The sequence below is a fragment of the Magnolia sinica genome, chromosome 1, assembly GCF_029962835.1.
Source record: "Magnolia sinica isolate HGM2019 chromosome 1, MsV1, whole genome shotgun sequence".
In the NCBI taxonomy this organism is placed as follows: Eukaryota; Viridiplantae; Streptophyta; class Magnoliopsida; order Magnoliales; family Magnoliaceae; genus Magnolia; species Magnolia sinica.
This window is the reverse complement of record NC_080573.1, coordinates 140,186,745-140,258,833: the sequence shown is the minus strand read 5'-3', so window position 1 is coordinate 140,258,833 and position 72,089 is coordinate 140,186,745. Positions and strand designations below refer to the sequence as shown.

General features: G+C 40.3%; 3 protein-coding genes across 4 annotated transcripts; 1 reads left to right on the top strand and 2 right to left on the bottom strand.

The window, feature by feature from the left end:
• Positions 1 to 11,593: 11,593 nt before the first annotated feature.
• Positions 11,594 to 38,701, top strand: LOC131221204 (uncharacterized). 2 transcript variants are annotated; one of them, XM_058216382.1, is made up of 15 exons: positions 11,594 to 11,777; positions 25,662 to 25,766; positions 25,867 to 25,935; positions 27,973 to 28,062; positions 28,182 to 28,265; positions 29,604 to 29,768; positions 30,804 to 30,991; positions 31,660 to 31,732; positions 32,284 to 32,337; positions 35,311 to 35,568; positions 36,692 to 36,898; positions 37,025 to 37,128; positions 37,217 to 37,361; positions 38,076 to 38,210; positions 38,312 to 38,701. In XM_058216382.1, exons 1-15 carry the CDS (start codon positions 11,679 to 11,681, stop codon positions 38,486 to 38,488), a joined length of 1,953 nt encoding a protein of 650 aa, XP_058072365.1. In that variant the 5' UTR covers positions 11,594 to 11,678; the 3' UTR covers positions 38,489 to 38,701. The 2 variants fall into 2 exon arrangements, with proteins under 2 accessions (XP_058072365.1, XP_058072374.1); XM_058216391.1 differs by lacking the exon at positions 11,594 to 11,777 and having other exon boundaries at positions 25,871 to 25,935.
• A 588-nt stretch (positions 38,702 to 39,289) lies between these two features.
• Positions 39,290 to 40,732, bottom strand: LOC131221216 (dehydration-responsive element-binding protein 2F-like). Its single transcript, XM_058216401.1, has one exon. The coding sequence runs from the start codon at positions 40,613 to 40,615 to the stop codon at positions 39,782 to 39,784; it is 834 nt and encodes a 277-aa protein (XP_058072384.1). The 5' UTR covers positions 40,616 to 40,732; the 3' UTR covers positions 39,290 to 39,781.
• A 17,206-nt stretch (positions 40,733 to 57,938) lies between these two features.
• LOC131249944 ((RS)-norcoclaurine 6-O-methyltransferase-like) lies at positions 57,939 to 61,266 on the bottom strand. Its single transcript, XM_058250672.1, has 2 exons — positions 60,472 to 61,266; positions 57,939 to 58,232 (listed from the first exon to the last, which is right to left on the bottom strand). Exons 1-2 carry the CDS (start codon positions 61,231 to 61,233, stop codon positions 57,939 to 57,941), a joined length of 1,056 nt encoding a protein of 351 aa, XP_058106655.1. The 5' UTR covers positions 61,234 to 61,266.
• Positions 61,267 to 72,089: the final 10,823 nt, after the last annotated feature.

The following is a 72,089-nucleotide window of genomic DNA, read 5'->3' as shown; positions in this document are numbered from 1 at the left end:
AACTAGCATAATGGATGAACAATGTGGATAAGCAGCATGCATCACAGTGGGACTCATAAATATTTTGCAACATTCTCGGTTTTTATATCTAAAGAGCAGTTTGTCAAATCAAGCATCGAAAAGAGTGATGTAAATACCAATTGAAATAATTATTACCCATTTACAAGGTATTTACTAATAAATTGAAAAAATCAAACAAGCCCTTATAGAAAGACTTCATAAAAAAATTGTAGATGCGGAGGATCTCGGACTATCAAGGAAACCTGGTGAAGTTTTTGCTTCCTTAATAACATAAAAAAGGAGATCATGATGAAGTACTCAAGGTCCACGCCAAACACAAACTATCTTCTATTAACATTTATCTTAGCATAGCTTAGCATAACGTAATTTTAGCATAAATCACTTTTGTCCAGCGCCATCGTTACAATATCGAAGGATTAACATGAATATGCACAACCTTACATTGCTAGATCCTAATCAACCGAGTCCTCACCTAAGTGATAATCATCCTGGTCACATCCTATTAACCATCTGCTTGAATTGTTTGTTCATATGGATGAATTGAGTATTTATCTTTCTTATTTTCTCTAGTTGTTTTTACTCCGTCGATTGTAATGAACCACATCTACATATTAATAAAATTAATATTTGTTGATGCTAAAATCTGGATCACCCTCCACCGAGCTTCAAGTGCTCGGAGCGAACCCTGAGTCCTGCACAAAAGGAAGATAAAGGAGACCCTGGTCGGAGCAGGGGACCCTCCGATGCCAAAGTCAGGCTAAGAAACCGGGTCTAAGTAGCATAGAGTAGGTTTAGGGTGCCAAATATTGCATACCTTTCTCTGCAGAAATGTCTTCTATATATACCTTCGAGTCGTAATGAACGTGCCCGATAATCTCGACACGGTCTTTGCCATAACGCGAGAGCTACGCGCCCGCGGTCGTCGGCCGTTACCTGGAGATCGTGCCCGGGATGATGCTCTAGATATGTGTTACGGGAGTTAATCCCTCAGCACAGTCTTCGGCCATGTTTTTATCCGAGCCGAGCTCTACTCACGGTCCTCTGAGCTCATGAGCGAACTGATCCTAGTCGGAGTATACGTGTCAGATGTGTGATGGCTTCTTCCGAGTTCCAGGTCGGTGCCAAAGTTCTATAAGAGACCTTGGAATCGGGTCAGGTCGGACGCTATCGATCCGAGGCTTCGCTTGTTGATATCTCTAAGTTAACCTCGGTACGACTCGGTTCGGATTTACCTATAACAATATTGATGTAGTCTTTTTCGTTTATCTGTTTATTTTTATTCTTTTAAGAAATACATTGATTGTAATTACAACTAATGGTTGAGAGAACATTTGAATTTTTTAATCTAATCTTAGTCTATCTCAATGCGAGGGAACAAGTGTTCAACCAAATATTAAGTCGAGTATAACTCTGGCACACTCAGACTTTCTAATCAACTGTTAGAAAAGTTTCTTTTGGATATATCGAAAATAAAAAATTATCACTAGGCTGAATCACGTATAAAATGCGATGTCCTTAAAGCGTGATTCGCCCCCTTATCAACTGCTGATGGGTTACAGGTGAACTGCTTCCAGGATAAGACAAGCTTTATCTGGATCCAGCATGCAGCAATCACGATAGATCCACTATGGAACAATTTAACGCAGTAGCTTTATTCTGGCAGACTTAGACGATGGAGATGATAACAGTATTCTAAAATGAAGCTATGGACTGTATCTGATTTGATAGGAGAGATGGTGTGTTGAGATGATGAAATCGGACTGGAATGGTCCAGTTTATGTAGGCCTCAGGTTTAGACCCGTTGCTGTGTGGTATTCAATGGTCCAGAACGTTTGAAAAATATTTCTGGCTGTTGTCCATTAATCTCAGACGTTTCTGGTCATTAGATCTGTAGATTTGACCGTTGGATTATCCTGGCCCGTCCATTTTCAGACCGTTGTGGCTTTTAAGGTAGCCATCCGTTTAAAAAACGACTGGACGTTTCAAATTTAAGATCCAACAGTTCTCAGTCACCTATAAACCCAGGCTCATTTTCAACATTTCAGATCCATCGTGCGAAGTGCAAAGTGCGCCATCTAGCGCCATTACAGCCACACTGCCCACGCCCCCTCGCCCACGGTCGTGCCCGTGCCCGAGCCCAAGCGCGCGGGCGCACATGCGTGTTCCAGTGCGAACCTGAGTTTTATCTCATCCAAAAAGCTCCATGTAAGAATACCCTTCTCAACATCTCATATGTGGGACAAAGCACACACACCGTACTTTTTAATTCAAAAATTCAAAAAAGTATTTTGACAGGAAAATCTTGAAATTTAAAAAATTTTAAATTTTTATTTTTATTAATTTTTAAACCACTGATTTTCAACATGATCCATAGCTCAAGTGGAACCTCGTTTCAACACCGAGGTCTTGGTATCGATCCCTAGTGGGGGTGGCTAACAGTGAAATGTGAAGTGACAGCAAAGTGTACTAATAAGCTAACCAAAAAAAAAGAGTTAACGATTAATTTTTCAAAAATAACGGTGCTAAATCGCTAATGGACTACCGGAATGTCCAGAGCGTATGTACTTTCAATGATCAGGACCAGACGGGACAATTTTACAATTATCCCTGCGAAAATGCACGCAAGCACGAAGTTTCTTTTTCGGTTCCCCGACCATTTTGGCTTCAAAGTTACGTTTCTTTGTATGAAAATGTGAGTGGTAAACTACCTATTTGTTGGGTTTAAATATCAATTTTCCATCCTCACGAGTGCACAATCTATTAATCTATGGTCCACTTGAAAAAGATCAGAACTCAAAAGTCATCCACTGCACACGTTTGCCGACAGACACACGTGTGAGTGAGAATGACCAATAATAAAACTCAGTCCGGAAAGTTCTCGCAGAGTGGCAATGACCTTTTCAGAGGTTAGCTAATTCCACGCGCGTGGCAGCCAAACACATCCACTCGCCGGCGCACGTGTCACAACGTGACTCGTGTCTAACATCCGAGCTTTTCATCAATGAGCTACGTTTGTTTAGATCTTCTGAGGTAAAAATCAGGCCATTTAACTTCTCCACTGAGCCATACCATATAAACTTGCTAGAAAAACGATTTAACTTTAAATTACAGCTGCGAGCTGTGATCCACTTAAAGAGTGAAATCAGGAGAAGATCCGAGCATCATTTCCAGCCTCACATAAATCTCAGATCTCGCACGTATGTTTCGTATTTGCACGTGCGGTGCACGTGGAACTAGCAAACCTGTCTTGCCAACGTACATGAATAGAATCGCATATTCAGTCATTCACTAGTACCGCCTGATGTGTGGATCAAATCACAACACGTGCGCAAAACCCCATCTATGTGAAGCGAGGTAAGGCCACGTATGCTTCACGTTGACTTTTATATGGATAAGCGGGATGGAAAGACTCCACGTGGTTGAGATCCACACCACCCATCACTTGTGCCACCCTGCATTTGTACTCGGGCCGAAAAATGGGACCGATTCAACACGAAAGTGGTCTACACCATGGGAAAATAGTTGAGATGGGAAATCCCACCAGTAAAATCGTCCAAATTGTGATGAGGCCCACTGTAATATGCATACACCATCCAATCCACTCATCTGATGCTGAAAGTCAGGATGAATGGATTCCATGAAAATGCGGATATTTCAAGACTCATTGGGCCAAACCGCGTGAATTTTTATAGTTTCGTGTATCATTTTACACCATTCCTCATGGTGTGCCCCATCTATATCTTGGATTCAGATGAATTATAAGATTCATGATAAAAATTTAAGGCTTTTACTTGATTAATGGGGCGGATCTGATGCATTTTCCCCCTCATACGAATCAGTGAGCGAAAGTCATGCCCTCCGCACGCGAAGTGAAGCGAACCCAGTCACAGAGGATTAGGTGCGGCCCGGCCTCACCCAACATAGTACGGCCTTGACTGTGGGGCCCAAATTAATGTATTTATTTAATATCCACGCCGTCCATCCGTTTTTACAGATAATTTTACGTCATATAAAAAAATTAACGAGCATCCAAATCTTAGATGGACAAATTACAGGAAAAAGTATTAATTGAACGCTCATAATCAAGAACTTCTTAAGACCCACTGTAATGTTTATTTTTCATACAACCCGTTGATAAGGTCACATAAACCTTGATGAAGGAAAAAAAATAAATATTAGATTGATTAAAAATTCTTATAGCCCACAATAAGTTTTAAATTTTCATTCACCATTCTTTCCTCTTTCCTGTGGTATGGTCCACTTGGGATTTGGATCTGCTTCATTTTTTTGACTCATGCACTAAAATGATATGAAAAAACGGATGGACTACGTGGATATGAAATAAATATATTAATTTGGGCGCCGCATTCGTAGATGCATCGTATTTTGTGCGACCGGAGCCGCACCTAATCGGTATCCAATCCAATCTAATATAGATCGCATACAAGATACAACCAATTCCAAAATCCATCTGCGAGAAGAAACAGATAAGAAAAAGAAATCCCTCTCTCGCTCGCGTCTGATGTTGCAGCTTCTCTTCGCATTCGCCTTCTCGGCGGCTCCTCTGACTCTGTACGTTCCGCCCGTACGGAGCCTAAATCTCTTCGTGGAGACGGTAGAGAATCTACTGAGGGAGACAGCCGTATATACGGTCAGGGCGTATCCTCGTATCCGACACGCATTTACGCGGATCTTGGCTTCCATTCTAGGTATCTACAGGTAGATCTACGGAATGGGGTTCCTCTGTTTTTTCCTTCTTCTTTTTTCGTTCGTTCGTAATTTTTAGAGATACGGTCCTTGTTTTTTATTACGGATTTTAATCATGGAGATGTATTTTCACACAGTTAATGTACATGTACAGATCTTTTTCTTCGTAATAATAAGAATCATAATACGGTTTGGGGTTTTGGTTTTTAATTTTTATTTTTAAATGTTAAATAAATTTAGGGTTTTAATTTTAATTTCCTCCTTATCTTGAAATATCAGAATATTGGGTGTTTGGTTGGGAATAATTGTGATGAACCGTACACATGAGGTGGTTGTACGGCAATCCAGACCGTTCAGATCGCTGACCTGCGGATGGCGTGTAATTTGAAACTACGCTGCGAGGCCGTTCGAATTTCGACCACTCACTGTTTTACTTGTAACCATCCATTTGGCAGCATATATTTGGATGGTTAGGATTGCTTGTATCAGCGTGATTTTAGTATTATGGTCCGTCCTCATTATTTGAATGGTCTGGATAGCAGACACTGTGCCACATGTGAGGAGGATGAGCCAATACCGTTGTTTAAGACACTAAGGCTAATTGAGATCCACTTGTGTGGACTTTTCGTGAGATCCACTCCATCCATCAGGAACGCTTCCTCATGTTCACATAAAATCAAAAAAATTATGTTAATCTAAAATTCGAAATTGGATTATGCACTGAGTAAACTCCGTCGAGCCTGAATTCATGTGGTTTATCTATGCCATTTATCCATTTTTCATATCATTTTACGGGTTGAGCCCAAATTTAAAGTATATCAAAAGCCCAAGTAGAGCATACCACAAAAAACAATAGAAGTATTGATTTCCACCATTGAAACCTTTCTAAGGCCCCCAGTGATGTTTATTTGTCATCCAAACCGTTCATAAGATCACACGAACATGGAAGAAGGGAAAACACAAACATGAGCTTGATCAAAAACTTCTGTGGCCCCCAAGAACTTTTCAATGGTAGACTTCAATTCACACTGTTTCCGGTGGTGCGGTCCACTTGAGCTTTGGATGTGATTAATCTGTGGGTTAAAACCCTAAATTTATATAATAAAACAGATGGATGGAGTTCATACAATGCATGAATGACGGTGGGCCCAACAGAGTTTACTTATTATGCAATCTGCTTCTTTAAAATTCAAGTTGGCCATACCGAAAGCTGGGCAGAATGCGACCCGGACCGAAGGCCTTGATTGGTGCGGTTCGAGTAGGATCACTCAGATCCGATCCTATATCAGATCGAGTTCCAAAATCTTATCCGAATGGATCAAATCTGGTCAGGTACTATATAAGTAATATTTTTTATTTTCATTTTTTTACTACTCGCCCATCTCTCCTCCTTTCTCTCCCTCTTTCTCTCCCCCTTTCTCTCCTTCTTTCCCATCTCTCCTCCTTTCTCTCCCTCTCCCCCTTGATCTTGATTCAGCCTAGTCTAAATCGACTGGACAAACTCAACTCGATCTGACTCGGTTCGGTTTCCCTGACCGAATCGAACTCGGTTCGGGTTAGACCAGTAAGGATTCGGATTGGATCGAGTCAACCTTGTTGGACTCGGTCCCGGATCGAATCGAGTTCAAGTCAGGTTATTGGAAAAATCAGATCGAGTTGAGTCGGACCCAATCCGATCCAACTCGACTTGATGCCCACCTCCCACACAGTAGGAAACAGTTGTGAAAGGAATGTGGACCGCTAGTTTTGTGTAAGGCCTACTATGGTGTTTGGTGTTTATATGACATCCAATTCATTCATCGTGTGTGCCTTATCCAAATGAAATAAGTAGTTTAAACATAATGTTCCAAAAGGCAAGTAAGCCATACCTAGTGAATCTAGGGTTAATTTGTTTTATCAATTAGGAGGTGTTTGATTTTTCAAATCCTTGGTATGTATGGGTAAACTGGCTCATATTAAAAGAGTCCAATTAAAATAGTGGCCCCACCATTTGAAATCCTTTTGGAAAGATGAAAATAGTAGACCCACCATGATGTATGCGAATTATCCATGATGTTCATCAGTTTTAACATAACATTTTAGCATATGAGCTAAAAAAGGACAAAAATCCAAAGCTCAGTAGATCACATCAAGCGATACAATGGTTCATGTAATGTCCACTGTTGAAAGCTATTTCGTGCCTTGAGCATATGATGATGTTTATTTGTCATCTAATCCATTCATAAAGTGACATAGACATGGATAAAGGGAAAAAAAAAATACAAATATCACTTGATCCAAAACTTTTAGGGCCCTTGAAAACTTTTCAACCTGTGTAGTCCACTTGATCTTTAGATCTTCCTCTTTTTTGGCTCATGCCCTAAAACAAGGGATGAAGGGCATGGATAAGTCACATACATCACGGTGGGCCCCGCAATTTTTACCCTTGGGTTTGGTGAGGAATAACTTCAAACTTTTACTAAAGCCTATGATCCATGAATGATCAAAAAATAATTATAAATATTTATTTTTCTTAATTTTATCAGGAAAATTTTAAACTAAACGGGCATTAAAAGAAATGTACAATGATTACAAATTTTACTTCCTAACAAGATTTGCTTTTGGCTATGATTATGGTGTTTTGTTTCATGGGCAGTATAATTATAATAATGAAAATTTTACATTAATGTTGAATCATCATTAAAATAGATTAATATTGTCATTTGGATTTGAAATTTTCACCATAGTGTCATGAAAAGGATGCAATATTGTCTCCGGCTCCTTTGATAAGCTAACCAGAGAGAGAGAGAGAGAGAGAGAGAGAGAGAGTGGTGCATGTGAGTGATCAACATTTAATATTCTTAGTTGGTGTTACTTTCCAGAAGAAAAGTGTAATAATTACAAAATCCTGGTACGCAATTCCATGTTTAGTTTGCAGGGGTAGAACTCAAATTATAATCGTTCCTTTCAATTATTGAATAATTGGCTTATATATATGATTATTTTGTACCGAGTGGCCCGCTAGAGTGTGGAATTGCCTGTATCAAAGCTAAAAAAATGAATGGTATGCCCGATGGATGGTTGTTTTCGTGCTTCCACAACATTAGAGAAAGTGACCTGTATGGGTGCCTAGGTGAAGCCCGGAATAGTTCCACTTTGCATTTATGTTAGGGGAAAGCTTTGATACTGTGGTCAGGGATGATGGTTGATATGCATGGACTGAAAGACTTGTACAAGTGGCATGCAAGTAATTAAAATTAAAATATCTAAATCTTGGCTCTTAATTTAGGTAAATTATAATTTAAAAATCCACATGGATTCCTTAATGGCTGAACGGTGGACATTTAATTTATGTCCAATTCAACAAGCAAATGTCCACTAACGGAAGGCTAAGATCTTTTTGCTAAATCTATTTGGGAAGGTCTAACTTAAATCAATATATACGACATGTACAAATTTTTTAGTGCCTGTGTACTAACAATAACAATGCCAGAGTATCAACTCACTCGCCTTTCTTGCTTAAAAATGATTCATCCTAATCCAGTTTAAAAAAATCTGAGTGAATGCAAATCAACTATTGCACCGTAAGTATCATATATATGGTCAAGATCGGGTGGGTGCGGTGCCTCATTCGGGTAAAGAAAGAGAAGGGAGGGATTATGGTTTCGTTCGGTGAGGTGGGTAGTAAAAAAGTGAAAATAAAAAATTAAATATTAATTATATAGTACTCGACCAGATCGGATCAGATTGGATCGGATCTTAGATCGGTCCAGATTGGCCACTGATCCAAACTCAACTCGGTGTACGTTCGGATCTAAGTGGGCCTACTCGAATCGACTTGATCCTGGCCTTCGGTTCGGATTGGATCAGGTTAGATCTGTCGAATCAAGTTGGATTCTGCCCAGCTCTGGTTGTGTCTTTGGGTGCTTTGCTAAGCTCAAATGGACCACTATCCAAACATGCCGTGTATACTGCAGGGCGGATGATCTTGATTCTGGACTGTTGGATGATGGGCTCCAAGGAAGAATTCCTATAACTTGAATGGAAGAAATCTACTGGGACGTTTGTGTGCTGGGTGCCCATGAAGCATCCCTTAATTATTCTACTTACATTGATACACCATTTTGTAATGACCTGGTCTTTTAGAGCAATAGTTATTTCACATGATATCAAAGGGGAAGGAATTGTTAATAATAATAATAATAATATATATCTTCGTGATTCATACCTTATGAATAGGTTTGATGAAAGACACACCATAATGGCTCTATGCACAAGCCACGGCTGGCATCTCATTCTCATTATTATCTGTGGTGTGATCCACCAGTGTGTGGATCTGGCAGATGTTTTTGCTCCTGGTGCAAGAATCTAGGAGCATACGTGAAGTAGATTTAACATGTATAAAATGGTGGCCCAAAGATCTTAATTTTTTTAGGCACAGGGTAAAACATGTGTTGTCGACAATTCACATTTTATTAATAAAAATCATTATAGCTGTCCTGTAGCTGTCCTGTAATTTTTCAAGCAAGTGTGGCCAGCGTCAGTCATCATCCGTGCGACACATTTGGGGTGGGGCCTACTTGCTGACCTTGCATGAACGTTCTACATTATATCCGTCCACATGTGGACGACCCACACTAATTTGCTGGCTACTAATCTTTCAGAAGCAGCTAGGAAAAAAAATGGTGCCACTGGACACATTAACGTCTTGATGCATGCATTATTTTTAACGGACGCCGATTAGCCAGTTTGAGCAGCGAAAGTCGCTACAAAAGTGCCCAACCTAGTTCTGTGGGCCCAGTATGATGTATATTTTGTATCCACAATGTCCATTCATTTGGGGAGATCATTTTAGGGAATGAGACAGAATAAGTCAGATCGAAGGCTCAAGTGGACCCCACCACAGCAAACAGTGGAGATTGAATGCCTACCGTTAAAAACTTATAAGGGCCACTGAAGTTTTCGATCAAGCTTGATATTTGTGTTTTCCATTTATTCATGTCTCTGTTAACTTGTGAACCAGTTTGATCTCAAATAAACATCATGGTGCACCATAAGAAGGTTTCAACGGTGGGCGTCACTCCCCCCACTGTTTTCTGTAGTGGGTCCACTTGAGTTTTATATCTGCTTTGTTCTTTGTCTCATGTTCTAAAATAATCTCTCCAAATGAACGGAGGGTGTGGATACAAAACACACATCATGATGGGGCTTATATAACTTGGTGACGTCACTTCAGTAGCTAGACTGGCAACTAACGTTGTATCGTAAGCTGTCCGTGAAAGAAGGGCCAGAGCCTCAGAGAGTCAGAGGTCAGGTCCACAAATCGCTGATGGCCTCACCATGGATAAGAGTGCCCTAAAAAGCGTCAGATTGGAACATCTAGCCATCCAATCTAGGGGTTTCACATCATATCTAGGCCGCATTGTGAATGGAGCACAGCCCAGAAGCCATCCAAAATGACAATCCAACATCCACCGGGTGTCCATCAAATGGACAGGTAAATGTAAAATAGCCAACGGTCCAGATTCTACTAACTAAATTAGATGGCTAGAATTTCTTTTTCATCCAAGTGAATTTGGATCCATAGCTGGAACCAGAATTTTGCTTAATGTATTGAGAGGTGATAACCACACACCATTCAACTCATCAAGCAGGCCATGCTGCTAGAATCAATGGACAACTGATAGTTTAATTCAACATGCAACCTTGGACCACCCAGTAAACAAATCAACCTAATGTCAGAGAAAAGTGATCTTGACAGTGGTTTTTCATGATGCCAATATTTTAAATTCATGGCATGTTAGAGGGAAGAAATCAAAGTACCACAAATTGTGACACATTGCATGTAGGCAATGGATACTCTTCTCATATTTCTATACTCAGCCAAAGGGTTTAATGTTAAAAGAGAATTGATTACCTACAAGATGCATACATGGTGGGTGGGGAAAATAAATACACTATAGATGGTTTGGTACCCTATTTTGAATATACATGTGGGTAAATGAAATCCTAGTTCTTGTTTTTTACATTTTAGCAGCAATGTATGTGAAAGTAAATGCAATCAAAGATATTTTAAACATAATTTTAGTTTGAGCGTGTTCTGAAATCTCATCCCTCATAATATAATTGAAGTTAAATTCAATTTTCAGCTCCCTTCACATATTTAATAAAAGTGCCACTGAGCTATTGTTAATCATACATAATACATGCAGATGATATTCCAAACTAGTCTAATAATCCATTGTGACACTAAAATCACATTAGTAGAATGATACAAAATGTTCAAACATTAACCATTTAAATATATGGTTAAAAAATATTGGTGAGTCAATCATTTGTGATCTTTATATTTGTGGGTGGCCCACCCGAAGCTTGAAATTTTATCAAATTTGATCAAAAGTATATGTTAGTGGGATTATTACATTCATCCTGTCAAATATCACAATACATTAATTTGGAATATTAAAGCCACACTTTTGCTAAATTACATCTATGTATTGTATATAAGATATGCCTAGGCTTTAACCGTTGGATTTGTGTTTTTTCACTAACCCAAACCGTTTTAAGTGATATGGCTCACCTTGGACCTGGGATGAGCGAAAAAACTCTCATATTGATATATTTCAATCCTTCCATCAGACAAAGAGAATGGTAACCGTTCATGTCGAAAGCAAAAGCAGCTAAATTATCATAGGGTTGAAATAATGCAATTGAGAGCTTTTATTGGATGTCCATCCACCACAAAAAAGCTAGACATATCGATCAAACGGCTGGAATCACTGGAACATGATCTGAATTCAAAAGGTTAGAAGTTCGGACGTATCTTACTGCAGTGCACCGGGATGTATCATTCCAAACACAAAAACCCCAGCCCTGCTCTTTCTTACCTCTTCTTTAAAAGCTGTAGAGTCTCAAAGGCCAAAGAGCAGCTCAATATCTGAAGTAGTTTCTCCCAGAGGTGTGCTGCAGTGATGGATGGAGGAAAGAAAAGCAACAAGAGCTTCTCATCGTCTCCAGTTTCTCTCCAGCAATTTCTTTCCATCATGACTCCTCTCATCGACATGGAAAAGGTCTCTCTTTCTCCCTCTCTCTCTCTCTCTCTCTCTCTCTCTCTCTCTCTCTGGCGTTTGGATGCATGAGAGAATTCAATCGATATGAAACGAGAAAAACCAATGATTTCTCTCTCTCTCTCTCTCTCTCTCTCTCTCTCTCTCTCTCTCGCTCTCTTCGGCGTTTGGATGCCTGAGAGAATTCAATCGATATGAAACGACAAAAACCAGTGATCTCTCTCTCTCTCTCTCTCTCTCTCTCTATTCGTTCTTTCAAGCAATGATATGGAAATTGGGAGCCCAGAATCTCAATTTGAATGCTGGGAGAGAAATTACATTCTGGTGATTTACATTTTAACAGACTTACGGTTGAAATTCAATTCAATTGCGCATCCAAACACGCCGCCCTATTACTTGGCGGAGATTCTACTAGTTCTCTATAGTCTATACTCAATGAAAAAATCGAACGGCCTGACTTCTGGACCAGGGATGTTTGCAGTGGGCCCCACCTTGAGAATGGCCTGGGCTTCGCACACGTGTGCTACACTGTTCTGAAATTCAATCTGCCCTCTTGTGGGCTCCTTGGCACCTCTTCCCGAGCTTCTCCCACTTCCTCCTCTTTTCTCTCTTCTTTATTATTATTATTATTATTATTATTATTATTATTATTTTCATCACAAGGGGTTGTTTGGTAACCTGGGAAAGTACACTGTTGGAAATGGAACTTTTACCTGGGGGCAAATTCCTGGTTCCTGGAATCCAAATCCAGCTAAAAGCCTGTTTTTGGATTCCTAGCTAGAGGCTGGCTTGTGGATTCCATGGAAATAGCTTCCCACCCAAACTGTCACTTTTTCTGTTAATGTTATTTTTTTCCCTACAAGTTCACCTGCACAGTCCCTTCCTTTGCTAGTACCCAATCGCAATTTCTGGATTCTCTAGAATTACATTCCCAGTAGTCAAACATGATGGGTAGAATCTGTTTCTCAGGGAATTTATCCAAATTCCCTAGTGACATTTAAATTCCAGGCTGCCAAATGAATGGTTCTGATGCTCACGTTCTTTAATTAACTTCTTAAGAATTTTCTTCTATGGCTGAAGTGAAATGATCTTTTTGGGAATTTTCCAAATCATTGCAAGCGAGGTCTTTTGGAAGAGGCCTCCGAAGTCTCTCAGCAAGCTAAGGATACAGTGATAGAATGGGCGTTGGGAATCAAAGTCCTTGTAGGATGTTGTGAGGAGGAGCTAAATGCTTCTTGTGGTGATGCAATGGGTTAGAGGGGGTTATAGGATGATTTCTTGTCATCCTTTTCTTTTTGAAGATTTTCCTCTATATGCTTTTTGATTGGTTCCTAATAAAATCCTCATTGCTGTTCAAAGAAAAAGAAAGCAACCTTGGTTTCATATTGCATGGTTTGCATGCAATGTTGTCAATGTGACGAGAGAATGTTTGCTGCTCTTTGGCTCTATATGACTTTGTAGTAGGCTTGCGTATTGCTAACAAGAAAACAAACTCTAGTTTATTGCCATTGCTTCTATTGTTCCATCCATTTACTTCTTTTGAAACTTTGAGGTGTGAGAGGGAATAATCTAATGATTTGCGAACGATTAGTCATCATCATCTAAGCCTTATCACAACAAATTGGGGTTGGTTACATAATCCTATTCCGCCATTCCGCTCTATGAAAGGTTATAACTTTAGTTAGGCCGTAGGTCTTCAAGTTAATTCTTTCTACCTTCATCCACATCCGTTTGGGCCTTCCCCTTGCCCTTTTAGAGTCTTCAACTTGTACCAACTCACTCCTTCCAACCGGTGCGGTTCTTGGTCTCCGCTGCACATGACCAAATCATCTATATCCGCTTCCCCTCATTTCATTACCTATTGTAGCTACTCCTGGGTTCTATTTCTATCCTTGTCTTGCCACATCCATCTCAACGTCCCCATTTCAGCTACACTCATCCTATAAACATATTCTTCCTTAACTGGCCAACATTCTGTTCTATAAAGCATGGCTGGTCTTATAGCTATCTATAAAATTTCCCTTTCAATTTGAGTGGTACACAACGATCACATAAAACTCCAGCGGCACATCTCCATTTCTTCTGCTCCGCTTGAATTCTATGGGCAATGTCTTTCTCAATCTCTTTTTTTTTTTTTTTTTCTAAGAAGTCACGAGAATTGTATTAAAAGAGAAGCCAAAAAAACAGGGAAGAGATTAGGAAGTCTGCTGAGAAAGCAGACAACACTAGACTCCAAGGAAATGAAAATCATAACCCTTCAGAAAATCTACATGAATAGCCCATTCTAAAATAAGACGCTTGGCATTAAAGGCTACAACGTGATCAGAATTTGCAGCGTCCCTGAAGCATCTTCCATTTCTTTCTTCCCAAACTGACCACCAGACGGCGAGAATGGCCATTCTCCACAGTCGCAATCTATGTTTGTCTAAGCTAACCCTGTGCCACACCTTGAGAAGCTTATCTACTGAGTCAGGGAGACACCAACTGATGCTGAAGCGGCTGCAAAAATCAGACCAAATAGAATAAATGAAAGGACAATGAAGCAAGAGGTGATCAACTGATTCTTTGTTCTTCATGCAGCAGAGGCAAATATTGACTAGGGGCATCCTCCTTTTTCTCAAATTATCCACCGTCAAATTCCTTTTCTTACCAACCAACCAGCCAAAAGCACTTATCTTGGGAGGAACCGAATACTTCTAGAGATGTTTGAGCAGAAGAACATCAGTTGGAGCTGAACTATCCAGTTCGTTGTATAGGGATTTAACCGAGAGCTTACCAGATTTGTCCAGCCTCCAAATCAGACTATCTTCAGCTAATGGGTTTGGCGACGAATAGTAGATGCAAACAAGGAGGTCCGCGTATTCCTGAATCTCCCAATCTTGGAGATTCCTCCCGCACTCCACTTTCCAATCTACTTTCCTTCCCGAAACAGAATAACAGTCGGCAACGTGAATATCTTGATTTGGAGCCAGGAGAAAAATGTTCAAAAATTTATCTTTCAAAGGATTGTCACCTACCCATATATCTTTCCAAAAAAGGATATTATCCCCCTTTCCAAGCTGAAAACCGATACCTTTAAGCACTTCATTTTTCATTGAAAGAACACCTTTCCAAAGGTTGGAGGCCCTATAACGAGACAAGTCTTTGGTCCACCAGCCGCCCGCGGATCTTCCGTATTTGCTTTTAATGATTTGATTCCAAAGACTCTTGTCTTCATTGCTTACTCTCCAAGTCCACTTCCCTAGGAGAGCCCGGTTCACAAGCTTTAGATCTTTAACCTCTGCTCTGCCATGTTGAGGTTGCTTGCAAATCAATTTCCAGTCGACATGGTGGAATTTCTTTTTCTCTTCCTTGCCATGCCAAAGGAAATCCCGTCTCAATTTATCAATTGAAGCCAGAATAGAGGGATGACATTTGAGCAAGGACATGAAATATAAGGGAAGGTTAGAAAGGGCCGCCTTGATGAGAGTAAGGCAACCTCCCAATGATAAAAACCGACATTTCCACTTTGCCAAATAACTATCAAACCTATTGATGACCTTTTCCCAAGAGGACTTAGGGAGCGTGCCAATACTCAGAGGGAGACTGACGAAAGATGACGGAAGGGACGCCGCCGAATAGTTAGGCCTGAGACCGCCTCAAAACACCTGATCATAATGCGCGGATTGTCTACTTTCTCCTGAGAAGCTTCACTGAAAACCAAAGTGTCATCTGCAAACTGGATATGCGATATAGGAGAAGACATGCCTTTAATACCGATACCTCTTAGAATACTTGAGTCTTGCCCTTTATGCAACATTCTGGAGAGGGCCTCCCCCACCATGAGAAAGAGAAATGGGGAAAGACGATCCCCTTGCCGCAGACCTCTCGAGCTTTTGAAGAAACCTTTCGGAGATCCGTTTAAAATAATAGAGAAATGGGCCAAGCCAATACATTCGCCTATCCATCTTCTCCATTTGTCACCAAAATCCATACGCAATATTATATATTGCAAAAACGCCCACTCAACGTGATCGTAGGCTTTCTCAATAACTAACTTACATAGAATAAATTTTGCACTAGACTTATGCCTGGAATCCAAGCATTCGTTAGTTATAAGAGCTCAATCGGTTATCTGTCTACTCGGGATGAAAGCACATTGATTACCTGAAATGATTGATCCAATCACCTTTATCGGACGACAAGTAAGAACTTTGGCCAATATTTTGTAGGGGCCTCTAAGTAAATTGATCGGCTTGAAGTCTTTAAAGGTTGCCGCACCCAAGAATTTAGGGATAAGAGCTATAAAGGAAGCTCCAAGTTGTTTGGAAAGTCTGCCTCTATTGAAAAATTCATTCAGGAAAGCCATAACGTCCACTTGAATAACTTCCTAGAAAAAATGGAAAAATAAGATAGGAAAACCATCCGGCCCTGGGGCTTTATCTCCTCCTAACGAATCGATCGCCGCTTTCACTTCTTCCACACTAAAAGGGGCCTCAAGGGAAGAGGCATCTGCAGACGAGATCGAGTTTAATTGCAGGTTATCCAGCCGGGGGTCTGTCCTAGCCATTGTCTTTGAGGATGGAACTGAAATGAGTGATTGCCGCTTCCGCAATTTGATCCTTATCTTCAATACGAGTCTCCTTAACGACTATGCTGCTGATTTTGTTGATTCTGGCGTACATACTGGCGATGCTATGAAAGAATTTTGTATTTTTGCCCCCCTCCTTAATCTATTTCACCCATGATTTTTGTTTCCAGGAAATCTCATCTTCAAGGACCCTAGTTGATAGAGATTGGATCAACTGAATTCTCATGGATAGAATATCTAAGGATGTCACCCCATCTTCAATTTCAACATCTAATTGTAGGGGCTGAGACGTAATCGAATCCGTTTCCATTTGCCTTTTGAGAAAATCCTTTTGCTTCCACTGTTTTAGTTTTTCCTTTAACAGTTTGAGTTTAGAGCATAATCTAAAGCCAGCAAAACCATCCACTTTAAAGCTACCCCACCAATCTGCAATCAAAAGTCTGAATCCTTCGATCTTAAGCCAGGAGGAGTTAAACCGGAAAGGTTTCGGGCCTCAGTTGGATTCGTCAACTAAAAGTAGAATCGGAAAATGGTATGACGTTGTACGCGGAAGAACGCATTGAGAGACAGAGGGAAAAGCTTCTAACCACTTAGGAGACGGCAAGAATCTGTCCAGTCTTGACATAGAGGGGGAGGCTCTCCCGTTGGTCCATGTGAATCGGGAACTAAGGAGGGGGAGATCTACCAAATCTTGATCATCAATCCAGGACGAGAAGGACCTCATAGCTAGAGAGGACTTATTGCCATGAGATTTTTCTTCAACAGATCTGATCATATTGAGGTCTCCCGCTAGACATACAGGACCAGAGAAACGCTGTCTAATATCGCTAAGCTCTTCCCAGAAATTCTTTCTGCTGACTTTAAGATTGGGGTTGTAAACCGAAGAGATGAGGCACCGAAAATCAAAAGAAAGATCTTGTAGGATGACTGAAACCGAAAAAGACCCAACCCAGTTCGATAGGAGGGTCCAATCTAACCGAGTTCCTTGTAAGCAAAATTCCTCTAGCATTGCCAGTGGCATCTAGAGCTACCCATTTTGTATCTCTGGACTTCCAGATAGTTCCCAGCAGAGAACCACTGAACTAACGGACCTTTTTCTCCTGTAAACAAACCACATCCAGACTGTTTCTCCCACAGGAGTATTTGATAAGCCTCCTCTTCTGTTTAGACCCCACTCCCCTAACATTCCACGAAACAACCTTCATTGAGAAACTGACCTGCCCCGTCTGCCCTAAATATCAGCCTCTATACTGATGCCTTGAAGCGTAGCAGTGTTCAAATCTTTACACTAGATCTCTTTATTGCTAGCGGATCTGAAAAGACGATTTCTAGGAGATCTCGAAACTGGAAGGGGTCTACCTTGGGATTCCACACATTGGAATAGAGCAATATAATCATCGGGTCGATCTCCAAAGGATAGGCCGATGGATCTTCCAACATGTCTGATGGCGTCTCTGATCCACTTCTTTTTCTGAATTGTGTCTATCAATTTGGATCTAAACTGGGCATCTTCCAATAACTTGGCCTGATTCTCCTCTTGATTTGAAGATTTTCCAATCCACACCTGCAACGGTTTTGCCTCTATGATCCCATCTCTAGCATCGTCCTGAAAAAGAGAGATTAGCGCAAGATCTGACCAAGCCCGAGAAGAGGAAAGGAGAGAAGAGGTGGGGGAAGTGAGAGTAGCCGAGTTCTTCAACGACCAAGACTGATTGTCGAGTTCCATAACTTCATCACTCCTAGTGGGAAGAGAGATAGGATCGATCAGGTGAGCGACTTTTCTTAGAAGAGTGAGACCCCTCGGCCCCGAATCCCCTGGATGAATGGGGGTCTTTAAAAGGCTAGAGGAGTAAAGCGAGGGGAAAGGTGTATGTCTGGTGTTGGATTAGAAGCAGGAATCAATCGATGATTGGACCTTGGCTCGGGTAAGAGAGAAAGGTTGAGGTTGAATGGTTGAGCGGTTACCGAGGCATCCGACCAATCAGGATCGGAACTGACGGGTGTGATGTGAACCATACCCAAACCATCGAGAACATTGCTGAGGCTGACACACGTATCCCCCGAGCCATTGATATCGCCATTGAGCCTGCCACGTGGAAGCCGCGACTGACTGAGATTGAGGCTATCTAGTTCTCTCGATCCTAAAAAGGGGACATGGTGATGTGGCTCCATGTCGTCCGCCCACGTAGATGTTTTGATAACGCCGTTTACACGAGTTACGACAGCGGCAAACGGATCGCCTGCTAGGTCGACACGCGTCTTGTGAAAAGACCGAGGACTGCCATCTCCATAATTACGAACAGCTGGCTGACGGTGGCTCTCTTTCTGTACTCCCCGGGAGCATGGAATGCGAACTCCTTCATGCTCCATCGGCACTGGGTCAGAGGCAGGAAGAGAAGATGGAGATTCTTTTATTCTCCAGAGGTCAGCCCATTTAGGGGAAGGATCACCACATGCTTCTAGCTGAACTAGAAGGGAGATCGTTCTATTATCCACCGACACCTGGATTTGGGAAGGCAGAGGATCCCCTTTTGTTCTTCTTACCCGAGCTCTGATCACAGCCACTTCTTCTCTGATCTTCGTCTTGGAGTCCAGTTCTATGAATGAGCTTAAAACTGATATCGCGTCGATGAAGAACTCTTCATACCACAGTTCCAAAGAGATTCCCCAGAGGAGAATCCACACGTTTTCCTTCTCGAATATAGAAAACTCCTCCCATTTCTGAATTTTGATAACCGGACCTTCCAAATGTCAGACTCCTACTATAAGCAATATATCTGGGTTCAGGCCAGGGCACAACTTGATCCAAAGATCATTATAGCCTATGGGTTTAATAATATATTTCTCTGGTTTGATACCGCAACATTCATCGATCCATCTCCGCACTTGAGAGATGGAGGCTCCTTCTCTAATGGACACCACTAAGGTGTCTTGCAGGTCCCTTTTTGATCGATTCAGGAGTTCCTGATTGATACTGAGAACTCTGTCTTTCATTTTCTCTATCGGATGGACTTGCTTCTTCGTTCCTACCTCTTTTCCGATTTGACGATCATTTCTGTTGGGATTTTGGGGGTCTTGCAACTTTGATGACCCTGAGGGGTTGAGAAGCACCTCCTTAAAGGAAGGGCCCTCCTTCTGAAGAGGGCGAGTATGAGGATGTTTCACTATAGTTGAGGACGAACTGGAAGAGCTACCCTTCTTCTGAATGTGGTCTGGGCCATATCTTGCCCTTTGAACTAGAAGCTTCATGCCACCGAAGCTTTCGCCATGAAGCATTTGCACTGCCCTTGCTAGTTCTTCCTCGGAGCTCATCCTAACTAGCGCAAATCCTCTGTAGAGACCATGGTTTTATCTCTTGGCATCACGACGTCCATGACTGCTCCCACATGGCCGAAAACTCTAGATAAGTTGATTGGGAGCCATCCTTGAGGAAATCTTCTAACAAATAGGGTTGGATAGGATGCAATTACCTTTCTCCTACTATCTATTTGAATCCCTTTTCCTTTGTGAGAGGAAACCCGTTGCCAATCCCCTGAATCACCCTGAAATCGAAACTTTTCTGAATCAGAGTTAGTGATTGGATTTTCCTCCGATGGGTCACCTAGATCTCCATCTTCGTCTCCTTCGACGATGTCTTTCATCTGCTGGCGTCCATTTGGATTTCGAGGTTTCGTCTGCTGTCGCAGCATTTTCGCCAACTCAATCTTTTCATGCTCATGAATTATCGACCCAAGATATCAAAAGTGGTTCATTTTGGGAAAGTTCTTGATCTGCAATCTTAATTAATTCCTTGTTCCCACTGCTATTGCTACTGAAATTGCACTCCATATGCTCTGTTTCAGTCCAATTAATTGCTCACAATCATTCAAAGTATAAAGATTCATTATTTTTTCAAACTATAGAAGATCATAAATGCATTGGTAGCTAACAAATATGCATTATAAGCTTTCTGTTGCCACTTATTTCCATCACACAAGTTTTCCTCCTTGTCATAATACTGTTCATAAGCTATTATTTGTAGGAAGTGTGCATCGACATGATTTATGTAGATGTGGGAAGTTTATGAAGTGTGCTATCATATTGTTAGGCTGTGTTTCTTTGATAAATTTAGAACCAAGATGATATTTTCATTGCATTTACTCAATCTAGGCCACTTCCAATCCTGATGCATCACAGGACTATGGACACAACCTGTGTATGCTTGGTAACCAATTAAAAAATAATACTCACAGGATGGAAACTCTCGTGCCTTTGCTGTCGAGAGGAATTCTGTATATATAGCAGTTTACAGATGTTATAAAAATTATGTCCTAGATTAATTATAGGAATTGGCAAAATTATAGGAGAGATTAACGTATAGCTATAATTACAATCTTTACATGAATGGAAAGGAGTGAATGAATAAAATTCCTCAGATCATGGAATGGAATCGAGCTTGCTGTCATCTGTTGACTTAATCTTGCTGTCATCTGTTTTGGAAGGTGTTTCCTTAATATGCCCTTGCAAGCTCATCGGGGAAGGCTACACGTTGAGCTTGGACCGAAGATGGGAAAACCTTGTAGAGACTAATGCTTTTGTGAGGCCATTGGCTAATTGGTCCTTGCTTGATATAAAGCGAACTTCCAATGATTTCTGCTGAACTCTTTCACGAACGAAGTGGTAGTCGATTTCCACGTGTTTTGTACGTGCATGAAACACTGGGTTTGCTATGAGATAGGTTGCCCCTATGTTGTCACACCAGAGAACGGGGCGCTGGGAAAGAAAAATGCCGAGCTCACGTAGTAGAGATTGGAGCCAAATAGAATCAGCCGTGGCATGAGCAACTGTTCGGTACTCAGCTTCGGTGCTTGATCGAGCCACAGTCGGTTGCTTTTTAGAGCTCCATGAGATTAAATTGTCACAAAAAAATATGCAAAAACCAGAGGTTGATTTCCGATCGTCGGGGCATCCGGCCCAGTCGGCATCGGAATAAATTGAGAGCTGTGTAGACATGCTAGGCTGAATGAGTAATCCAAAATTAATGGAAAACTTGAGGTAACATAGTATCCTTTTCACCGCTGTCCAATGTTCATCAGTGGGTTTGTGCATAAATTGGCACACTTTATTTACAACGAAGGAGATATCAGGTTGTGTCAAAGACAAGTATTGCAAGGCTCCAACTATGCTTTGGTAGGTAGAGGGATCTAAGTATGGAGCACCCGAAAATAGTGATAGTTTCTTGGATGAAGACATGGGTGAAGAGACAGGCTTGCAATCGAGCATTTTCGTTCGTGCGATTGAGAAGATTATATATGTACTGACTTTGAGATAAGAATAGCCCTTCGTTCACGTGATGAGCTGCAACGCCCAAAAAGAAACTTAGAACACCCAGGTCTTTAACAACAAATTCACTGGCGAGGGCGGAGATCAATTTAGATATAGCTTGCGAGGTGGAGCTAGTGATGATTATTATATCATCAACATATACCAGCACAAAGAGAGTAACCGAAGCTTGCCTAAATGTGAAGAGAGAAGTATCGGAGCTTGAGTTGACAAAGCCTAGTGATTGAAGGTGCTCATGCAGGCAGTGGTACCCGGCCCGTGGGGCTTGTTTCAAGCCGTAGAGTGCTTTGTGCAGTCGACATACATGATTAGGAAAATTGGGATGAACATATCCAAGAGGTTGATGCATATATACCTCCTCCGATAGATTCCCGTGAAGAAATGCGTTTTGTATGTCAATTTGATGAATTGGCCAGTGTTTGGAGACTGCAATGCTTAGAACAAGCCGGATAGTCGTGGGCTTGACCACTGGACTGAATGTGTCGTCGAAGTCGATTCCGGGCTGTTGGTGGTACCCCTTTGCAACCAGCCGTGCTTTACGACGTTCGAGAGTGCCGTTGGCATTGAGTTTGGATTTGAAAATCCACTTGGAGCCGACAATGTTCATGTTTGGTTGTGATGGCACTAGAGACCAGGTGCCATTCTTCATAAGAGCTGTGAATTTGTCATCCATTGCATTGCGCCACTCATTGTATTTGCTTGCTTCTGTATAATGCATGGGGGAGTCAGGAACACCACCTACAACAAAGAAAGACTGCGGAAGTGGGTAGCGGACTGTTCCATCAGTGAAGGCCTTTGGTTTCACGATGTGGTTCTGGGACCGTGTGGTCATTTGGTGGGAACGGAATACCTGAGGTTCTGCAGTAGCGGCAAGCTCTATTGACGGTTGGGTGGTGGACATGTTTAAGGGAAGAGCAGGGGAAGGTGGTGACAAACCAGAAACAGGGGAGTCATTTGAGGTGGGAGATGACATGTGATTGGATGGATTGTAGTGGGACGACGTCGTTGCATTAAGATGTGAGGTAATGGGGGACATGTCGTTGGCATAAGGAGATGACTCATGGGAGGATGAGTGAGTGTCGTTGATGTTGAGGGGAAAAGGTAGAGCAACAATTGGGCTGTATAAGGGCTGGGTGGGAGTGGGTTTGTGTGATGTGCTGGCAAATGGGAAGATGGTCTCATTGAATATAACATGCTGGGATATAAATATTTTGCCACTTGAAATGTCCAAGCACTTGTATCCACGATGCATGTTGCTAAGACCAATGAAAACACATCACTTTGAGCGAAAATCAAGTTTGTGCTGATTGAAGGGACGGAGGTAGGGAAAGCAAGCACACCCGAAAATTTTAAGTTGTGAGAAGTTGGGGGCATGTTTATAGAGTTTTTCAAATGGTGAAATACCAAGTGGAGTTGTGGGGAGACGATTTATGAGATACGTTGCCATTAAAAATGCTTGATCCCAATAGGCATGGGGAACACTGCCGTGAGATAGAAGAGAGAGTCCCGTTTCAACGATGTGACGGTGTTTCCTCTCAATGGACCCGTTTTGTTGTGATGTGTGAGGACAAGTTACACGATGTTGAATGCCAATTTTGTCAAAGTATTTGTGGAGGGAGCGGTATTCTCCTCCCCAATCCGTTTGTATTGCTTTTGTTTTGCTTTCAAATTGGCATTCAACTAGTTTTTGGAAGGAATGAAAAATTTGCATCACATCTGATTTGTTGGGTATGGAAAAGAGCCATGTGAATTTACTAAAATGGTCAACAAATGAGACATAATATTTATTTCCAATGGTTGACATAATAGGGGATGGACCCCATACATTAGAGAAAATTAATTCAAGAGGAGAATGGGAAATAGACTTTGAATCAGAAAATGGAAGACGATGACTCTTTCCTTGTTGACAAGTGGATCACACACCCGCCGTTTTATTTGATGAGAGTGGTAGAGAGAACTTGGAGACGAGTTGCCGAATGGTTTGATAAGATGGATGGCCCATCCGACAATGCCAGCCATCAAGAGGAGTGCGGTGAGAGAGGAACGATTGGTGAGATGTTGTTAGTGTAGTTGATGGTGGGAAGGAGTAGAGGCCGTCTTTAGTTTTGCCGCGCATTAGAATTCTCCCCGTGGTTCCGTCCTTCACCAAAAAGAAAGATGGGTGAAACTCAATATAAACATTATTTTCACTCGTAAATTGACTCACAGATATCAAATTCTTTTTAATCCGTGGTACATGTAATAATTGAGATAAAGTGAAAGAGTGAGTTGGAGTTGATATAGTGGCAGAGCCAATATTCTTTATAGGCTTACCTGCCCCATCGCCGACGTGGATTTGATCACCTCCATGGTATGGCTTCGAGTGTAAGTTGAGATTCTGTAAATCATTTGTGAGATGATTTGTTGAGCCAGTATCAGGGTACCAGTTTGTGTCCGGAGTTGATGAGGGCGAGGTCATGTATGCTGTCATGGTTGGAGGGGCACCTTGGTACGCATGATCGAACCGATAGTAACACTGTATGGCAGTGTGACCAGTTTTGCCGCACACTTGGCAAGATGGTCTTGGGTTGGGTGGGTTACTCTGATTTGAATTTCCTCGCCCACGTCCACCACGACCTCTGCTTTTGGAGTTGGAATTGCTGTAGGATTGTTGAGGCTGTGATGAACGTTGGTTTTGTTGGGATTTTCCACCACGATTGTGTTGATCATTCCGGGTTGCCACATTCACCGAACCTACTGTGGCGTCAAGAGCAGATTGTTGTTGCTCTAGGCATAACTCAAAGCTGAGGAGATGGTTAAACATCTCTTCGGAAGTCATTTTGTCGACTTGAGTTGAAATGGAAGTCACCATGGAGGTGTCGAGGCCTCCAAGAAGGTAGGTAGTGAACTCATGACTTTGTAAGGGCTGTCCAATGGCAGCAAGGGTGTCGGAGTAGGATTTCATTTTCTAGAAATAATCAGAAATGGACATATTTCCTTTCTTGGTGAGAGCCAAGAATTGGCGAGTCTGAATTGCTCGAGCTGAAGAGATGGAGGAGAACATTTTCTCAAGGGAAACCCATACTTCTCTAGAAGTTGAGAGACCTACCATCTGAGCCAAGATGCCCTCGGACAGAGAGGATATCAAGTTACTGAGAACAACCTGGTCTTGATCATACCAGGAGTTGAATTTTGGGTTAGGAATTTCTATGGGGGCAGAGGTGGAGGTGGCTGTATCGGGGTTGGATATGGTTGGTGGGGGAGTAGATATGGTTCCATCAACATATCCAAACAGACATTGGCCATGCAAGTAGGGGACAATTTGTGTTTTCCAAAGGAGATAGTCGTCTTTGGTGAGCTTGATTGTAACCAGACTATAGATGCTTGCAGGGTTAGTAGGAGTATTGGGTGAGGCCATGGGATCGAGCTTGGAAAAAAAGAAAGAAAGATAGAGGTCACGGTTTTGCTCTGATACCATAAAAAATAATACTCACACGATGGAAACTCTCGTGCCTTTGCTGTCGAGAGGAATTCTATATATATAGCAGTTTACAGATGTTATAAAATTATGTCCTAGAGTAATTGTAGGAATTGACAAAATTATAGGAGAGATTAGCGTATAGCTATAATTACAATCTTTACATGAATGGAAAGGAGTGAATGAATAAAATTCCTCAGATCATGGAATGGAATCGAGCTTGCTGTCATCTGTTGACTTAATCTTGCTGTCATCTGTTTTGGAAGGTGTTTCCTTAATACCAATCAATTACAACCCATTATTCTGCTGAGAATCTCCCACCCGATGCCATCCATAGCATCCAAATGATTATTTAAGGATCTTGAAATGAAGAGGGAAAATGCATCTCAGTTACAATATTCTAGATTCGATGACATCCTTGTGTAAATGTTAGCCCATTCTTCACGTGTAAAGTTACTGCTATTGTTCATGAGTATATCTTGAGTTTATTTTTCAGGTGCTCTGATATCTTATTTACTTGCATTTTTCAACTGATCAGGAAGCTGAAATATCAGCATCCATAAGTTCAGGCTCGTCAAGGAACTTGGATACAGCTCAGAAGAGAGGCTCCACAATTCTTAATCTGAAATGCACAAATGCTGAGGTTCTCGATGTGGATTTAGTTCATTTCTATGATTAGAGTGTTCTTTCTTTTAAGTTGAATTTCTTGCCTTTTTATATTGCTAATTTAGCTTTGATTTTAGACAGGGCTGATGGGGAAAGCTCTTCTTGAGTTTCAATCTACCAAGGGAGATGTACTTCCTGCCCACAAGGTGAATATACTGACCAATAAATAGGTATATTGTGGCTTTATCTTATAAATATGTTCTTATTCTTTTCTATATTCTAATATCTAAATGTTGATGATTTTGATAAGTTATATCAAATGCTTGAACTGCATTTATTCACTCACTTTAAAGATTGATATGCATGGATATTTTAATCGATAAGAATTTGTTGCAGCTAGAAGTCATCTTAGAGTTCCACACAAAAGATATACATGTTCCACGTCAGTGTTTATTCGACGTTAATTTGACTCACATCAGACATGAGGAATGCTGGATGTATAAAGAATTTCAGACCCTATATTTCATCGAATTATTGACTCCAGTCCTGTATGGAAGGAGTGGAATGGAAAAATCTTTATTGTAATCATGAGAACCTTAGACATTGATTAGGGGCATTGCCAGCAAGGTCTCTGAAGAAAGGCTGACTATTTTGGCATGCCCTGAAGAGAATTCTGTACCCAAGCAGCTGAACTATCGTAGCTTCACTAGCAATGGGAGATAAATTATGAAAGGTTAGAAGGGGCAGCATATGATCGGCTAAAACTGAATTGATGGGAGTAGCATGGTAGGTGCAAGATTGGTAGGTTTGCTGGAGATTTCTATTGACGAGCCATGAAAGTGGGCTCAGCTTAGCAAATTTGTATGAGTGAAGTGGAGTTATAGACCCTCTGGAATGGAGTAAAGGCTATGCAGTAGTGCAGCTTCTCACAGAGGTTCTGGAAACAATGATTTGGATCATGGGTGATTCTATGAATCCAATTCGTTGGCTTAGGATTAACCAAATTCTTCCATTGTATCAGATGAGGAGTGAAAAAATTGGATGATCAGTTAGCAAATTATGGGGTTGAATGTTATTATAAACTGCGCCTTATCCCAACTAATTGGATCGTCAAATTAGGGGGTTGAATGTAAACATGTAATAATGAGGCAAACCATGCTGTTGTATACTTCTTAATGTAAGGCAATTTCTGTAGAGACTTCTGAATCCAATGAAATTTGCTTCAATGATGCCAAAAGAAAAAAAAAAAAATGTGCTGTAATTTCTTTTCATTTCCTTTGTTTTTTTTGTCGTGTGGATTGTGGAGGAGATTGGAGTTGGTATGAAGTGCCAGCATGGATTGGTGGTACATATCTTCGGTCAAGTTATTTGTTTTGATTGATGTTGCACATGAATCTCTTTAATTTTCATGTGGTGTTGTGCCAATGGGATCTGTTATCTCTGTTCTTATATTCCTCGTTCATTGATTCTATCAATTTGATTTTTATGAAGCTCTAGAGACGTTGCTATTGTTGGGCCTTTTTTTTTTTTTTTCCTGCTCATATAGGCTGTGTTTGGATGCAATATTGAATTGACTTGCAATAGGTAGTTTCATTAAGGTGGAAATGACTAAATTGTAGCTTCTTTCATTTTCAGTCTAAGGGCCTGTTTGGATTGGTGGAAAAAGGGATTGAACAGAGGAAATAAAACTGATTCCTCTGATGTGACAGTTCCCCATGTTTGCAAAAGTAAAGAGAACTGAGGAAATGTGTTTTCCTTTCTACTGTTTCCCCCAGAAAAGGGCCATTTCCTTTTACTCTCTAAAACTAAGAAATGAGATTTCCACTATTTTGGAGAGACAACTCTCACTCTTTGAGCATTGACTATTCCATGTTTCCATTGAAATCATGTATGCTAAATCAAACATGTTATTTAAGGATTCTTTTCCACAGTTTTCCTCAGATGTGATATTTTCCTTTCCTCATATACTTTTTGAGTTCCATCAATCTAAACAGTTCCTCAGGCCTGAGGGAGTAGGCTATAAATTGCAATTGCATTACTTTCTAGTTGCACTTTGAAGGAATGTAACTACAATTTGAGGGATACTTCATCAATATATATGCTAGAAAATGTCATTATTAATTCTGTTTTTTGTTTCCTTGTGATTATATTGAATGTTTGCAATTCAATTCATTGTGTATCCATATAAACCCTTAGTTTCTCCCTTTTTGAAGGCAGCTGAACTGTTTGGGTCTTGATTGCAGTTTGGACCTCATGATGTAGTTGTTCTAAAACCCAACAAGGCTGAGTTAGGATCCGCTTCCCTTGGACAAGGTGTGGTTTATCGTCTAAAGGTACCTTTTCATTTCACGAAATGTTGAGTGATTGCATTCATAACTCTGTCATATTCTTCAGTAACAGAAGAATCTTGTATTCATCCTCATAGCAGTAATCTGCTAATAATGTTGAACAGGACTCTTCCATCACCGTTGCCTTTGATGATATTCCGGAGGATGGTTTGAACAACCCGCTTCGCCTTGAAAAGGTTGCAAATGAGGTAGGCTTTCATATCTTGCTCTCACTTTGGCTGCTCTCTCTCTCTCTCTCTCTCTCTCTCTCTCTCTCTCTCTCTTCTATTGTCTTGTTTGATAATTAGATAGCATAAAGAAGAAGCATCTCATACTATTTTGGCATTGTGTTTGAGTGATTTCATGTTTAACATAAACTGATAAAACTTTTACCTATCTATTGTCTGCCAGGTATTTACTCTAAGCACAGAAAATTCATTGGATCGTGCATAATACTTCTCTGCGTAAAATTCGAAGTCAAACTTCAGGAAAATTTGATGCTGTTCTAGATTTGAAAAGTACTAGATCCATGAGAGAACCATTTAAAGATACTTTAAAAATTATTGAAAAAGACATCCATGTATAGATAACTAATGGATTACAGAGTGCTGAGTGCTGACCCACTGTGTAACTTACTCGTTCTTGGGTTGCCTGTGTGGAATCTCAAGCACTCCTCTTCATTAGTTGCTGAAGGCAGCTAGGGAGTATCTTCGACATGCACCTTGCAACAGCAGTGTTGGCAGCTCAAAGCATATAAACAAAATATTTTTATATGCTTGGTGTATCGTGTAGGGTCATGATACTGATAATCATGCCAGATGCTTGTTGATTTAGCTGAATCCTAATGTATTCCATTTTCCATGTTTTAAAATCCCAAAACGTGTTATTTTCATATTGTAGAAGGTGGTACTGCGGATACATTAGGGATTGATATTTCCATTTAAGTTGGCAGAAGCTAGAAAGACTAAACCATCATTTTGCTTAAGGTGGCATTTGGTTGCACCAAATATGATGAGATTTCATGATTTTTGCACCAAATTGGACTGATTAATCAAGAAATATCTTTTTCTTTGAAAGGCAAAGAATATCAAGGAATTCAGCATAATAGCTCAAATAGTTCAAGCAAAAGTCATAAATCTGAATACAAGTGGCATATTACGAATGGGATACTCATTTCCTTATCCGTGTCCTGGATTTTGGTAAATGGAGAGTTGTATCTCTATTCCCATATACATTTACCTGTGTGCGTGCGTGCGTGCGTGTTTGTGTGTGTGTGTGTGTGTGTGTGTGTGTGTCTAATATCATATATTTTAGAGGTGCATGGCATATGAGAGATGCAGCTATGCCCGAACTGTGGTGGTGTCATATAATGACAGTAGAAGCATATTAGATATTGGAATACATATAGAGTATATATGCCTTGCAGTTCAAGATAATAAGGTGGAACTGCTGGGCAAGGAATATTGCTTTGCTTGATTCTGGAATATTTTGATATAGAATTTGTTATCATGAGTTTTCTAATTCTCAATTATCAATTGTTTATGTAGGTTACTTATCGTAGGATGAAGGATGCCTTAGTACAACTAAGTAAGGGTGTTCAGAAAGGACCTGCTGCAGATTTGATTCCTGTATTATTTGGAGAGAAGTGCCCGACCGTGTCAAAGAAGGCTGTATCATTTGCATCATTTAACTCCAACCTTGACCATTCTCAGGTGTTCAATACATTGGTTACAATTATTGTATGGGTTTCTAAGCAAATGGCATCATGCTATTTAACGCCACCACTACTATCCATGTGTTACTTGAAAGGATTAAGAATCGGATAATCCTTTAGAGGAATTAATTGATACTCTAGTCAGAGCATGATAATCCATAGGCATGCATATAACCACCATAAAAGTGGTATGCATGTACCTCAATCCAAGCTGTCCAAATCATGGGCCCGCTATAGAGTCACATTGACCGGATGATGCCAACAGTTGCAAGAATCTTTTGCCCAGGAGCTGTTCTTGCTTTGAGCTCACACTTTGAACTTGTGGTTTCTCTCCTGTTTAGTAGCTGTTTATACTTGCTAACATCTTGATAGGGATTCCTCCCATCTCTTATACTCAAATCTGCTGCTGCTTCTCTTCACACTTTCTGAAACTAAATGCTAACTGTTGGATTGGCTTAAATGATAAGGGTCCAAATTCAATAGACTAATGCCTGTTCATCAGAAGGGTAAGACTGAATCTGATTTTCGTTCTATCGCCCATCTACAACATTGCCCATGATTTTACTGTTTGGATTGAGGTACGTAAGTGTGCATGGATTGCCATGCTTTTCCAGGCTGTCAAGTGATTCCTCTTTTCTTTATTCATACTCAGATCCACAATTAGTCTGGCGTACGCTATTATGATCTTCATACACTTGTGGGCTCACTAAATTAGGTGTGCATTTTGCAAGCACGCACTTTGTGAGGATGCATCGCATGTGTAGATTGACAAAGAACTTCAATGTGGAGGCCACTTTGCAAAATGTTGACGGAGTTTTCTGTTCGATTATTCAAAATAGCTACTTCTAAAATTTTCTTCAAAAAACTGCTTGAATAGCATCAACATGTTTTTGTCATGCAGCGGACTGCACAACTATTTAAGCTTGCAGGTCGCTGTTTTCTGTGTAAATACATTTTGAAAATTTAACTGGTTCTTTCCATGATTCATTCCTTTCCCCCCCTCAATTAATACGAACTGTTGTTTTTGTTGTAGAAAGGTGCCATAACGAAGGCCCTGTCATCCCAGGACATTTTTTTGCTGCACGGTCCTCCAGGAACTGGAAAGACGACAACTGTGGTGGAAATTATCTTGCAGGAAGTGAAACGCGGATCAAAGATTCTAGCATGTGCTGCTTCTAATATTGCTGTCGACAACATTGTCGAAAGACTGTTTCCATACAAGTAATATTGCCTTGCCAAGCCCATTATGTCCTCTATTAAGAAATATTTGCTGAATGTTGTCTTTTGAAACTTTCATGCATTGCCCAGAGGGTTGTCTGTCAAAGAAGAAATTGGATCAGGCATTTTGGACACTATTCTGTTGCTTTGTCATTTTCTGGTCTGCCTACTGCGCTTCTTTGGGACTTTTTTCTACAATGCCAGTGGAGTCAGCAATAATATATAGTAGTTTCATTTTAACCTGATCCTGTTTGTATCATCTGTGTACCATGTTGTTCGTTGTTCCATGTTCTCGCTACAACCATTTTGCATTTCTCAACTTTGTTGCAGTTGTTTCCTATCTTTTCTTTACATTATTAAGAGACCAGAGTTTTTTTTTTGGGTTGTCATAATGAAGATCCAAGCTGCAACTTCCATCTGTTTGAAAACTGAGTACCCAGGAAATGCTCCATCTTTCCTAAATGGATTCAGTTTGCAGATGTTATTATTTTGTTGATTTTCTCTGTTGATTGGAGCAAGTTCTCAATTAGCTTAGCTGGCGCAGTGTTGGATTTGTCAATATTGCATTTCACTTTGTTGAAACCTTTTCATTGGGTGCCCATTTCAGTTTCCTTTGAGCTGGAAATATTGAGTTGTATTGCTCACATGCACTTGCTATTTCCTCCATCTAGGGTGAAGTTGGTGAGATTGGGTCATCCTGCACGTTTACTTCCTCAGGTATTGGAGAGCGCACTTGACGCACAGGTAGGGATGCTTTTAATTGTCTTTCTATAATGAATGATAATGATTCTTGATACAAGAGTTCTTTTGTTGAACATGCTTGTAAAGTTGTAGTTGTTGTTACAATATTGACGAGGTGATTATGGTTCTTGAAAGAATTCACTGAATAACAATCAATATTCAGATATTTGGGTTCATAATTGCATCTGCATGTCTTCAACACTTTGCCATTTATCTGATCAGGGTTTTCACTTGCCATTTTGTGAATCGTGAGTTGTATACAATTTCTTGTATGGGGGGCTTTGCATAGATTGAGTTTGGAATTCTAAAATGTCACATTTTTTCTTCATGCTTGCTTCATTGCAAATAGGCTACGACTAAAATTCCATGAAGCTCTGATCTTCCCCAGTTGCAATTCAATCTTCAGTCATTTCTCCCTCTTTTTTTCTTTTTCTTTTTTTTTGTAAACACTTCGAATTTTTAATGGTACTTCGATTTTTATCCTGTAAACAAGGAACTTTTGTGCCTTATTCTGACTTCCATTTTTATACTTACCATTGTCAATTACTTGTTAGGTTCTGCGAGGGGATAATAGTGCTCTTGCAAATGACATTCGCAAAGAAATGAAGGTAATTAATACTTGAAAATTTTCTGATATATTTAATGTGGATTTAATACAAAAGTTTGATCAACCATTTGCTTGGCCCCGTTTACTTTACATGTGGGCCTGCCTTAGGGATCCATTGTTCATATGGGGGGCCTTATGGCAGATAAGTGATACCCTGAAAATCTTCCCATTGTATGTTCTCAACTGTCCAATCAGGCCCTGTTAAATGCAGACAATTCGTGCAATTGTCATTTTCATTTGGTTTGTGGGATCATCTGATAATGGAGACATTAGGGCATATTCCATCCCTTGATGGTGCCCTGAAGTACAGTTCAGGTTGATGAAAGGTGGCCGACACCTGTATCCTTGCTGGGTCAAGATGGTTTCATGAAATTGAGCATCCTATGATACCTTATTGATGATAATCACCTTTTTTTTAATCACTAATAAAGCTCTTTTGAAGCCCAAATTGCCCTGAGGTGATTTGTTGGTGGTCCACCTGAATTTTATCATGTTTGCTACTTGTATTTTTAGGGAAAGTATTCTAAGCAAGGTTTAAAGTATCACCCAAAACTAGCACATCACCCAATGTATACCAGTATTGCCTGCGAACTATACAGCTGTATCGGCCCATATCAGCCCGAAACAGCCCAATAGAGGGGTGATATGGGGGCAATACGGGACCATATTGGTGGTGAATGATATAATACCCTATACCCCAATTTGAAACCTTGATTACAAATACTTTTTGGTGGAAATGCTCATGTCCATATGAAACCCACTTGCAATGTCATAACTCATTATCCTTGCTTTGGGTGTTCTTTAACTTCGTTGAAGCCGTCACTCAATCCATGTGTTTGAGGACAATTTTCTAAAGCTAGTGCATAAGAATTGACTTGTTTAGCCTGAAAATTGTGACTCCAATGAGTTGATCCAACAACTTATGGAAGATGTGTGCACGGCATTGTAACATGCATTTTATAATGTTTAGAACTGTTTGGTTGCCACTTAAAAATGAGTTTACTCATTATATTTAATCGTAATTATGCATTAGAGGTCAATTTTATTTTTTTATTTTTGTTAGGAATTAAAAATATAACCAACAATTTATATTAACTGTCTCTAATACGCAACTGATATAACTGATTTTTAATTGTCTACGAAACAGGCCCTTAGTTTTTCTTGTAGGCATCAGCATCTCTCCTAAACTGTAATATATAGTTAAATATTTCAAGTGTGATATATGATAATATGGCCCTTTACCTTAAGAATTGGGGTATGAAGCCCAGCCGTTGCCTTCAGAATCAGACCACATCCTTTTGAAGTCTTAATAATTGATAGTAATATTCCTATGTGATATATGCTCCATGACTTTGGTGCAGTTGATGAAAAGTTAATATCTAATTACTAAGAAATAAGGAAACAAATTGAATTTTCTCAGGAGATGATTAAACAAGTCAAGGCTAGCTTTAAGCTGTAACAGGACCAGGTTGTCACTCGTTCTTTACCTCATCTTTGGGAAAGAAGAGTTTACCCAGATGATAGCCGAATGAGTGTTTGATCAGATACCCTTTTTTTTTTTTTTTGGGCAAAACATCCCTAGAGTTTGTGATTTTTCTTTCTGGATTCCATGGTTCAGGCAGCACCGAAACTAGTACATCAGCGCGATTCCAACCTGAGTCTCCCTGTTAGAAGGGGCCATGTGCTACGAGCTCAACTAGCAAGTTGGATAGGTTTGAACAGATTTTTTAATCTTGATTTAAGGAAACTAATAATGTGATTAATGCTTCATAGGTGCATAACTGTACATTAGGTGCATCGTATGCTTGGTCCAATTTCATAAAGACAAATCTTATGAATTTCCATAATAATTTTGGGCCTTGAGCATGTAGGGTGTATACATGGGGACCATGGTCTTGGGATCCATATTGTTGATTTGACAGGATCCACTCTGTATAAACTAAGGTACCTAGATCGGTGTTTCTCTTGTATGTGGTATGGATACCATACCAGTAAGCATACACAATATAGTTGTATTTACGAATTGATGTTTTAATTTAAATTTTAAATGATGAGTGCTTAAAAAAATAAATAATAATAATTAATTTTAGATATTGCATGCTTAGTAATTATTATATGCTTGCTATTTCATAAATCAAAGTATAAATCTGTACATTATAATTATAATCTAGAATACAACTTAATCAACACTATGAGTGTAGAACAACGATTTCGGATAGGGAAAAATAGCAATCCGGATTGCAAATGACCCATAATCTGGATCGGGCAACTCAAAACAGAAAACATAGGGGGTTTGACGATCTCGGTAACAATGGGATAGATGTTGCTTCAAAAATCTCCCCAGCTAGTTCCTAACCCTTTGATCGGTGGCTGGCAAATAGATGGTTTAGGAAAGTACTACAAACTCCACTTGCAGTTGCAGAAAGGCCAACAATTGGATGGTTAGGATCTGCCTATAATCTGGATCGAGCAACTCAAAACAGAAAATATAGGGGGTTTGATGATCTTGGTAACAATGGGATAGATGTTCCTTCAAAGATCTCCACCACAGGACAGTCCTAAATTCCTAACCCTTTGATTGGTGGCCTGCAAATAGATGGTTTAGGAAAGTACAACAACGCCTGCATGCAATCGCAGAAAGGCCAACAATTGGATGGTGAGGATATGCCTATCTAGGAAATCTTTGAGTAGCTGTATATCCACTGTGGCCTGTGGGGCACATCAGATCAATGGTGGGGACTGAGTCATGGACCCCACTTGTAGATGCTCAATGCCCCAAGATGCTATGCATATCTTCAGGTTGAGGATCATATAATTCCACTTTCATGGATGGTCATCCCTTAAACATCGTACAGCGATACTATTGGTCTGCATGCCTGAAAGAAGCTAATATGTGAGTTTCACCATCTTGTTCAACCTCTTAAGATTCTCTTCGCGTCCCATTGAATATGTTCTTGCTTTCTTTGTTTCTCAGGTTCTGAATGGGAAGCTACTGAAAACCAAAGATCGAAATACAAAAAGGGACATCAGGAAGGAGCTTAGAACCCTTGCCAAGGAGGAGAGGAAGAGGCAGCAGCTGGCAATCACAGATGTAATAAAGAATGCGGATGTGGTTTTGACAACTTTGACAGGTGCATCTTCCCACAAACTGGAAGGAACTACATTTGATTTGGTGATTATTGATGAAGCTGCTCAGGCACTCGAGGTTGCATGCTGGATGGCTTTGTTGAAGGTGCAGTCTGTAATTCTTTCGTGGTATTTTGATAGAGTTCGGATCCAAATATACAAAGCCTTGTACATTAAGCTTCATGTAAAAATGCATCAAGTTTCATTTAAGTCCATTAAAGTACATGATGTAAATGTGTCTAAATTCATCAAAGTGCAATGCACTTGGACATATTTAGGCGCTCTAAAAGGAATTATACTCATCTAGACGCACTTGGATGCATTGTGTATGTTAAGCTTCACATACAAAGCTTTGTGTTGGATCTGGCCTCATAAGTAGTAGCATATAATATTTGTATCTTTGGATAATTTCTTGTGCTTCCTGTATTATACAAATTATCCTAAGTTTTTTCCCCCCTACGGTTGCCTTGTTTCTTGTTTTTCTTAGATATTTGTATGCTAGACAACTCCTTAAAGGCCAGTAGCTTATTGTACTTAATTTTCTACTTCTGTTCTCTCATGTTGTAAGCATGTTTTATGCTGAGTCATCTGGGCTTTTCTTTTCAGTACCCTTCTCTCTCTGAAGCAATGTTCTTGTTATATTTTCACCTCCTATTAATAGATTTCACACTCATAGAAAAGGTCCCTTCTTTGGAAATGGTATGATAAATTCTTTGTTAGATGTATGTGAAAATTTGAATTTTAGGCAATACATGCAATCACTGACCGCAATTAGCTGGGATAAGGCTTAGATGACGATGATGAGTCAATAGACGCAATCATCTGACCAGTCTAGGTATTTGTGGAGGCCTTTCTATTTGGGGAGTGGATGAAATTGATAAAATCATTTGAAGACATTGACATGCCATATTGCCATTGACTGTTTTGCCTATTACAAATTAATAAAAGGAAGCCGCTATGTATACTCTTCCTCTTTGATTTGCTTGCACCCACTTTGCTTTCAGGAAATTGAACGAGTAATTCTACTTCAATTCCCAAAACAGAAGGTGAATTTAACCAAATCAATCAGAGTGGGTGTTGATATCAACACCTGTTCAGAAAATTGTGATATCATGAAGTTTTTTCTTGCTGTTATTTACAGTCAAAAAAAATCTTTTCCTTGTACAAGGTATCTTCTTGTGCAGAAGTTTACATCTCAAGAAGCTATCTGTATGTGTCCATTGTCGCAGGGATCAAGATGTATACTTGCAGGCGACCATCTTCAGCTTCCCCCGACTATACAGAGTGTTGAAGCTGAGAGGAAGGGCCTTGGAAAAACCCTCTTTGAGCGGCTTGCAAGCTTGTATGGGGATGAAGTGATGGCCATGCTCACAGTCCAGTATCGCATGCATGAGCTTATTATGGACTGGTCATCTAAAGAGCTATATGATAGTAAGGTGCTTGGAATCTATTTGTTGACTTAATAAAAATGCTTTATTATATTAACAAGTAGCAAATTTGCCATTTGTTATACTCACTCTACAGAAGTAATTTAACCTGATTTTGTCCTATGCTTCTTACAGATCAAAGCGCATCCAAGTGTAGCTGGGCATATGCTCTACGACCTTGAAGCTGTACAAAAGTCATCTTCAACAGAACCAACCCTCATTCTCATTGACATAGCAGGGTAGATACTGTATACTTGTATTGAGTACTACTCCAGCATTGTTGACTCAATGCACTCTTGAAAGTTGACACCATCTGATCTGCTTCAGGTGCGACATGGAAGAAAAGAAGGATGAAGAAGACAGCACTATGAATGAAGGTGAGGCAGCCGTTGCTATAGCCCATGCTAAGAGACTGGTTGAGAGTGGTGTCCTTTCATCAGACATTGGAATTATAACCCCTTATGCTGCACAGGTCTAACTAGCTCCCCGACTTATTTAATTTCAAGTTATTGTGCTTAATTTTTATTGTGAAGAAAAAGAAGGATTATCAGGTCCTGATGCACCCGGATCAGGGGTGCTGGGTTTGGTGATCAAGTGTCAGGATTGTTGATTTAATGGGGTATGCCCCAAAGTTCATCCATATTGGAAGATCTTAGTCATAGCCATCCAACTTTAACCCTTTTTTTTTTTTTGGATGGTTGTATTATTTTTCCCTTAATTTTCTCTCTGTAGTTTCTCTAATTGAAGGGTTAGGACTTTGAGATCTCCCAATGGGGGGATTTGGAGCTCCTCTATCCACGGTGGGCCCACTATATTAACAATCTGGACCACCAAACTATGGGCCTCAGATGTACGGAATGTGCATGTCAAGACACTATTCACATCTGGATGCATCAGGAGTCAATAATTCCTTGAAGAAAACCTGTAAGAGAACCATTGGAAAGGAAACTCAACAACTGATAAGATGCAACACTCCAGAATTTTGGTAATGTACTGGTTTTCATCTGATGAGAAGACTTATCTGCATTTTTCGCATCTTTGATTGAGGCATTCTCAAATATTTAATATTAAAATGAAAACCTTTGCCCTCATGGTCTTCTGCAGCTCTATTTTGTTTGTTTGGATGCTTTGACACTTCTCTGTCACCATTTATGAACACTTTGGATGGCATGTTATGTTTCTGCAGGTTGTCTTGCTAAGGATGATGAGAAGCAAAGAAGACAAGCTCAAGGAGATGGAGATATCTACGGTCGATGGCTTCCAAGGTCGAGAGAAAGAGGCCATTATCATTTCCATGGTCCGATCCAACTCAAAGAAAGAGGTATTCTTGATATCTATATCATATCACATTATATGCTTGCAATTAGGTATTTATGTTGGATACAAAAAGTTAAGGTAATGGATATATCCTGTGTTTTTCAGGTGGGTTTTTTAAGGGAACGCAGGCGAATGAATGTGGCCGTGACACGTGCTAGGAGGCAGTGCTGCATTGTGTGCGACACTGAAACTGTAAGTCATGATGCTTTCTTGAAACGCTTGGTTGAGTATTTCGAGGAGCATGGTGAGTATTTGAGTGCATCAGAGTTTGGATATGAATAAATGGTATTGTTAGCAAAGGAAATCTCTATGACTAAAATTTTTGCTTGGCGGGTGAGCTAGAATCAAGCTGGCTGCCCTTACAGGCTAACACTAGGCTTGTTCCTGAATAATTTTATTACATTACCAAAGCTCTTCTTTTATAGGGATTTGTAAGTTACTGTGTTCACTCAGTTCAAGTGTACAAGGAAAATTTTAAGTAAACTGCTTGTTTCACATGTTACCTTACAAGGTGGTGGTATGTTATAAAGAAACCCAATAATTCATGTTGAAAACTGCTATTTATCGTGAACCTTGCAACTATGCTAAACAACTCTATGCTCAAAACAAAAAGGAAGAGGACCCGTGTGTTAAAGGGGCATGCTCCAGTGGTACTAGTAGCACCATAACATTGTGGTACTACCAGGCAGATGTGTGTTCCAGTGATGCGTTCACAGAATCCAACCCGTCCATATGATGGGTCACCTCAGAAAATCTCTGGAGCCCAAAAATCATACCAATCCAATACTCTGATGGGCCATAGCATAGGGAGCATATTGAGAGGGAACGCCCACTGTTAATTTGCGTGGAGGAGTTAGACCTAGTGCTGATGAAAGGTCATGCCAAGATTCAGGTTGTTTTGTAACTCAGGCGGGCTCCTGTGGAATTCAACAGCGGGTGTTCCCTCACAGCTCCTTCCTATTTCTGTGGCTCACATTATTTGGATCAAGCTGAATTTTGGGTGCTAGGGGTTTTCAGAGGTCACACATCTGATAGACTGGTTAGATGGTGCAAATACATCACGTGGCCCCCACATATGCCCTGTACCACTGGAGTACGCCCGTGTTAAAAGAGAAGGAATGAATATGTGCCCTAAAAGCAACCTATGACCTATGACCAGCTACAGTTACCAACTGGCAACCTGAAAAAGAGCTTGTATACCTACCCAATTAAGCTTTCTTCTTCTCAGAATATTGTCTTTTGTTGCATGGAACATCCTTTTTTTTATTCGAAAGGCATGCAACATGTCTCAATTTGATTTGATGCTTCCAACATAACCAATACTGTAGGAAACTGATATGATAGTTGAAAAGCGGAAAACAAAAAAGAAAATAAAACCTTTATCACTGTCCAACTAAGCCTTCTTTGTCACATCATATTATTACTTTATTTCCTGCATGAGTCCTATCCATCCCTTGGCCAAAAAAACGAAAAAAGAAAAAAAGAGAAGAAAAAGTCCTACTTATTTCCTGCAGGAGTCCTAACCATTGTCAAAAACAAAAACAAGTCCTACTAAGTACTAACATAACTGACACTTCAGAGATCCCATATAGAAGCAGGCAAGCTCAGTTCACGTATATCATCGACCTGAAAGCTCCCAACTTCAGCTCCTTGATGGTCTCCTATACCATGCATGTCCACCAATGTGTCCCAGTTAAAAGATTGCTGATCGAGATCCACAATCTCCGCCACCACCCTATCGTTCTCCTGTGAAGATTCTGCTGGCAACACGTCGCTGCTATTGGATCCATTCTCTTCTCTCAGTAGACCCAACTGCTGAAGAAATTCTGTTAGATCGATCTGAGGCCTCTCATCCTGACCTGCCAATGGATATTCAGGTGAAAACTCCACCTCTTCATCTTTTATTACTGGATTTTCTAAATAGGCTTTTGCATCTGCATCTGAAAATTGGGATTTCCGCTCATGGGTAGGAGGTTGGTTCTGGCTACTGCTGTTCTTCAGTTCTTGGAGCTTTTGATGAATGGCATGAACATTATGTTGTCCATTCAGATTAAGCAACCCATATGAAGGAAACATCGAAACGAAGTTCCTGGATGGAAACCATTGGAACTTCTGCGGATTAGTTGGAGAATCAAAGCTCAAATGGAGGTGGGGTAGGTTGAGATAGGCTTCAGGCCCATACAGCTTTATAGCAGCTTCATCATAGGCCATGGCAGCTTCTTCGGCTGTCGAAAAGGAGCCCAACCAGAGCCTTCTTCTCTTCTTAGGTTCTCTAATCTCAGCCACCCATTTGCCCCAAGTTCTCTGCCTGACGCCCCTGTATTCACATGAGGCGTTTTGTGGGCCACCCTTCCCTCTTGTTGGGCCTTTCTTCCATGTCTTGAGTGGCAGTTGTCTGGAGTTATCCATTGGGGTTTTGGCAAGAGAGAAGGGAGTTCTTCTGGGACATGGAAAGATGGGATGAGGGCGCGGGATATGTAGTGAGTGAGTGTAGCTTGGTTTTAAATGTTTTCACGTTTTCAGTTTTTCAAGCCCATGTGACCGTTGGCTACTGTAGATACCTTCAAATCCAGAGGGATATTGGGGGTTAGTTTTCTGTATTGAGAACTCTGGCAGACGGTGATGCATGATATGCAGGCACTTAGAAATTGCTTATTTAGAATAGAAGTAATTCAAACTAAACTGTCCAAATTATGAGTCTCGGTTTGGATGTATCATGACCCAAAAATTACAATCATTTGATTATCTGACCATCGGATTGGTGGACAACTATTCGACGGTTAGAATGAAAATATCCCATGGTCCTATTTCACAGACAAGTACCAACGGATCAGCGGTTAGGATTGTCCAATGAAACAGATTCTGGGACTTTGTCTTACGCATGGTATGTTCCACAGTTTAATCGGTTTAATCTGAACTAATTTATTCCACGTATGCATTTTCCGAGTGCATGCGTATCAAGTGTCATTCGCAGCCAGAGTATAAGATAACTCCCTTGCGGTATTCTTTTGAGAGAGCCAAGGATGCTTTTTGTGAGGAATAATGAACTAATATACTGATATGGTGAGCCAAGTGTATGGGAAACTTCCCATGGACGTGGTTGCATTTGGACTCGTTAACATCCACATCACAGATCTGGACCGTCCATTAGGTCTGTCCGCTGGTCCTAGTATTTCTTGAAGAAATCATACTAATCAGATAATCCAAACTGTCCATCCATTGGCATGCGAAAATAAATGGAGAAGATCGTTCGCGCACGGGTTCAGTTTTGGTTGTTAAGAACCATTGGTTTGCTATAAATTTTGCACTGTAGTAAAAGAAGAATGGTCTGGATTTAATGGACGGTTCAGATGAGTGATATGAGTGCTAACGAGTCCAGATGTAACTACGTGGATGGGAAGGTTCCCATGCACTAATCCCACTTGATCATTTCTCCCTTGTAGAAAGGCATGTTTAATGATAATCCGGCCGTTGGGTTTTATGCATCCATGCATGTTGGTGTGCAAGAATTACATACATGTGCATTTGAGCGTGGATCCTAGGTTTGATGCATCCATGTCCACGTACGTGTAACTATATATATTGTACGTGTGAGGCTTGTGGCTTGTGCGTTCGTCCGTTCTGGCTCTCCACTGCATGATCCTGACCATTTATCTAGAAGGTCCCACAATAGATGGGCCACATGGGAAAGAAGCTAATGATGAGAGATCCTTCTGTCCGTACAACCTACAGTTCATTACATGCATAGACAATGAGAACCTTTCATCAGTGGCACTTGGTAGGACCTTCCAGCCGAGCAGTATAGTTCCCATGTGGTGGGGGGCCCTTAAAAACGATCTTCCCCAGCAAACCACCTCTTGTTAGGATGTAGGGATTGGAAGTCACTCACTGAAAACTCGGGTTAGTAGTGGGCTGGTCCTCCACGTGGTGACCACGTGGTGATCCTGGCCGTTCATCTAAGGGAATTCTGCAATAACTGGGCCATTGACCTGGTATGTATGGAGATTCATTTCTTTCATGGCAAGGCTCCACGTGTAGAATATCCCATGCATGCAAAAGGTGGAGACCCACCATGATGATCACCTGATTTGATCCACTCATTGAATTTTGATTTCGTGGCCTACCCAATGAATGGGTCAGCTTGATTTTCATACGAGGCGATCATGATGCAGCTCCCACCTTTTGGGAAAATCAGATTTTCTACCGGTGACACTAGGGAGCTCCTCGAATTGTTTTTGACTTTGACTTGTGAAATATAAGGTAGAAGGGTTGTTTATCTTTTGGAGGAATTTCAAACAAAAGCCTATCCGTAGGACCGTAGTCTTATTTCCAAATAAGAGCTTGTACTTTCCAACGTCCCTAGATTTGACATTGACCGGGAAAAAGTGAATGAAAGGAGGGAACAACTCAAAGAAAGATTGGGAAAATGTTGATTTTAGCCTCTTTTTAATATCATTTTATCTCGTCTTTATTTCATGCATGTGTGGTCCATTTGAAGAGGGATGTGACGCGTGAAATCGGCTAACCGGGTGATTAGGATAAGGAAGGGCACTTTATTGCTTAATATATGAGATGTGGCAGGTGGATCTTGGTCGTTTGATTTAGTGGGCCCTCTGAGTAGATGGATGGATCGACTTTAAAATTTTAACTGAGATGATGATATGCAGGCACTGTACGAAAAGGGAGTACATTAAAAGCATTGAAATAGAAGAGAGGCATTCAAGAAGACCACCTCACAAACATTTTTCATTTTCACGAGCTTTCATTCACGTGCTTTTTTCACATGTCTTCTGTCATAAGCGACCTGATTCTCGAGACATCCATCACTCTCTCTCTCTCTCTCTCTCTCTCTCTCTCTTTCTCACACACATGCGGGACGGTGACTATGATACAGAAATATTCCAAGTAGAGAAAATTTTAAAGTTGTACCTGAACTTTCCCATACAAATGTAAACTTTCATAAACAACACCTTCTTTCCTGCCAACTTGTCATCTGTGTAGAACATCTGAGCCGTGCAAATCATGGGTCACATCATAAAGATCACTTGGAGCAAAAGCTACTGTGGTCTACTTGTCAGGTGGGCTACACCATCAAAATAAATGTACTGCCGATGGTCTGACTCACTGTACGGTCGCAGCTGACCAAATTGGTTCACTGACTGGATCTTATGCCCAACTGATATTTATGGTGTGGCCGTCCTTTCTCACGGATTGGGCTTTCTACAGAAGAGACACGTGGCAGGAAAGTAAACCGCTGTATGTGAGAGCTCCCATACAACGTTGTACCTGAGCATTTCTCATCTTAGTGAGTTATTCATGATACGTATATCGTATATTAATATGCCTGGTTGTGCTTATTTCACACGCGTGTGGGACTGGTGTACATTCACACGCAGGCGCAGGTTACAATATATGGAATATGTATGCGAGATCAGACCTTTCCATCAGGTGGGCCACACTCTTTACAAATTCTGGCCTAAAAATGGGCCCATTCACACAGACAGGCCAAAGGGTACATTTTTTAAAAAAAGGACGGTTAGAAAAATGCTTTAACTGGCAGTTTAGTTTGTGAGTTGTGGCCCATCTGAGGAGTGAAACTGCTGGATCGAAGTAATATTTCCGACCAGATGGAAAGGTCAGATTTTGCACACGTGTCCCACGTTTGCACATGTGCATGTGTGAGAATGGGCAGAGCTCTATAAGCGTGTGGACTAGTGCAACCCTTCATAATACACGTCCGTACGAGATTATCCTGATAGATACATGAATGCGTGATACCTGTTCTCTTTCATTCCACCATTGCTTCCTACCACCCATCATTAAATAAAAGAGAGTCCAAACCTACTTGAGAATTGTCTTGAGGTTGAAAAAAAAATAAAATAAATAATAATAATAAATAATCTTTGATACTCTAGCAGAGTGTGATGAATGATACACAGGCACTTAGAAATTACTTAGAAATGGCAAATATGGCATACAAATAACTCAAATTAAATTGTCTAAGTTATGGGTCTCAACCACAAATTACACTTTTTGGGTTCTATGGTTATTGGATTAGCGAATATTTATTGGACGGTTAAAAACTAAATTTTCAACAAACAAGTGTCCAGAAATCAAAGATTAAGATTTGTTCAATCAATCTGAATTTTGGAACTATGACTAAGCGACAGTTAGTTCACAATTTAATTAGTTCAAACTGAGTTAACTGCATAAATGATTTCTTTGTGCCTGTGTATCACGTGTTATTCGCGGCCAAGTATCAAATTACTCCCTTCCCAATCTGGTTACCACTGAGGGTGGCAATGGCCACGCGCCCCACCTGGTCCCATGAGCCTTACCGGGATTGGACTTATTAGCTTTGCCCATGAGATGGGCTTGGGCTTGGTATGGATCAATTCAGATAGCCCGACCTGACTTCATATGTAATCTGCAATTCCAATCCTCCCTTAAAGCATGCATCTTGAATTTTAGTTATTTCTGAATGTGTGGCCAACATCTTCAACGGATGGATTAGGAGCATTTAAGTGGCAAATAAAAATTTCATCAATTTTCAGGCTGGGCTGGGGCCCAACCAGTTTTCATGGCTGGATTGGAGCCTTTGGCTTTAAAAGAGCCGTTTGGCAGTAAGAGAAGTTAAGCCTAGAATGCCTTGTCAGGCATACGATGGTTAAGAACAAGAAAGGCATTGTTGAGAGATATGAGTAGGATCTTAAAAGTATTGGGAATTACTAACATCTCTTTATGAGAGTCAGGTGGTCATCTCCACATAGAGTAGGTTTCTAGCAAGAAACTGGACAACATTCTCTCCCCCTTCTCCTTCTCTCTCTCCATCTATTTCTGATGACATTTGATCCATCAATGACATTCAAATCATAATTTTAAGCCATTAAATCAAATATCAGAGTGATTCATAACTTGGGTGGGTCACTCGGCAAGTAACAGTGGCATGAAAATACACCCTACATATTGTATTTGGGCCCCATAAGATTGTCTAAATATTAAATCCAACCTGCTAATAAGATTTCTCCCACAACAATGAAGGGATATACCAAATAATTTGATGTTTGAAAACTCAATTGAGCCACGATACATGATTTAAGTGGTTTACTTGTGATTTTACATAAATTTTTCCTATGGTACGGTCCAATTGATTTTATTTTATTTATTGAGTTTATTTATTTATTTATTTATTTTTCTATGACGTACACGAGAAGTACATGTTGGGGTTGTGGACTACATGATGGATGGTCCTCCAGATGGGCGGTGGATATTAAAGGTGAGCTCCGTATTATGGATAATAACATTGATAATGGGCCCCACATGATGGATAACCAACATCAAAGGTGGGCCCTACATAATGGACAGTGCACATTAAAGGGCAGCCCCCTAATCACATCCACAGTGGGCCCTTCATGATGGATGACCCATTTCAAATGTGAGACCCACCAATGAACAGTTCACATCAAAGGTTGCCCCCGCATAGACGATGAATATAAAAGTGGACCAAACAAATTCGGGAGACAGATACTTATAAAATGTTTAAAACAAAACATACTTTTTTACTAATCTACTATTGTAAGTAGAAAAAGTAATTTACTTGGTGGTATCCACGTGATCCCTTAGGACTTGTTTGGATTCGCGGTTGTGGGTGTATTGTATAGTATTAATGAGACTAATGTGACATGAACAATGTTTGGATCGGAGTAGCCGACCACGGAATATCACGCACACGAATACCGCGTGGAGCCAAAACTTTTCTGCGACTGTATTGTACTGGGTGACGACTTCACTGCCATCTGTACACTCTTTTCATTGCGTCGTATTCGCATGCTGGCGAATTTTAAAAACCGTCAGTGTTATCTCTATGAGGAGAACGAGCGATTTTCTACACCACCTCCTCCTTAGATCATCTCCGACTTCTTTCAGGTCCTCATCCAACTCCGAAGCGGCCCTTATGAGTATCCCTCTGTACATACAATGGGCATTATGAGTCTTTGCAAGGTTGCCTGTTGCAAATTGAGCATTCGTGCATCTCATTCAGCAAATTCTACGGCTTGAAACTAAAGTGGGGCCCATAGGTAAATCTGGTAGTGAACGATTCCCCCCTTCAACATATGCCTTGAGCCGCGATTTTATTTCTCTGCTGCAATAACAGCCATTTGGGATGACATCCATGCCGTTAAACACATCAATCGAACAGAGTGATAATGGATGAATGGTCGGGATTATTGAAAATGGCTGGTAACCCAGGTGGGGCCCACGGTCAAATTTTCGTGAATGTTTCTCCTCGTCCAACAGTGTTTCGAGTCGCGATTTTGTCCATCCGTACCGTGTGAATTTTTTTTGGATGTTGTGCCATTTTTTGATGACATCCATACCATTAAACACGTCAATTCAAGTTGGGGACAATGGATGAACGGTCATCATTATTCAATCAGAACGTGATGGACGGCTAGGATTAATCACAACAACAGCACTGAGCCCCGCCTGAGATATAATGTATGAGAGTTTACAAATACGCTTCATACTACACAGACTACCAATATTTATATGTGTATAAAATGTCTGACTCTTATACATCATTTCCAAACATTGATCTGTACAAGAAACTGTATGCATGCTAGGACAATACCTCCTATCCAAATATTGGTTAGTGGCATGTTTCTGATGAATGTATTTTGAAAATCACCTAACGTATACATGAACAGTATCCGAATACAATACAATACACCCTAAATGCGAATCTAAACAAGCCCTTAGTGTAACCTAAGTAGGGGTGTACATTGAGTTGAACCGAGTTGAGCTGGCCTCAACTTGACTCGGCTCGGCCACTAGCTAATCTCAGCTCGAACTTGGCTTGGCTTGATTTGGTCAGTAGCTTGGGCCAGTTCGAGCCAAGATTGAGCTGAGTTCGCCTGTGCAACATTTTTACAAACACTTGGACTGCACCTTCAAAATCTTATTGTATTTGAGACAGTAGCAATGGTTTTACATGTATTTATTAAACACCTTCTAAGCAACATAAAAATCAAGAAAACAAGAGGGTATTAGTTTCATAGACATACCTTCCTTGCCATTAGCCACACTTCGTTGAGTCATTTCATCAAATACTTGGTGAGCAACATCAATATCAAAGTAACCGAGTTATCGGGCTGGTTCAATTCGAGCTCGATTCGAGTCGAGTCAAGCTAGGGCCAGCTCGAACTCGGCTTAAACTCATTTTTGAGCTCAAAAAATTTGCTCAACTCGGCTTGAACTCAATTTTGAACCGAGTCGAATCGAGTCAAGCATGCTAACCGAGCTAGGTCGGTTCATGTACACTTCTAATCCTAAGCAAATTGGAGACAATATGCAACTAAGTTACCTGTACTATACAACCACAACCAAGAATTTCGCACAAAAGACTGACTCATCATTTTAGAATTCACAAATTGATACTATCTTTCAAGCATTTTTATCAAATACCTTTTCAGTTTTGGTAATTTTCATTCGGTGCCTTCCGCAGTTCGGTGAGATTTCTCCAATGACAATTAAATTAAGTAACTTATTTTTCTAAATGACAAAAATACCCTTAAGCCTTTTCTTCTGCACTTCTTAGAAATAAAAAAATCTGTGCATACACAATGATTGTGCGAAGTCCGTCACGACTATATGGCAACTTGGGATCACCAAACATATATATATATATATATATATATATATATATATATATATATATATATATATATATATATATATATATATATGCAGGCCCACTTTGGTCCACATGCAAAGATGATCAGATGATTTGAACTGTCCATGTTTTTGGTGATGCCTCAACCAAACACAGTAAGAAGCTAAGACTAACTGGATAGCCATCGATGTGAGTAGTTGAAGTGAAATATATCAGAACAGTTGTTGGTTGGGTTCACAAGAAATTATTTTATGCCATGACATTCTCCATAGATATTACATGAATTGTGGTCACCTGAAGTGCACCTGCAAATGTCATGATCAATGGCCAATTGATCCAGTGGACTCCTAGATGGAAGGTAGGTATGTATGCCAAAAATTACAATGATTTGACAGCTCAAATAATCTTGACGCATGCCTTTTTGCAGGTAATGTGGAGAGCTGAGATAGAATAAATTACTTATAGAAAAAATGATTGGTTAGAAAATTTTGATATTGAATGTCTAACAAGCATGTAAAAAGAATAAAAATAAAAATAAAAATAATAAAAATAATAAAATCCAAATAAGTCAAATGAGGGTGCAACGTCCTTTTAAAGTAGATTGCATATTTACATATGAACCCTGATCATCTGCCCGTCACATATAGAAAATTTTTATTTGTGTGATTGGGTCACATCATCAAACTGACCATGTTAATAATGACGTGGACCAATCATGATGTAGGAAAACATGAAATTTATGTTTGTGTCAAGCATAGGATCCGGATTCTTCACAGATATAGCCAGCGTGTAACCAGTGGTATGGATTTCCAAAATCTTGTGCTCTAAGTGTACCTATTCTCAAGCATTGCATGGTAGTGCTATGAGAATCCAAACCGTCCAAATTACTGACCCAACGGGGAATTCAGAATACCCAAAACTACAGTGAGGAGATGATATTTTAAGCATCCATTTGATAGCCATCAATTCAATGGCTAGGATTCATTGATAATCGTGATGATAGGGAATCATTTATCATCCGCAAGACCCATTAAATGAACTGTCCCAATTGACGCAATACCTGCACACTATACACTCAGAAGCAGCTTGTGCGGTGTGCTACACCCCCACCAACCTCGGTGGTGTGTTGACGTCACCAAGTTATGTGGGCAACTATAATGTGTGTGTTATATCCACACCATCCATTCATTTTTTGATATCATTTTAGGCCATTCATTTTTTGATATCATTTTAGGCATGACCCAAAAATGAAGCAAATCTAAAGCTTAAGTGGACCACACCACTAAAAGTAGTGGGGACAATGACATCTACCGTTGAAACTTTCTTAATTCAAATATAAGCTTGATTCAAAACTTGTGTGGTCCCCCCGAAGTTTTCAATTGTAGGCATTCAATCCCTTCTGCTTTTTGTGGTGTGGTCCACCTATGCTTCTTTTTACGGCCGAAAAGAAGAAATCGAAATCATCGGATCCATCAAACGGCTGTATGTTACTCTCGCATACAATCATTTCTTTCACTCACGACAATCCAGTTAGCGTTAAATCTGTAGAATATCTTGTCCGCTAAAAAAGTGGACCATGTCATTAATTAAATCGTATGAAAATATTGTTGATCCACTTATTACATCTGTGACCGGACTTGGATCGCCTAGTGTAGCACACATCATGGACTTTGGTATGTGCTGCTTGAAAAGCTCCGTAGGGCCATCATGATGTATGTATGATATCTGCACCGTCCATCCATTTATTTTTTCTATAAGATGTCATGTTATACACTTCTTATATAAAAATTAATAATTTTATCCTTGATGTATGTATTTTATCTTCCCGGCCATCCATTGATGCTGTTTTTTATAAGAAGTCATGTCATAGAAAAATCAATGGAAGGTGTAGATAAAATACATAACAATAAGACATGACATCTTATAGAAAAATCAATGCATTTGAATTTAAATGGGAGGGAAAGGACACTAATTGTCCTTTAGCTCATAGTGTATAGTTTGTTTATTAAGGTTTGGTGAACGGCGTCCATCAAACTACCTGAGACTTAGCCAGCAGACGTATATAGCTGATATCATGGCATCAAAACTTACGCTACTGTCCCAGTGCGTATCATATGTTTGACCTTGGAAATGCTGGTGGTGTATAACCGGCTACTCTTTGTTAATTTTCTTAGCGTGGAATAGCATAGATAGAGCTGTGCATCAGATACGGAGGTCAAAGGGCTATAGGGCGTACCTGGTTAGGACGTCATTGCTAATATAAATTGTTGGAGTTTTCCTCTCCTAACGCACTTTATAGAATCTGTGATGGAGCTGTAACTTTTGTTGGTAGTGTTAGATTAGGGACGTAGCCCTATTTTATAATGCAGAGGGCAGAAGAGTTTGAAACTCATCAAAACTCTTCTCTATATAATTAATAAATTAGCCATTTTATGTTTATTAAATAAATTATTTTTTTATGGAACTGTTTTTTCTTTCCCCTCGTTTTTGAAGAACTTTGCTAAATTAAGCCATCCAAATTATGATATCTAGTGTAGATGTATTATGAACCAAAACTAAGATTATTATTTTTTCCTATCATCTGACTATCGGATTCGTGGAGATGTATAAAAAATATCCATCGATCTTGTTTCTACAAGTAATGTTATGATGTAGAGCGGGTTGCAAACAATTACATGGCCAAGATGGATCAGAAAAGGCCCGGTCGAAGACAGAAGTGATCCAGACCATCGAACCTTAAATCGGGCGTATCTTACAATCCGGAATGAGTTATCTGACGTAAAATATATGATTTTGGGGTAGAACGAGCTACTGAAGCCAACCAACCCGCTACGCCGGGTTGCGCAGCCCGAAATTGCGAAAAACCCCTGGATTGACGGTCGTTTCCCTGTTTTAATTTCGTTTTTACTATAAATAGTAAGTTTTAGTTTGATTATAACTCTTCATCCGTCAGGCTTTAGGAGTTGCGCCCAATGTGAAAAGAGCTTAGAATAATTAGGAGAATAGTTTGGTGAAGCCAAATAGGACACTTACTATTTTTGGCCGAAAACCTTGCGCACTAGTAGACATCACGACCGTCTATAAATAGTAAGTTTACTATTTATAGTAAGTCGCGGATTCTAAGAGTTTGAGTTGTAGTTTGCTTCTAATTTCTTTCCCATTGCTTGGTAGCCCTATTTAAAGGGTTGTGAACTCGTTTTTATTCATGAATTAATCAATTTCGAATTTATTAGAATTTATTTCTATTTTCTGCTTTCTTTCCTTGTGGATTCGAGAAGTCTCTATGAGGAGTCCAGAGAAGCTCCGTGGATTCGGAGTAGTTATCCTCATCACGTTCATCCCTGCGTCAATTGGTATCAAAGCGAGGATTCCCCTCGGGTCGATGGCAAACAACGAAGGTATGAATCAAAATCCTGTGGACGGTGATCTAGAGATTCGTTATCTTTTGGAAAGAATGGAAGCTTTCCACCGGGAGAGTCAGTTGACCATACAAGGGCTGCAGGCAACTCTCGACCGTCTTGCGGATGCGCTACTTCCGCCCCGAGTCCTAGGCGGTGCTTCACCACCCGTGGTGGCTCCACCACCCATGGTTGCTGTACGACACAACCCCGATTTTCGTAGAGCACTACCAGTGGCAAACCGCAGGGCTACACCAGATGATTCAAGTTCTAGCGACGAGGACCTTAATGAGGGTTTTGTGCGACGACTAATCCATGGAGGTGATTATCTAGATCGTGCTGAAAGAGACTATCGAGGTAAGGCTGAACTTTCTAGTTTTAATGGTTTATTACGTATAGAAGATTTTCTCGATTGGCTAGCCGAAGTAGAGAGATATTTTGATTATATGGACGTGCCAGATCATAAAAGGGTAAAATTGGTAGCGTTTAAATTAAAATCTGGTGCTTCTGCATGGTGGGAACAATTACAATTCTCACGAGCTCGCCAGAACAAGGCGCCTATCTCATCATGGCCACGGATGAGACGTCTTCTTCGATCTCGATTTCTCCCCAGTGATTATGAGCAGATATTATTCCAGCAATATCAAAATTATGGCTAAGGAGCCATACCAGATTACACTGAAGAATTCCAACGGTGGCTACACGAAACGATCTGTCAGAATCGAGTCACAGAAGGTGGCGCGATTTATAGGTGGGTTGCGGCCAACAATTCAAGACCGAGTTCAAATGTACCCAGTATCGTGGATGAAGCGATTCAATTGGCAGGTGGGCATAAACACAACTTGCAAGAGCTCCGCCGTCCATATCCTTCAACTCGACCCCCATGACGGGTCCCACGCAGAATCCAGTGCCGCCACGAGGAAAAGACCCAGAGCTCAACTTCCTATAACCGCAAACCGTGATACAGGATGCAGTCCATCTAGATCTTCAACGTGCAGCACCTACAACAACGAGTCCGAGTAGGATTCCAAATCCTTATGCTCAGCCAAGGTCGAACAATTGTTACCGCTGTGGCCAACCAGGCCACTTATCAAACACTTGTCCTCAACGTCCCGCAGCACACTTGACTATAAACGAAGGGGGCACTGAAGATGAGGCCGTAGAGGAAGACTATCGCTTTGATGAACATGAACAAATCATTGAAGAAATAGCAGGTGACGATGAAATGACGGACGAGGATCGTGGCGAATTTCTAGTTGTGAGGCGATTGCTGTATGCCCCACGAAAGGAATTACATCCACAACGACACAATATATTTCGTACTCGGTGCACCGTCAATGGAAAGGTCTGTGATGTGATCATAGATAGTGGTAGTAGCGAGAACATCGTTTCAAGAGTGATGGTGAACAAGTTGCGGCTACCAACGATGAAACATCCTTCCCCGTACTCAATTGGCTGGATAAAAAAGGTGAATGAGACCAAGGTAACTGAACAATGCACTATCTCATTTTCAATTGGCAAAAATTATAAAGATCAAATACTTTGTGACGTGGTCGATATGGAAGCTTGTCATATGTTACTCGGTCGACCCTGGCAGTCGGACCGTGATACGACCCATCGGGGACGAGATAATGTTTACGTATTTGTCAAGGATAGTCGAAAAATAATCCTTGCCCCTATGGCACCAGAGAACCATCCTGAAGCCTCTAAAGTGGAGGGGAGTTCCCTCTTGACCATTCGGGATTTTATGGAAGAATCCAAGGAAACCGGCGAGGTATACGCTGTAGTGGTGAAGGGCGAGGAAGAGGAACCCTCAAACATACCTCCAAGTTTAAGACTGTTGCTAAACGAATTCAAAGAAGTCTGGCCTGAGGATTTACCTGATGGATTGCCTCCCATGAGGGACATCCAACATCACATAGACCTCGTCCCTGGGGCTAGCCTACCCAATCGCCCTCATTATTGGATGAGTCCGAAAGAGTGTGAGATACTTCAGGGGCAAGTGGAGGAATTGATCCGTAAGGGTCTCTTGAGAGAGAGCATGAGCCCATGTGCCGTACCAGCATTATTAACGCCAAAAAAAGATGGAAGCTGTTGCATGTGTGTCGACAGCCGAGCAATCAACAAAATTACCATCAAATACCGGTTCCCAATACCACGGTTGGACGACATGCTCGATATGTCAGAAGGGGCCAAGGTGTTCTCTAAACTAGATCTAAGGAGCGGGTACCATCAGATTCGTATTTGATCCGGTGATGAGTAGAAAACGACATTCAAGACCAAGGAAGGGTTGTATGAGTGGCTGGTCATGCCCTTCGGCCTATCGAACGTACCAAGTACTTTTATGCGTTTAATGAATCAAGTTCTAAAACCGTTCACTGGCCGATTTGTGATAGTATATTTTGATGACATATTGATATATAGCCAGGATGAGGCAGAGCACAGGAAACATCTCAGGCAGGTGCTACAGGTCCTACAACTTAACAAGTTGTACCTCAACTTGAAGAAATGTAGTTTTTTAACTGACAGCCTATTGTTTCTAGGATTTGTTGTAACGTCCACAGGCATTCGTGTGGACGATGAAAATGTGCGAGCTATTAGGGAATGGCCGATCCCGACAAACATTCATGAGGTGAGGAGTTTTCACGGGTTGGCGACTTTCTATCGTCGATTTGTGCGAGATTTTAGCACCATAGTCACGCCTATAACAGATTGCATGAAAAAAGGACCGTTCCAGTGGACCGATAAAGCTGATAAGAGCTTTCATGAGATCAAGCATCGTTTGTCTACAACACCGGTCTTGGTGCTTCCTAATTTCGACAAATTGTTTGAGGTTGAGTGTGACGCTTCATATGTCGGAAGTGGAGGAGTATTATCACAGGAAGGCATTCTACAGTGAGAAGCTCAGCGAAGCCCGAAAGAAGTGGTCGACTTATGAGCTTGAGTTGTACGCAGTTGTTCAGGCGCTGCGACATTGGCGGCATTATCTGATTCAAAGAGAGTTTGTTTTGTACACTGACCATCAAGCATTAAAGTTTATTAATAGTCAGACTAACGTGAATCGTGTGCATGCTAGATGAGTTGCGTTTTTACAGGAATTCACGTTCGTTCTGAAGCACAAGTCAGGGCAGCAGAACAAGGTGGCTGATGCACTTAGCCGTCGGGCATCACTACTAGTAACAATGAGCAACGAGGTAGTCGGCTTCGACTGTCTCAAGGAGCTGTATGCGGAGGATGAGGACTTCAGAGATTCTTGGATGAAGTGTCAAGAAGGTCACCCCAGTGACCTTCATATACAGGACGATTTTCACTTCAAAGGGAATCGATTGTGCATCCCCCAAAGTTCTCTGAGGGAGCAGATTATTCAGGAGCTACATGGAGGTGGCCTTGGTGGACACCTGGGGCGAGACAAGACGCGAGCTCTTGTGGAAGAGCGGTATTACTGGCCGCAGTTAGTACGTGATGTGGGAAAAGCCGTACAACGTTGTCATGTTTGTCAGACCTCTAAGGGGCAATCTCAGAATACGGGCCTCTACACCCCGTTACCCGTTCCTGATGGTCCTTGGGAGGATTTATCAATGGACTTCGTGCTTGGTCTCCCACGAACACAACGTGGCATGGATTCGGTGTTCGTGGTGGTAGATCGTTTCTCTAAGATGGTGCACTTTATCCCATGCAAGAAGACCCTCGATGCAACACACGTGGCAAATTTATTTTTCAGGGAGGTCGTACGGCTACACGGGGTCCCCAAGACCATTACTTTTTCAGGGAGTTCATTAGCCACTTTTGGCGGACTTTATGGAATCGATTCGATACACGACTTCAATTCAACAGTGCTTACCACCCACAGACTGATGGGCAGACCGAAGTTGTGAATCGCACGTTGGGAAACCTCCTTCGCTGTATTTCAGGAGAAAAACCGAAGCAGTGAGATTTGGCCTTGTCTCAAGCAGAGTTTGCATTCAACAACATGGTGAACCGCTCAACAGGGAGATCACCATTCCAGATTATATACAGACGAGTGCCTCGCCATACACTTGACTTGGTCCCTCTGCCCAAGCACCCAGGCACGAGCATTGCAGCAAAACATATGGCAGACAAGATCATGGGCATCCATGCAGAAGTGCAGACCAAGCTACATGCCTCGAACGAGAAGTACAAGGAACAAGCGGACAAGCATCGGCGACAAAAAGTGTTCGAGGTGGGCGACCGCGTTATGGTCCATCTGCGCAAAGAGAGATTTCCGACCGGGATGTACAACAAGTTGAAAAATAAGAAGATTGGACCCGTCCCAATCATCCGAAAGATTAATGATAACGCTTATATTGTTGATCTTCCAGATGACATGACAATCTCACAGACTTTCAATGTCGCGGACCTGACCGAGTATCATGAACCAGAGCATGACGAGAACTCGAAGGCGAGTTCTTTTGAAGTGGAGGAGACTGATGTAGAGCGGTTCGCAAACAATTACATGGCCAAGATGGATCAGAAAAGGCCCGGTCGACGACAGAAGTGATCTAGACCATCGAACTTTAAATCGGGCGTATCTTGCAATCCGGAATGAGTTATCTGACGTAAAATATATGATTTTGGGGTAGAACGAGCTACTGAAGCCAACCAACCCTGCTACGCCGGGTTGCGCAGCCCGGAATTGCAAAAAACCCCTGGATTGACGGTCGTTTCCCTGTTTTAATTTCGTTTTTACTATAAATAGTAAGTTTTAGTTTGATTATAACTCTTCATCCGTCAGGCGTTAGGAGTTGCGCCCAACGTGAAAAGAGCTTAGAATAATTAGGAGAATAGTTTGGTGAAGCCAAATAGGACACTTACTATTTTTGGCCGAAAACCTTGCGCACTAGTAGACATCACGACCGTCTATAAATAGTAAGTTTACTATTTATAGTAAGTCGCGGATTCTAAGAGTTTGAGTTGTAGTTTGCTTCTAATTTCTTTCCCATTGCTTGGTAGCCCTATTTAAAGGGTTGTGAACTCGTTATTATTCATGAATTAATCAATTTCGAATTTATTAGAATTTATTTCTATTTTCTGCTTTCTTTCCTTGTGGATTCGAGAAGTCTCTGTGAGGAGTCCAGAGAAACTCCGTGGATTCGGAGTAGTTATCCTCATCACGTTCATCCCTGCGTCATGTTAGGTTTACTCAGCCAACCTGATCTTGGGATTATGAATTAGAGACGGTGGGATGCGCAATCGAGTCAGTTTTATTCACTTAATATATGCTACATGGATAATTTATGAGTGCCTGTGTATGAAACATCTGCAGCCTGAGTATCAATCAAATAACTCCTTTTTTTTTTCTGTTTTCTTTTTTGGTTTTTGGCTTTTTGTTTATTACAAAATGTCATCTTCTAGAGGGATTTATTGTTCTTTTCCTCTTTTTTGTTTTTTTAATTTTTTTTATTATTACATATTATCATCTTCTAGATGGAAGTGCTGTTCTTTTCCTTTTTCATGTTTTTGTTTATTACGTTACGTTATCTTCTGGATGGCGGCCAACACTGCTATGCGGGCCCCATACAAGGGTGCAATATCTTTAGAGAAAAATATACTCTACAGGGTATGACAGATAATACACATGTATCTTTAAGTTACTCAGAGATTGCATACGCGGAATATGTAAGTAATTTAGATTAAACGGTCTAACTTATGCATGAGTCTAAATGCACCGTAAACCAAAAATTACACATTTGATTAACATACAATCAGAATGGTGGCCATTTATTGGAATGATAACGGTGAAAAGTAATAAACGGTCATATATCAACAAATTAGCCATTTTATGTTTATTAAATATAATTGAAAACAAGAATTAATATTTAAAAAATCACAGTTAATCAATTAGAAATTTCAAAGGTGCCAACCATGAATCTCTCAAGTAAGTTGGAGACTTTAATTTATTTTTTAAACACGCTAATCCATAGCTTAAGTGGTAGACTGAGTAGATAAACTCATTTGAACACTGTCATGGTATCAACACCCAAGTGGGGTGTAACCATGGGGTGTGTGCTAACGTGCTAACCAATAAAATAAAATAAAAAATTAGAGATTTATTATTATTTTTTTAAAATTTCTGATTTGAACTAGGGTATGAATGGTTGCTTGTTTTGAACCTGTTTGTTTTGTAACAATGTCCCTCTAGAGCTGGATTTTCAGTGGCACAGAGGCCGGTTTGTAGCGATGCAGTGCCCTAGTAAGCCCACATTTTTTGTTTTGGTGTTCCGGGATCCATGCTGTCTTGTCGGACAGCGAGCTGTCTACATATTTTTGTCCTGTAAGCCGTTTGGTATTTTTTTAGATGAATGGATTTTATATTTGTTTCCTTCATGTGATTAGTGATGCCCCATTGATTTTTTACGGAGCCTGCTCCAAAAAAATGTACAGTCCGTTCTTGGAATTAATAATATTAAAGGTGGCCTGCTCACACTTTTAATTAATAATAATAATATTAAAAAAAGGCTATACAGCCCCGTCTTGGCAAAAAAAGAACACACTACATTTTATTACATTGTTTGCACTTCTACGATGACTTGACATGTGCCAACCTAGCACGTGTACTGGACATATGGGACGTGCGCATGGCGAGATTCACACCAGTTATTCGTATGTCATGAACAAGTTGGTACGTGCACACACGAAGTGATTAAGTACGTGCTTCGATTACAGATTCGAGGGCTTTGATGGGTGTTATCTTGCATTGATTGAATCCAGCATCAGATAAGAGTCTCCTCCACTCCTTTTCATTCCTTTCTTTTCCTCCCGTCTTGGCCAGCATTATCATGTCCGTTGCTAGCCTCACATGTTCAAGCTCCTGCGGATCATCAACACCTATGATAATGTCGACTATGATAACCTTACCACTCTTTGCATCTATGGCATCCTTACATATCTTTAAGATCTTCACACAATCCTCATCGCCCCAGTTGTGTAGTACCCACTGCAAGCATAAAAAACATGGATGAGGCCACTGTATCTAGATTTATGCATACATTGTCCAATAAATCTGGACATTTAAATTGTGGCTTGTGCTGCCAAACGAATTATCTTAACCATCAGAGAGAGTGTGTTAAGCATGTTTTTTTCTTTTTTCTTTTTTCTTTTTTCTTTTTTGAATTAAAGAAAAACTACTGTAAGGGCCATGTGAGCAAATGGGTTGTAGGGTCATGTGAGAAAATGCGTTGTGGCTAGGGTGGATCCACTGTAATGTTGATATAAAAAATCTATCAAGATTGCCAAGTGTATCAATGTATATCATGTACTTTAACAAAAATCAGCTCCATTTGGTCTTAAGTGTACCAGATAATTGGAAAAATTGTACAAGGCAACACTCGGCCTCCAAACTACTTCCATTAGTGTGGCGTTCATGAATTGAATACATGGATATGATTTTTGGCATACAAGCCTAAATATTTATGTTGAATTTAATGATTAGATAAGATTTCATACAATTATCTTGATGAGTCCCTTTATAAGTAAGGGCGGACTTCTTTCTCAACTGGTTTCTTTGGCAGGCTAACAAGAGGTAAAAAAAAAATAAATTTTGGCCTAATATTTTACTAAGAATCTATATCCCTGCTTGCCACGTGGAGGGATTTGGCCAATGTCATCACTGATGGTGTCAAAACTGCTGCATTAAATGCGGTCAGTAATGATGAGGTTCAATTACATTGCAACAAATTATAATATATAATGGTCAGTACATAAGTATCACAACTGGCCTTTCAAAATCCAAAGGGGCATCCTACACAGTTCCCTTGAATACTCTATAAAGTCCGGCAATTTTTGGTGGGGCATCATGCTTTTTACGTAACATCTATTCTGACCGTTAAATGTGCAATGCCAGTTAACCTTGATTTTCACTAAGCCCAATATGATGATTATATGAAATCCACCATTAGATGACATTCAAAATTTTAGACATGGGGCTTAAAACTGAAGTCCATTCGTGATTCAAGTGAGCCATACAAGGGAATTAGTTTAAAGGGTGAATGTTGCATGTACACAGCCTCCAATCATGTGATCCATATAGGGCTGTACACGAGCAGAGTTAGCTCGATTAGCTTGCTCGACTCGACTCGGCTCGAAAAAGCTGGATTTGACACGGTTCGAAATTGAGTTCGGAGTCGAGCTGATTTTTTGAGCTAGAAAATTAAAATTTTGAAAAGAGTTCGAGCTTGCCCAAGCTTGACTCAACTCGGATCGAACCCAACACGAATCGAACTCGAATCGAACCAGTTCGGTGACTCAGTTACTTTGATATTGTTGTTGCTCACCAAGTGTTTGATGTAATGACTCAACGAAGTGTGGGTGTTGGCAAGGAAGGTATGTATATGAAACAAATTCCTTTCTTTTTCTTGATTTTTATGTTGTTTATAAGGTGTTTGATGAAATACCTATAAAACCACTCCTACTGTTGTACATATAGTGAGATTTTGAAGGTGCAGTTCATGTGTTTGTGAAAATGTTGCAAAGACAAACTCGGTTTGATCTTGGCTCGAACTCGGCTCGAACTGGCCCGAGCTAAGCTGGCCAGTCAGGCTCGAGGACCGAGCCGAGCCGAGTTTGACCTGAGGTCAGCAAGTAGCTGAGCTGAGTCGAGTTGTGCCAAGCTCAACTCGGTTCGACTCATGTACACCTCTAGATCCACCTAGATCATGGATAGGATGATTTTGGGCCCTTAGCTTAAAATGACATGATGCACTTAGTGGTAGGAATGGATTTTACATAAGCATCTCAGTGCGTGACTCATTTGCCCACATGGCCACCTAACCGGCCATAATTAAAATAAATTTTTTTAAAATTTATTATTATTATTATTTATTTATTTTTAAAAAAAAGGTGTAAAGAACGGTGGTGGAATAACAATTATATCGATCGATGGTATCTGTTGGAAAACCTTTCTGAAAAAATACCAAAACGTAAATTCCATATTAATTACGTAGTTATCTGTAAATTTTCAAATTTTTAAGAGTTTTAATAATATATTTATACACCCAACTCTCAAACTGTCGAGTTGACTCATCTGATTTTCGTGCAAACTCGGCCAAATGATTTGATTAAAAAAATCTGATCCAATAATAGTGAGCTAAACGGAGATCCAACGAACGATCTAGGCAAGACCAGAGTCAATTCAGCGAGTTTTTAAGTGCTCTTAAAAGAAGAGAATGAAACGTTACCATAAGCATAACAGCGTCGGCCTTGGGTATGAAAGAGAACATGTTACCGGCAACAAACTCCACTTCTGGGCAGCTGGGTGCTGTCTCTACCACATGAGGAAGATCTAGTACGGTGCACTTTATGTGGGGAAATGCCTTGGCAATGGACTGTAGGTTCGTGCCAATGCCGCCTCCTATGTCCACCAAAGACGTTAACCCTTGGAACACATCTCCATAGCCGTCGATCATGGCTGGCACCACTGATCGGGCCCCACCAGCCATTGCGTTATTGAAGATGCCGTTGAGATCTGGATGCTTAGAAGCATAGGCCCACAGGCTCTCTCCATACATTCTCTCGAAGGCAGACATACCGGCCTTCCCTTGCATACAAGATCCTAATGTATGCCATGCAGCTAAGCATTTCTCGTGCATCTGGAGTTTGAACAACGGTACTATGCTCTTCTCCTCGTTGATGAGGATGAATTTGGTGGCCGAGGTTGACCCGTATGATTCCTCCCTCTCATCGGACCCTTCATTTTGGACGGTGAAGAGCTGCATGTGTACCAAGTAGCGCATGATCCGACGGAGGACGTCGAGGTTGGTGCAAGGAGTAGGAAGTGAGGCACCGAGTTGAGATAGTGTTATGGGCCGCCCATGGCCGTGGATCAGCTCAGGTATTCCGGTTTCGACCGCACATTTGAGGACGAAGGAATCAATGGCTCCCAATGAATGGTTCCACGCAATTGCTTGGCCCACTAGCTCTTCTCTCTTAACATTCTCCATTTCTTACTTCCTCCTCTCCCGTTGGTGTACCGTACTTAAAGAGTGCGGATCCTCTGCCTCCCGGAGGCAGGAACTCCCTGCCTCCAGCGTTTTCATTGGTCAACGTCATTGTAAGTGCCACGTCATTAATTTTTTAAATATATTAAAAAATACATTTAATAAGAACCGTAACGGAGACGTTAAACTGAAGCGGTTTGCGCACTGAGTACCTCAGTACGGTAAACATAATGAGTAAAGTCTGTGGAGCCCGCTGTTATTGTCATTCCTGCATTATATCAACTCCATCCATCTCTTCTATCATCTAATTTTAGGATTTTACCACAAAAATTAATCATATCCAAAGATCAAGTGGACCACACCACCTGAAACTGTGTGAATTGAATTCTACGGTTGAAAAGTTTTTGGGGATTGAATTCTACTGTTGAAAAGTTTTTGGGGCCCACGGAAGTTTTATATCAAGATGATATTTGTTTTTTCCATTCATCTGTGTCTTTGTGATCTTATGAACAGTTTGGATGAAAAATAAAAATAATTGGTGGCTTAGAAACACTTTAATGGTGAAAATCAGTACTTCCACTGTTTCCTTTGGTATGGTCTACTTGAGCTTTTGATATACTTTAGTTTTGGGCTCAACTCCTAAAATGATCTGAAAATATGAATGGACGGCGTGGATAAACCACATGAATTCATAATGGGCCCAATAGAGTTTACTCAGGACTCAGTACGCAATCCGATTTCACGTTTTAGACGTATATTTCCTGCCAAAGCCTTTTGCAGTAAGATCCTGCGTAATGATTCTAGATGGGCCTATTGCGACGTTTGTGATAAATCTAATCCGTTCATCCATTTTTAGATATCATTTTAGGACATCATACCAAAACTAATGAATATACAAAACTCAAATGGGCCACACGAGAGGAAACAGTGGGGATTTAGTGTCCACCGTTGAAATATTTATATGGCCACAAAAGTTTTGCATCAGTCTAATATTTTGGTATTTTCACTTCATCCTAGTAAAAATGACCTTTTAAACAGTTTGGATGGCATATAAACATCAAGAGGCCCAGGAAGGTTTCAATGGTAGGAATTTCTTTCTCCACTGTTTCATCTTGTATGGCCCAGTTGAGTTTTTGATCATCCTAATTTTTGTTTACATGTCTTAAAATGAGCTCTAAAAATGGATGAATGGATTGGAATTCTTATAAACATCACGGTGGACCCCACCATACATCCAGCGTTGGAACTTCATGCAAAAGGCTTTCCTCCAGTGAATTCGCGTACACGGTTTCCATTGGAAACGTATTTGGCTACTCCCCTGCCACTTGGTGCTCGTGGGCCCACCATGATGTATGTGTTTCATCCATGCCGTCCATCTATTTTTCTAGATCATTTTATGGTCTGAGACCAAAAATGAGGTATAACCCAATCTCAAGTGGACCACATTACATGAAACAATGTTGAATAAATGTTGACCATTAAAAACTTTTTAGGGACCATAAAAGTTTTGGATCAAGCTGATCTTTGATTTTTCCTTCACTTGGGTCTTTATGACCAAACCAATAGATTGGACGTCAAATAATTAATACAGTGGGCCTTAGGAGGACTTTAATGATGGATATCCAATCACCATTGTTTTCCTGTGGTGTGGTCCATATGAGATTTATATCCCTCTCATTTTTGGGATCAACCCCTAAAATTATATGTAAAAATAGATTAACGGAATGGATGAAACACATATATCATGGTGGGGAAGTGATGTCACCCATTTATATGGGTTCCACTATGATGTATGTTTTGTATCCACATTGTCCATCCATTTGGAGAGATCATTTTAGGGCATGAGCCAAAGAATAAATCAAATCCAAAATTCTAGTGGACCCCACCATAGAAAACAGTGGAGAGAGTCACACCCACCATTTATTACGACTGAATCCAATCCAAACCTCGTCACTTTGTCACTGAACTCCGTCACTTTGAACTGCAACCTCGTCACGTTGTCTACTGAACTCTGTCACTTTGTACTGCAACCTCGTCATTTTGTCTAGTAAACCCCGTCACTTTGTACTGCAACCTCGTCACTTTGTCTACTGAACTCCGTCACTTTGTACTGTAACATCGTCACTTTGTCTATTGTACCCCGTCACTTTATGCTACAACCTCGTCACTTTGTCTACTGTACCCCGTCACTTTGTGCTGCAATCTCATCACTTTGTCTAGTGAACCCCGTCACTTTGTACTGCAACCTCGTTACTTTATCTTCTGAACCCTATTACTTTATACTGCAACCTCGTCACTTTGTCTACTGTACCCCGTCACTTTATACTGCAACCCCGTCACTTTGTCTATTGAACCTCGTCACTTTGTTTAGTGAACCCTGTCACTTTGTACTGCAACCCCGTCACTTTGTACTGCAACATCGTCACTTTGTCTACTGTACCCAGTCACTTTGTATTGCAACATTGTCACTTTGTCTACTGTACCCAGTCACTTTGTGTACTGTACCCCATCACTTTGTCCAGTAACCCTACTTAACCCCATCACTTTGTCTAGTAAAACCCCATTACAAAGTGACGGGGTACTTCACAAAGTGACGAGGTAAGGTAAACAAAGTGACGAAGTTGCAGTACAAAGTGACTGGGTACAGTAGACAAAGTGACGATGTTGCAGTACAAAGTAATGGGGTTCAGTAAACAAAGTGACGAGTACAGTAGACAAAGTGACGATGTTGCAGTACAAAGTGATGGGGTTCAGTAGACAAAGTGACAGGGTTGCAGTACAAAGTTATGGGGTTCACTAGACAAAGTGACGAAGTTCACTAGACAAAGTAATGGGATTGTAGTACAAAGTGACGGGGTTTACTAGACAAAGCGACGAAGTTGTAGTACAAAGTAACGAGGTTTACTAGACAAAGTGACGAGGTTGTAGTACAAAGTGACGGGGTTCAGTAGACAAAGTGACCAGGTTGTAGTACAAAGTGATGGGGTACAATAGACAAAGTGACGAGGTTACATTACAAAGTGACGGGGTTCAGTAGACAAAGTGACGAGGTTGCAGTACAAAGTGACAGGGTTCACTAGACAAAGTAACAAGATTGCAGCACACAGTGACGGGGTACAATAGACAAATTGACGAGGTTGTAGCATAAAGTGACGGGGTACATTAGACAAAGTGATGATGTTGCAGTACAAAGTGATGGAGTTCAGTAGACAAAGTGACGGGGTTGCAATACAAAGTGATGAAGTTCACAAAGTGACGGGGTTGCAGTACAAAGTGATGAAGTTCAGTAGATAAAATGAATGGGTTGCAGTACAAAGTAACGAAGTTCACTAGACAAAGTGACGAGGTTGCAATACAAAGTGACGGGGTTCAGTAGACAAAGTGATGGGGTTGCAATACAAAGTGACGGGGTTTAGTAGACAAAGTGACGAAGTTTGGATTGGATTCAGTCGTAATAAATGATGGGCATGACTTCTTCACTGTTTTCTATGGTGGGGTCTACTCGAGTTTTGGATCCGATTCATTCTTTAGCTCATGCCCTAAAATGATCTCTCCAAATGGATGAACGGTGTGAATACAAAACATACATCATAGTGGGACCCATATAAATGGGTGACATCACTTCCCCATCATGATATATGTGTTTCATTCATTCCGTTAATCTATTTTTATTTATAATTTTAGGGGTTGATCCCAAAATTGAGAGGGAAATAAATCTCATATGGACCACACCATAGGAAAACAATGGTGATTGGATATCCATCGTTAAAGTCCTCCTAAGACCCACCGTACTGTTTATTTGACATCCAATCTATTGGTCTGGTTATAAAGACTCAGGTGAAGGGAAAAATCAAAGATCAGCTTGATCCAAAACTTTTATGGTCCCCAAAATTTTTTTAATGGTCAACGTTCATTCAACACTGTTTCATGTAATGTGGTCCACTTGAGATTGGGTTATACCTCATTTTTGGTCTCAGACCATAAATGATCTAAAAAAATAGATGGACGACATGGATGAAACACATACATCATGGTGGGTTCACATAGCACCAAGTGGTAGGGGAGTAGCCAATACGTTTCCAATGGAAACCATGGACACAAATTCACTGGGGAAAGCCTTTTGCATGTTCCAGCGCTGGGATGTATGGTGGGGTCCACCGTGATGTTTATAAGAATTTCAATCCATTAGTTCATTTTTAGAGCTCATTTTAAGACATGTAACCAAAAATTAGAATGATTAAAAACTCAACTGGGCCCTACAAGATGAAACAGTGGAGAAAGAAATTCCTACCGTTGAAACCTTCCTGGGCCTCTTGATGTTTATATGCCATCCAAACTATTTATAAAGTCATTTTTACTAGGATGAAGTGAAAATACCAGAATATTAGACTGATGCAAAACTTTTGTGACCATATAAATATTTCAACGGTGGACACTAAATCCCCACTGTTTCCTCTCGTGTAGCCAATTTGAGTTTTGTATATTCATTAGTTTTGGTATGATGTTCTAAAATGATATCTAAAAATGGATGAACGGGTTGAATTTATCACAAATGTCGCAGTGGTCTTATCCGGAATCCTTACGCATGATCTTACTGCAAAAGGCTTTGGCAGGAAATCTATGTCTAACATGAAATCAGATTGCATACTGAGTCTTATTGTACTGAGTAAACTCTATTTGGCCCACTGTGAATTCATGGGGTTTATCCACGCCGTCCATCCGAATTTTCAGATCATTTTAGGAGTTGAGCCCAAAACTATAGTATATCAAAAGCTCAAGTAGACCATACCAAAGGAAACCGTGGAAGTATTGATTTTCACCATTGTAAGTGTTTCTAAGTGCCCAATGATTTTTATTTTTCATCCAAACTGTTCATACGATCACAAAGACATGGATGAATGGAAAAAACAAATATCATCTTGATATAAAACTTCCATGGGCCCCAAAAACTTTTCAGCTGTAGAATTCAATTCACACTATTTCAGGTGGTGTGGTCCACTTGATCTTTGGATATGATTAATTTTTGTTGTAAAACCCTAAAATTAGATGATAAAAGAGATTGATGGAGTTGATACAATGCACGAATGACAATGACAGTGGGCTCTACAGACTTTACTCATTTAGCTTACCGTACTGAGTTACTCAGCACGCAAGCTGCTTTCGTTTAACGTCTCCGTTATAGTTTTTATTAAATGCACCTTTTCTAATATATTTTAAAATTTTGATGAGGTGGCACTTACAGTGACGTTGACCAATGAAAACGCTGGAGGCGGGGAATTCCTGAAATAGGATTGTGTACTGAGTTACTCAGTACGCTCTTATCGTACTGAGTAAACTCAGTTGGGCCCACCGCGAATGCATGTGATTTATCCACGCCGTCCATTCGTTTTTCCAGATCATTTTATGGGTTCAAACCAAAATTGATGCATATACAAATCTCAAGTCGGCCATACCACTGGAAAAAGTGGAAGTATTGATTTCAACCGTTGAAAAATTTCTAAGGCCCCTAGTGATGTTTATTTGTCATCCAACCTGTTCATAAGATCAGAAGGAAATGGATGAAGGGAAAACACAAATATCAGCCTGATCTGAAACCTCTGTTGTCCCCAAGAAATTTTCAATGGCAGATGTTCAATTCATGCAGTTTCCGGTGGTGTGGTCAATTTGAGGATTGGATATACTCCATTTTTGGTAAAAAGCCCTAAAACTATGTGTTAAAGGAGATGGAAGGAGTGGATAAAGTGCATGAATGACACAGGGGCCCACGGAGTTTACTCAGTACGCTTACCGTACTGAGTAACTCAGTACGCAATCCGCTTCCGGAATTCCTGCCTCCTAGAGGCAGAGGATCCGCACTCGTACTTAAGAGTTAAATAGGAAAACCCTGTCTGCCAGCTGTTCCGGTCCTGCTCTGGTTTATTTCAAGATATTTTAACCCGAGAATTCCTCACAATTATCGTTTTTTCAGCTTTGAGAAGCCGAGGTAACCGGACGCGGATTGCCAATGTTAAGTATCAGTGAGGGTGCTACGTGAGCCCCGCTATGAACTATGATGTATTTGTTTTATCCATTCTGTCTATCCATTTTTACAGATCGTTTTATGGCATCATCCAAAAATTGAAGAAGATCCAAATCTTATATAGACCACACCACATGAACGAGTGGTGATTGAACGCCCACCATTAAAAACTTTTTTCAGCTAAATTTTTTTGGATGGAGCTTATATTTTTGTTTTCACTTCATATAGGTCTTTATGATAAACAGGTTGGATGGAAAATAAATATTACCATGGGCCTTAGGAATTTTTTAATGGCGGACGTTCAATCCTATCAATGTTTTATTGTGGTCTGATTCACTTGAGATTCTCATCTGCCTTGTGTTTTTGTCCCATCTCCTAAAATGATCTGTAAAAGTAGATGGACAGAAAATACATATATGATGTTGAGGCCCACAGACCATTATACAGTACTCGCTACTGGCAACGATCACCAGGCAATCCGCATCCGGTAGAACCGTACTAAAAGAGCTTAGCTATGCACACATGTGCCTGCATGGCACCTATGTGAGAGATCCAATCCATTCATCTTTCATTAGGTTAGTCCACCTTCTACCTGTTTTCCCAAAAAGAAAATCAGCTATTAGCATGTGGGCCTCAGTATTAAAACGCATCATGTTGATGGGTTGAGAAAAATCTTCATACCTAAGGTACCATGTTAGCATATATGTGGCATGTACATGAACTTTATGGCCCATGGCTGGTATCTTAGCAATGCTGATTAGGGCGGTCAATGGGCCGGGTAATTTCGACGGACCTTCGGGCTTAGCTCATATTGGGCCGGATTTGGGGTGGTATATCAGGTCCAATGGTTGGGCTCGGGCTTAAACCAGAAGCCCGATTTTTTTGGCCCACAGAGATGTGGTTTGCAAATCCAGCCCATCCATTATGTGTGTCCCACTTGGATGAGGGTTCTGACCAAGTTTCAACAGCATTCAAAACTCAGGTGGGCCCCACCAAGTGATTTTATATGTTTTAACGGTGTCTTAACATGATTTTAGATGGTATGGCCCACCTGAGTTCCGTATACGGCTGATTTTTGGGATATCCCATAATTTAGAGGGGACCCATCAAATGCACGGTGTTGATGGTCGACACACATCATGGTGGGGCCCACACAGCTCAACCTCACGGGAGCTTATCGTGAGGTCGAGCGCATAGTACCTTTTCCCATATATATGTGTGTGTATGTGCGCGCGCGTGCGTGTGTGTATAGGTCCACTTTGGTCCACATGCAAAGATGATCAGATGATTTGAACTATCCATGTTTTTGGTGACGCCACAACCAAACAAGGTAAGAAGCTAAGACTAACTGGATAGCCATTGATGTGAGTAGTTGAAGTGAAATATTTCAGAACAGTTGTTGGCTGGGTTCACAAGAAATTATTTTATGCCATGACATTCTCTATAGATATTACATGAATTGTGGTCACCTGAAGTGCACCTGCAAATGTCATGATCAATGGCCAATTGATCCGGTGGACTCCTAGATAGAAGGTAGGCATGTATGCCAAAAATTACAATGATTTGACAGCTCAAATAATCTTGACGCATGCCTTTTGCAGGTAATGTGGAGAGCTGAGATAGAATAAATTACTTATAGAAAAAAATGATTGGTTAGAAAATTTTGATATTGAATGGCTAAATCAAAATTTTAGAGACGGTCTAAAACCGTCTCGAAATCCGCCATTTTTTTCTATTTTTCATATAATGAAGCATGTAAAAAAATAAATAATAATAAAATCCAAATAAGTCAAATGAGGGTACAACATCCTTTTAAAATAGATTGCATATTTACATATGAACCGGGATCCTCTACTTGTCACATAGAAAAAAAAATTGTTACAATATGACGGGGTCACATCATCACAATACTGACCATGTTAACAATGACGTGGACCAATCATAATGCAGGAAAACATGAAATTTATGTTTGTGTTAAGTATAGGATCCGGATTCTTCACAGATATAGCCAGCGTGTGACCAGAGGCATGGTTTCCAAAAACTTGTGTTCCTAGTGTACCTATTCTCAAACATTACATGGTAGTGCTATGAGAATCCAAACCGTCCAAATTACTGACCCAACAGGCAATTCAGAATACCCAAAACTACAGTGAGGAGATGATATTTTAACCATCCATTTGATAGCCATCAATTCAATGGCTAGGATTCATCGATAATCGTGATGATAGAGAATCATTTATCATCCGCAAGACCCATTAAACGAACTGTCCCAGTTGACGCAGTACCTGCACACTATACATTCAGAAGCAGCTTGTGCGGTGTGCTACACCCCCACCAACCTCGGTGGTGTGTTGACGTCACCAAGTTATGTGGGCCCACTATGATGTATGTATTATATCCACACCATCCATTCATTTTTTTATATCATTTTAGGCATGACCCAAAAATGAGGCAAATCTAAAGCTTAAGTGGACCACACCACTAAAAGTAGTGGGGACAATGACATCTACCGTTGAAACTTTCTTAATTCAAATATAAGCTTGATTCAAAACTTGTGTGGTCCCCCCGAAGTTTTCAATTGTAGGCATTCAATCCCTTCTGCTTTTTGTGGTGTGGTCCACCTATGCTTCTTTTTACGGCCGAAAAGAAGAGATCGAAATCATCGGATCCATCAAACGGCTGTATGTTACTCTCGCATACAATCATTTCTTTCACTCACGACAATCCAGTTAGCGTTAAATCTGTAGAATATCTTGTCCGCTAAAAAAGTGGACCATGTCATTAATTAAATCGTATGAAAATATTGTTGATCCACTTATTACATCTGTGACCGGACTTGGATCGCCTAGTGTAGCACACATCATGGACTTTGGTATGTGCTGCTTGAAAAGCTCCGTAGGGCCATCATGATGTATGTATGATATCTGCACCGTCCATCCATTTATTTTTTCTATAAGATGTCATGTTATACACTTCTTATATAAAAATTAATAATTTTATCCTTGATGTATGTATTTTATCTTCCCGGCCATCCATTGATGCTGTTTTTTATAAGATGTCATGTCATAGAAAAATCAATGGAAGGTGTAGATAAAATACATAACAATAAGACATGACATCTTTTAGAAAAATCAATGCATTTGAATTTAAATGGGAGGGAAAGGACACTAATTGTCCTTTAGCTCATAGTGTATGGTTTGTTTATTAAGGTTTGTTATGTATTTTTTCTATAAGATGTCATGTTATACACTTCTTATATAAAAATTAATAATTTTATCCTTGATGTATGTATTTTATCTTCCCGGCCATACATTGATGCTGTTTTTTATAAGATGTCATGTCATAGAAAAATCAATGGAAGGTGTAGATAAAATACATAACAATAAGACATGACATCTTTTAGAAAAATCAATGCATTTGAATTTAAATGGGAGGGAAAGGACACTAATTGTCCTTTAGCTCATAGTGTATGGTTTGTTTATTAAGGTTTGGTGAACGGCATCCATCTAACTACCTAAGACTTAGCCAGCAGACGTATATAGCTGATATCATGGCATCAAAACTTACGCTACTGTCCCATCATATGTTTGACCTTGGAAATGCTGGTGGTGTATAACCGGTTACTCTTTGTTAATTTTCTTAGCGTGGAATAGCATAGATAGAGCTGTGCATCAGATACGGAGGTCAAAGGGCTATAGGGCGTACCTGGTTAGGACGTCATTGCTAATATAAATTGTTGGAGTTTTCCTCTCCTAACGCCCTTTACAGAATTTGTGTTGGAGCTGTAACTTTTATTGGTGGTGTTAGATTGGGGACGCAGCCCTATTTTATAATGTAGGGGGCAGAAGAGTTTGAAACTCATCAAAACTCCTCTCTATATAATTAATAAATTAGCCATTTTATGTTTATTAAATAAAATGTTTTTTTATGGAACTGTTTTTTTTTTTCCCCTCTTTTTTGAAAAACTTTGCTAAATTAAACCATTCAAATTATGATATCCAGTGTAGATGTATCATGAACCAAAACTAAGAATATTATTTTTTCCTATCATCTGACTATCAGATCCATGGAGATGTATAAAAAATATCCACCGATCTTGTTTCTACAAGTAAGTATGCACGAATAAGATATTAGGTTTACTCAGCCGACCTGATCTTGGGATTATGAATTAGAGACGGTGGGATGCGCAATCGAGTAGTTTTATTCACTTAATATATGCTACATGGGTAATTTCTGAGTGCTTGTGCATGAAACATCCGCAGCCTGAGTATCAATCAAATAACTCCTCTTTTTTTCTTTTTTCTTTTTTGGTTTTTGGCTTTTTGTTTATTACAAAATGTCATCTTCTAGAAGGATTTATTGTTCTTTTCTTCTTTTTTGTTTTTTTAATTTTTTTTATTATTACATATTATCATCTTCTAGATGGAAGTGCTGTTCTTTTCCTTTTTCATGTTTTTGTTTATTACGTTACGTTATCTTCTGGATGGCGGCCAACACTGCTATGCGGGTCCCATACAAAGGTGCAATATCTTTAGAGAAAAATATACTCTGCAGAGTATGACAGATAATACACATGTATCTTTAAGTTACTCAGAGATTGCATAAGCGGAATATGTAAGTAATTTAGATTAAACGGTCTAACTTATGCATGAGTCTAAATGCACCGTAAACCAAAAATTACACATTTGATTAACATACAATCAGAATGGTGGCCATTTATTGGAATGATAACGGTGAAAAGTAATAAACGGTCATACATCAACAAATTAGCCATTTTATGTTTATTAAATATAATTGAAAACAAGAATTAATATTTAAAAAATCACAGTTAATCAATTAG

Coding starts and splice junctions, on each gene's coding strand:
- LOC131221204 (XM_058216382.1), top strand. CDS start 11,679: ATGGATGGAGGAAAGAAAAGCAACAAGAGCTTCTCATCGTCTCCAGTT. Junction 28,266..29,603: donor TTGAAAAGGTTGCAAATGAG/GTAGGCTTTCAT, acceptor TTGTTTATGTAG/GTTACTTATCGTAGGATGAA. Junction 35,569..36,691: donor GCTGGATGGCTTTGTTGAAG/GTGCAGTCTGTA, acceptor CCATTGTCGCAG/GGATCAAGATGTATACTTGC.
- LOC131221216 (XM_058216401.1), bottom strand. CDS start 40,615: ATGGATAACTCCAGACAACTGCCACTCAAGACATGGAAGAAAGGCCCA.
- LOC131249944 (XM_058250672.1), bottom strand. CDS start 61,233: ATGGAGAATGTTAAGAGAGAAGAGCTAGTGGGCCAAGCAATTGCGTGG. Junction 58,233..60,471: donor CCGACGCTGTTATGCTTATG/GTAACGTTTCAT, acceptor TTATGCTTGCAG/TGGGTACTACACAACTGGGG.